The sequence below is a fragment of the Oncorhynchus mykiss genome, chromosome 6 (assembly GCF_013265735.2).
Source record: "Oncorhynchus mykiss isolate Arlee chromosome 6, USDA_OmykA_1.1, whole genome shotgun sequence".
Lineage (NCBI taxonomy): Eukaryota > Metazoa > Chordata > Actinopteri > Salmoniformes > Salmonidae > Oncorhynchus > Oncorhynchus mykiss.
In genome coordinates this window covers 24575078-24647166 of record NC_048570.1, presented here as the reverse complement: position 1 = coordinate 24647166, position 72089 = coordinate 24575078, and the positions used below count along the sequence as shown (strand labels likewise).

Below are 72089 nucleotides of genomic sequence, written 5' to 3'. Positions count from 1 at the left end.
CCACAAAAGCCGCGGCCCTTGCAGAGCAAGGGGAACTACTACTTCAAGGTCTCAGAGCAAGTGACGTCACTGATTGAAACGCTATTTAGCGCCCACACTAACTAAGCTAGCCGTTTCACATCCGTTACACTCACCCCCCTTTTGACCTTCCTCCTTTTTCCGCAGCAACCAGTAATCCGGGTCAACAGCATCAATGTAACAGTACAAATTTAGACCGTCCCCTCGCCCATACCCGGGCGCGAACTAGGGACCTTCTGCACACATCAACAGTCACCCTCGAAGCATCGTTACCCATCGCTCCACAAAAGCCACGGCCCTTGCAGAGCAAGGGGAACTACTACTTCCAAGGTCTCAGAGCAAGTGACGTCACTGATTGAAACGCTATTTAGCGCCCACGCTAACTAAGCTAGCCGTTTCACATCCGTTACACATGGCTGCATCTCACTGTAGTAGGCTGTAGGCTATTTTGGTTAATTGGCTCTCCAATGGCCTTTTGTTTACTGCATTTGTTTACTGTTACTGTAACTAGCCTAAGTATAGATTGTGTCATGCCTTTATCGATCTGATATTTTGTTTACTCGGACTACTACTTGCTACCGCTGTTTTGTTCTGCTGGCATTCATTCGTTTGCATTCGCAGTTGTGTTTGTATTCTAAATAGGCTACTACTTTAAGCATTTAGTTTGCATGATTTTGGCAAGATGTGTACAGCTAATTCACCTATTACAAATAGCATAATTATTCGTTACCAAAATGGTGTTGTCACTTAAAGCACTCAATGATCCCGGGGTCTCGGCATTTAGACGTTAGGTTTCTTTTGGTTTAGCCTTATATAAGCAGAAGTCAATATAATTCCAATGCAAGAACCCCCAAAAAATTGTGCCCCCTTGCCAGTTTCAACTGCCCCCTTAGTCACTTTATCTTGGTGCCAGATCTGCAGGAACACACACACAGCTAACAGGTGTCTGTTTGACTGCAATGACAACAAGCTCAGTCCGATGATGCTGTGACACACCGCCCCAGACCATGACGGACCCTCCATCTCCAAATCGAGAACTTGAGAACTTTTTGGACCCCTCAAGTGCGTTGCCATACCTCCAAAATCACATCATTGTCATGCCTCCCGTGGAGGTCTGGAGAATTTTGTGTTGCAAAAACAGTTTGAATGGTCTGCTGGCTGCCAGTGGCAAGATTTTGATTGGATGTGACATTTCAAGAGTAGAAGGGGTGCTGTGTGTTATGTCCGTCACTGTTTTCCGTCCGGGTAGTTGTTGCATATGCTAGCTTCAAGTGCTAGTTTTCAAGTCATCAAGTGTGGGCGACAGTCTGCAATTTATATTTATTGAAATTGAAAGTGGATTACGCTGGCAAAGTCAAACGTCACAAATCGGCAGAACCATCTTGGTTTCAGAGACTGTCTTGATTTTTGAGACAAAACCGCCGCTTACAGCGGCCGCTGAGAAACCAGGGGAGACTGAAGAACTAACACTAATTGCTCATTTCCTAGCAGAGATGGAGAGCACACCTTCCTGTACAAATTGTTGAGTGGTGAAACCAATCCCCCTCCAATACAGCCACTGAATACCAAAACGTATAAAGTCACAAATTGTCATGCCCCTGGATCCTGGTTGATATGTCAAATTATGAGCAGTCCGCAGTTAAGGTAGATGGCCCTAGCTAGCAAAAAGACAGTACTAGACCAAAACAAAAATACAAAAAAGATATACTTATCACTCCAAGAGATATCAGCAGTCCTCTAGCTATAGAATGAAGAAAATATAATGAGTTCAGAATCAAGTGTATTATCCCTGGGCTGGAATATAAATCTGCTCACCCAGTAGATCAGAGACGCAAGGTTGGCCACCGCTAGTATGGAGTTTTTTTTTTTTCACCTGAAATGGTGCTTTAGTAATAATATCCTACTTGTTACTACTCAATGATCTATTGTTGTTTAGACCAGTGTTTCCCAACCCTGGTCCCCCAGTACCCCCAACAGTACACATTTTCATTGTAACCCTGAGTCAGGTGTGTTTGTCCAGAGCTACAATGAAAATGTGTACTCTTGGGGTACTGGAAGACCAGGGTTAGGAAACACTGTTTTAGACTAAGATGTCTAATCTTTACACACAAGATAGCTTATTTGTACATTTTGAAGTGATTCATTGTTGATTCTTTAAAGTTAAATGTTTTAATGAACTAGTGTCAATGAGGGCCTCCCGGGTGGCGCAGTGGTTAAGGGAGCTGTACTGCAGCACCAGCTGTGCCATCAGAGTCCCTGGGTTCACGCCCAGGCTCTGTCATATTTAATTCTTATACAATCAGAGTTACTTTTACCAAACCACAACTGAAACATTTCCCAGAACTTGTTGTTATTTTGCATCTTTTAATTTGAACTTGAACAGTTCGTTTTTGTTTGTTTGTTTATAAGTCTAGTCTGTCTGGTGGACGGTGCCTTCGTTCTGGGTAGCGCCTCAGATTGTCTGGAGGCTCCTGAACATCCTCAGTGTGTGCTTGTTCCATTATAGCGTCTGCTATAGCAGCACCTTCATCAACACGTTCCCTTCTTTCAGCCTGGGGTCTCTCTACTGCCCCACCGTCCTCTACAGTTCCCTGTGTGTCACTCTCAGGAGCTCTCTGTGCCTGTTCTCTCTCGATTGTTGTGCTGTTTTCCGTGGAATGCATTTGGTTAATGTGACGCTGCCACATTATGTCTGGGCTCACTTGAACCTGGTAAGTTCTGGGTCCCGTTTGTGTGTGTACGGTCCCTCTTGTCCATTTCCCTCCTCCTCTTCTGTAGTCTCGCACCATCACTTCCTGTCCTGTTTGGAGATGGCGCTCCCGGCCACCGGAGAGCATCTTGGCTTGTTTGTTCAGCACTTCATTACGCCTGTTTGGCTTCATGATGTCCAGCCGTGTGCGGAGAAGCCTCCCGAACATCAGTGCGGCTGGGCTTTCATTTGTCGTGGCATGTGGGGTGTTTCGGTAGGAGGCCAGGAACTTGGCCAGTTTTGTTTGCTAAGTCCCTTCGTCTCGTTTTGCTGCACAGAGTCCTTGCTTTAGGGTTTGCACAAAGCGTTCTGCCAGCCCATTGGTGGCAGGGTGGTACGGAGCTGAGGTTGAGTGTTTGATTCCATTTACTGACATGAATCTTGTAAACTCGTCACTTACAAAAGCTTGCGCGTTGTCACTTACCAGCTGCAGTGGCAAACTGAAGCGTGCAAACGTTGTTCTGAGACACTCTATCGTCTGAGCTGAGGTGGAGGAGTCAGTGCAAAACACCTCTGGACATTTGGAATGGGCATCAACTATAACCAGAAACATGTGCTTTTCAAAAGGACCAGCGTAGTCCACATGAATTCTCTGCCATGGCTCGACGGGCCATTCCCATGGGTGGACTGGGACAGGAGCAGGCATGTGAAGGGTTTCCAAACATCCACTACAGTTCTTTGCCATATTTTCTATCTGTTGGTCCAGACCTGGCCACCAAAAGTGGCTCCTTGCGAGCAGCTTCATTTTTACAATTCCAACATGACCTTCATGTAGTTGCTGCAAGACTAAATGTTGGCATTTCTGGGGTATCATGACTCTCATTCCCCACATCAAACATCCTTGGTATGTTGTAATTTCGTTTCTCCGCTGGAAATACGGAGTCAGCTCCTTTCTGCCAGTAGCTGGCCATCCTGACATGGTGTAGGTGTACACTTTTGACAAGGTCACATCTTTCCTTGTCTCCTGTTTGATAACTGTGCTTGTGACTGGTAGGGCCTCGAGCTGAGCGGTATGGAACATGTCCACTGCATCCACCCTCCTTTGTCTTTCTCTTGTACACGGCAGTCTGGATAATCCATCTGCATTTGTGTGGAGGGATGACGGCTTAAACTCAATGTCATACATATGACTGGCAAGGAACAGGGCATATCGCTGTAACCTGGCTGCTGTCATTGCCGGAATGCCTTTCTTTGGACTGAAAATGGAAAGCAACGGCTGGTGATCTGTAACCAGTGTGAAACGCTTGCCATATAGGTATGCGTGGAATTTCTTGACGCCCCACACTAGTGCCAGTGCTTCTTTGTCGATTTGTGAGTAGTTTTTCTCTGCATCATTCAATGTTCGTGATGCAAATGCAACTGGCCTCTCTGACCCATCTTTCAGTGTGTGTGAAAGGACTGCCCCTAATCCATAAGGGGACGCATCACAAGCCAACTTCACTGGCATTTCAGGGTCGTAATGCATCAGGACCTGTTCAGATGTTATGAGCCGTTTTGCCTCCAGAAATGCATTTTCACACTGCTCTGTCCACCGCCATGTCCTATTATTTTCCAGGAGCTGATTTAGAGGCTGGAGTACTGCTGAAAGGTTTGGGAGGAATCTTCTGTAGTAATTGATCAGTCCCGTGAAAGATCTTACTTCTGTGATATTTTGTGGTCGTGGTGCCTGTACCACTGCCTCGATTTTGTCCTGTGTTTTGTGCAATCCATTGCAGTCAATCTCATGTCCACAGAAGACAATCTTGTCTTTGAAGAACTCACACTTCTTTAAGTTTGCCTGTAGACCATACTCTTTCAGTCTTTTCAGGACCTCTTCCAGGTTAGCCAGGTGCTCTTTGTCGGTGCATCCTGTTATGATCATGTCATCCAGGATACACTGGGTTCCTGGGATTCCTTGCAAAATCTGGTCAATAGTTTGTTGCCAAATGGCTGGGGCTGATGCAATGCCAAAAACCAGGCGGTTATACCTGTATAGACCTTTGTGTGTGTTTATTGTCAGGTACTGTTTGGAACTCTCTTCAACCGGTAGCTGCAGGTAAGCCTGTTTCAGATCGATTTTACTGAAGTGTTTCCCACCAGCTAGTGCAGCAAAGATGTCATCCAGACGTGGTAGGGGGTATTGGTCCACATGCAACATTGAATTCACAGTTACCTTGAAGTCCCCACACATTCTAACAGACCCGTCTTTCTTCACAATAGGAACTATGGGTGTGGCCCATTCGCTTCTGTCCACTTTCGTCAGGATCCCTGTATCCTGCAAGCGATCGATTTCCGCTTCCACCTTTGGTCTCAGGGGAGTATGGAACAGATCTGGCTTTGCAGAATTTCGGGGTTGCGTCATCTCTTAGTACAAGTTTTGCTGTGAAGCCTTTTACTGTTCCCATCTGATCACTGAAAACTGTGTTGTATTTCTTCCGCAAGTGTTCCAGTGTTTGGTCTGTGCCTTTCTCTTTGGACTGGAACATGTGGAGCATTTTCAAGTCACACCAATTCAGCTTTATTTTTGAAAGCCATTCCCTGCCAAATAATGGGGGGCCAGTTCCAGGCACCACATACAGCTGTAACTGCTGTGTTTGCCCCCCATAATGCACTCTGACCTGCAACGCCCCCATTGGGCTCAATCTCTCTCCTGAGTATGTCTTCAGCAACACATTTGTGTTCTTCAGCTTGATAGCCTTAAAGTCCTCATTGTAGACAGTAGTGGAAATTATAGACACTGCAGATCCTGTGTCCAGCTCCATTTTGAGGGGTTTGCCTTCAATATCTGGTGTCACCCATATTATGCTACTGCTGGGAGAAGTCACTGTGTTTAACTCCATTGTACCAATTAATTGTTCATCTGAATCACTGCCACTGTTCTCTGCTAGTGCATTCACCAACCCTTTAATTTTCTCAGTTTTACTGTTGTGACTGAATTTTACTTTGCATGCTCTTTGAATGTGCCCCCTTCTACTGCATTTGTGACAAATTTCGTCTTTGAAACGGCAGTCCTCTGCTCTGTGACCATCTCTGTCACACCTGTTGCATTTTTCGGCCACACGGGGGCGCTGTCGACTGCGTGAAAACTTGTGCAGGGAAATTTGTGACAGGTCAGTACTTCTTTTACTTTGCAACTCAAATGCATCTTTAGTGCGATTTCCATAGCCACAGCAATTTCAACAGCCTTTGCAAACGTGAGCTCTGTGAGCAAACGTTTTTGAATGTGTTCATGTTTCAGTCCACACACAAATCTATCCCTTAATGTGTAATTTAGGTTCTCTCCAAACTGGCAATGTTCAGACAGTTTCATCAACTCTGCTACATATGTACTAACACCCTCCCCCTCATTCTGATCTCTCTTGTGGAAACGAAAACGTTCCGCGATGAGGAGTGGTTTAGGTGATAGGTGATTTTGCAATATCTCCACAATCTCTGTGAATGTTTTATTTGAGGGCTTCAGAGGGGCATTCAGATCTCTTAGCAAACTGTATGTTTTTGAGCCAATTAAACTCAACAACGCTGGTACTCTTTTGTTATCAGCAATGTCGTTTGCATTGAAGTACTGTTCCAGTCGTTCAATGTAAGTTGCCCAGTTTTCTTGCGTGTCATCAAACACATCTATTTTCCCGATGCTAACCATTCTCTTTACCTCCGGCTCCACGGGTCTTTGATCTGCCGCCTCGTTCTCGTTAGCTCTCCCCTCGTCTTCACTGCTTGCTAGCTGTTGTGCTACAGGGTCAAAATCTTCCTCTCTTCCTACCAACTCCATCTGTATTCGTGATGCACACTGCAGGTAATCATCCTCGTCGCCATTGTAGTGTCTTAACACTTAGTACTTATTTATGTAATAAGAAAGACTCGGAATACAAGCAATTGAACTGGAGCTTCACATTTACTCAAACTAGTTAGTACCAGAATAACATAGAACAATACTGCGCATGACCAAGGGTGCTCCATCCTTAAAGGGGACATCAGTAATTAACAGAACATAACAACCAGGATCCCTGCTCATCTGCGTGAACGTGCCTTAGGCATGCAATGTCCGTACTGTGAGACGCGTAAGACAGCGCTAGAGGGAGACAGGACGGACAGCTGATCATCCTCGCAGTGGCAGACCACGTGTAACACCTGCACAGGATCAGTACATCTGAACATCACACCTGTGGGACAGGTACAGGATGCTGAGAGTTACACCGAGGCCTGTACTCTGGAGCGGGATCGATTTGGAGATGGAGGTTCTGTCATGGTCTGGGGCGGTGTGTCACAGCATCATCGGACTGAGCTTGTTGTCATTGCAGGCAATCTCAACGCTGTGCGTTACAGGGAAGTCATACTCCTCCCTCATGTGGTACCCTTCCTGCAGGCTCATCCTGACATGACCCTGCAGCATGACAATGCATGACAATGCCACCAGCCATAATGTGCAGTCTATGAGGAGATGCGCTGCAGTACCTAATGCAGCTGACTGTACTTTTGATTTTGACCCCCCCCCCCCCCCCCCCCCCCCCCCCCCCCCTTTGTTCAGGGACACATTATTCAATTTCTGTTAGTCACATGTCTGTGGAACTTGTTCAGTTTATGTCTCAGTTGTTGAATCTTGTTATCTTCATACAAATATTTACACGTTAGTTTGCTGAAAAGAAACGCAGTTGACAGTGAGAGGACGTTTCTTTTTTTGCTGAATTTATATCACAATCCTGCAATAAAGAGGGGTTCTGTCTGTAATGTGTCTGGGTCTCTGTATTGTATTCTCTAACATTTTATTTTCTCCTGCAGTAGTTGTAAGATCTCCAATCAGTTTTATTTTGTCACTCTCTCTCAGTATATCAGCTATGTGAATCCATTGTGCAGCTTATCATATGACACATGCATAACCAACGCAGCCATAGGCCTACAGTATGGTGGCATTACTGGACTTATGGGCATGTTGTTTAGTGCAAATCCAACCCTTGTAATTTAGGTACAGTATGAAAATATAGAGATGCAATTAGGCTACAGGAGATGATTATTACAGATAACATTTGATGAGGTTATTTATTTATTTTATTTTTTTCATTTTGGCAATGTTGCTTGCAAAATGATTTGCAGTTGTTCCCATAGATAGGCAGTACGTGGTTGGTCTATGTATCCCAGTCGCTGTGATAGGGACTGGGGTAATACAGCTAACCTTTTAGGTCAATAATATGCTGTTTTTTTTTAAAAATGTTATTGGCTTTATGATCGTGAGAGAAATGTAACTAGATGGTATGTAGCTAGTTAGTCCTTGGTAGCTTACAAGGTTAGCTGACTTTTCTGAAAACAAACATTGTGCCTTGCTACTTCTTGTCCCGCATGCTAGCCTTTACAGCCAAATATCACTTCAGAAACGTCAAAATTAAAAAATATTGATATGGCCAGCATTGTAGACCATTTCTCCCCTATTGCTGCAGCTTTAAATCATCTCAAAATAACAAAGAAACGCTGTGAAAATCAGCGTGCTACAAAAGTTCTAAAATGTTTTGTCACCAGTGCTTGCTTTGTTGACATTTTTAGTCCTCACGCACTACAGCACTAATCTGTTGAGCATCTTAGGAGCTCCACCCAAGGAATTTGATTGTTTTGACGTGTGGCGAGGCTTCACTGATTTACACCGGGTTTCGAGTTCCGACCCCTCTTTAGCTGATTTCTGCCACGGTCTGCGATGAGGCTATTAGACCTCTCTCTCTGATAGTCTGTGATAAGGATGTGCATGTTTGAATCGGTTGTAAGGTTTGTTATTTGCTTTTCACTATTCACCCCCCCCCGTGCATTCATTGTCAAAGTCTTATTTCTATTTATTTGTGATGATCTACCCACACAGAGGAGTTTTTTCAACTTCATCCACAAAGAAATGTGAGTATACCTATAGGCCATACAGGCAAATTAATCGGTGGATTAGAGCTGCGTTTTAGGCAGGTGTGAATTATGAATGAGTTGTGTACCTCAAGTTATCTAATACTTAAACAGAGTACCAAAGCCATGTCATGACCCCCAGTATGTAGTTGGGATTAGCACCACACTGCCAGTGTCCATCATTCCAGCCTCTCCGGTGCCCATGCCTTCCTACCCCACTATTTAGTTCAGTTCTTTGCACCCCATCATTGTGAGGTATTGTTTGTTTTGATACACATTTCTAGTCTGAGAGCTGTTGTTCCTGGATTAGTCCTCCTGTGTATCATAGTTTTGGCCATCCTCACTAACGATGCCTTTTTGCATGTTCCCTACCTGTACTTTTGCCTATCAGATTTCCTGTCATCAACCTCTTGCCTGATCTCCCGGACAACATTACTAGCTTTTTCTCTGCCTGTACTGCTGCATTTCTGGACCCCCTGTGTAACGGTTTTCTTGTGTCGAAGGAGAGGTGGACCAAAACGCAGAGTGGTGATTATTCATGGTTCTTTAATAAAGAAACTATACATGAATAGACTAACAAAACAAGAAATGTGAAAAACCAAAACAGCCCTATCTGGTGCAAACACAGAGACAGGAACAATCACCCACAAACCCCAACACCAAACAGGCTACCTAAATATGGTTCCCAATCAGAGACAATGACTGACACCTGCCTCTGATTGAGAACCATAGCAGGCCTAACACAGAAACAGACAAACTAGACACACAACATAGAATGCCCACTCAGATCACACCCTGACCAAACAAAACATAGAAACATACAAAGCAAACTATGGTCAGGGTGTGACACCCTGTGTATGACCTTCTGCCTGCCCCTGGACCCAGCTACCTGCCTCCTCCTGTGGTCCTTTACAAACAAACACCTGCTGCGCCCTGTATTCATCACATTTGGCATGGCATGTAGCCTAGTGGTTAGAGCATTGGGCCAGTAACCGAAAGCTTGCTAGATCAAATCCCTGAGCTGATAAGGTCTGTCGTTCTGCCCACTGTTCCAAGGCTGTCATTGTAAATAAGAATTTTTTCTTAACTGACTTGCCTAGTTAAATAAAGGTAAAATAAATAAAATGACAATCGGCAGTTCTAAAGACACTGGACTTGAGAGTGAGACCAGTGAAGACACTCCTGATGTGTCCTTCCTGCAGCAAAGCCTGGTGGCTGATCAGATCAGTCTTCTAAGCCAGGAGTGGAGGTGAGCGGATGCATCTCTGTTATTGATTCCCTAATCTTGAAGTTGCTGCTTTGGCCTGTTAACTTATACAGCATTTAGGACCTATATTTAAAAATCACAGCGTAATGGTGTATTTTTAGTACTTCAAGATATTTTTTTGTTTGTTAACATTGGTGTTTTCGATGTGTGTATCACAGCTATACAGAGCAGTTGGTACTGTACATGAAGGCTGCAGAATTGATTGAGCACATCAGAGAAGGCAGACGCTTTCCCTCATCTACAGTCAAGCAGGGTGAGACATGGGACCACATGTTCATCTACTAACTGATACGTGAAAAACAAATAGTCCTGTTAATGATCATGTTATATATGCTTTAAAAAGTGTATTGAATTAAAGTCATTTTTCCTTTATGTAGTGATGTAGAAGCTAAAAGAAATGTATAAGAGCAGTGACGTCCTGTCGGTCCCTCAACGCCCGCCTGCAGTGCTTCCTCCTCAACAAGCAGAGACTGATGGACGACCACAACATCACTGCAGAGAAACAGTGGTGGAAAAAGTACCCAATTGTCGTACTTGAGTAAAGTATAGATACCTTAATAGAAAGTTACTCAAGTGAAAGTCAGCCAGTAAAATACTACTTGAGTAAAAGTCTAAAAGTATTTGGTTTTAAATATACTTAAGTATCAAAAGTAAAAGTATAAAACACTTACAGTCCTTATATTAAGCAAAACAAAAAATGTACGGATAGCCAGGGGAACACTCCAACACTCAGCGATTATTTACTAAAGATGCGTTTGTGCTTAGTGAGTCCGCCAAGCCTGAGTCAGTAGGGATGACCCTGCGTTCTCTTGATAAGTCTGTGAATTTGACTATCAAAATGTAACGAGGACTTTTGGTTGTCAGGGAAAATGTATGGTGTCAAAAATACAATATTTTCTTTAGAAATGTAGTAAAGAAAAAGTTGTCAATAATATAATAGTAGAGTATAGATAACCAAATAATTTTTACTTAATTACTTTACACCACTGTAGTGAAACTAATCTACAGTCACACAGTGACAATGGTAAGGCCTCCTCTCTCTCACTGGACAGTACAATAAATCCCTGTCTTGTCCTTTATGTGCTCTCAGTCTTTCTATAGTGGTCTTCAGTTTTATATAGTAGAATCATTGGACATAGGGTAGGATAGACGATGGATAGTAGATACTGTAAATATAAGTTTACTGTTTTACTTTGACAGCACTATTTATGATGGGGTTATAATATTGTAAGAGCAATGTTAATAGCTGAGTGTTTGTGTTTCTGGTGTCCAGGTGCAGTCAGCAGCGCTAGATGAGATGTTCCACCTTGGCCAGGTGCCCATCCAGAGTTACCACAAAGCCCTGCTGCTCATGGAGAGTTCCTCACTATCACAGAGCAGGCAGACATCAACAACATAAGTACATTTAAGTAGCTTATTACACACGCACGCACACACATGTACACATACATTTCTTTGAAGATATTATGTATTATTGTCTCTTTCTCCCTCTGTGTTTCTCCCATTGTGTTGGTCTCAGGCAAACAGTGTATTGAGAGACGCATCCTCTCTACTCGGCAGACTGCATAGTGTGATTGAGCTTGAGGCTTTTGGACTATAGCTACAATATTAGCTGAAGCTTCTGAGCTTGGTTAGAGCACCTCCAGACCCTCTGGTGTCCCTCTGTCCTCTGTGAAAATGGAGCCCCCCGCTGTTGACACACAAAAGCACTTTGAATGGAACATGCTCAGTGACAAGACCACTGATATAGCTTCTCTCAACCCACAGACTAGCACCAAACATGTTTAGTACCACAAGGGAGAAGAAGAGGATTGTGGGTGGTTCTGACTGACTCCACTCTGAGAGCCTTGTGTGTTGTGATTGTGTATCATGCTACATACAGTATGTATGGGGCGGCAGGGTAGCCTAGTGGTTAGAGCGTTGGACTAGTAACCGGAAGGTTGCGAGTTCAAACCCCCGAGCTGACAAGGTACAAATCTGTCGTTCTGCCCCTGAACAGGCAGTTAACCCACTGTTCCCAGGCCGTCATTGAAAATAAGAATTTGTTCTTAACTGACTTGCCTGGTTAAATAAAGGTAAAATAAAATAAAAAAATATTTAAAAAAATGTTCTGCCAGTCCAGTAGTATGCTACTGTTATCTACTGGATTTATCAGGCATCACTGGATAGAGTAATTATTATTGTATTTTTAGTACGATTTTGTGTAATTCTGGGCTTTTTTTGTGGTTGGCTTTAATCTTTAGTTTTTATATTACTGCCTGTGGCTATACATTTTAATGTACCTATTTCTGAAATACAATGGTATCCGCTTTCTGAAATAAAAATGAAAATGAAAATAAAAATGTAAATATATTGAGTAATTGTTTTGACTGTATGTTGTTCTTGTTCACCAAAACCAAGCTACCACAATCAGTTTGATATGAGAAAATTGTGTGAGAATAGTGATTATAATAAAATGTCTATAACATTTTGTGGGATGTTTCTGTTGTACTCTACATTTGCCAGCTGCTCAGCAGAACATTTGACCAAATCCAGATCTACAGTACAGAGGAGGCATGTTTTGATGTGAGGCATTGGTAGGTGGAGATGGAAGATAAACCTACTACTTAAATGGTCCTAGTTCATGACTATATATATTGAGTTTGGCGCATCTTTATAGTGTAAAGAAATGTTTTGGAGTTGGTTTTAGGGAAGAAAATATATAAACAATTCATATAATAAAGTAGCATGAGAGAATCAATTGGCTATAGCTAGGTTATTTCAAGTTCCTTAGACTAAACTATTTGTGGTTAAGGGCAATGCGCCCATAGAGGTACTAGAAATCATCTCTACTCTATTGTATGTTGAGGGGTTGGTTTACATTCTTGTCAATCAGCACGAGTCCAGGGTTGTTCACTTCCTTTGAAACGGAACTGCTTCCGGTTCTTCAAGGAATAGATAGAAAAAAAAAAAAGGTGGCCACCGCCATGTTTCAGAATGAAATATGTCCAATGCATTAAATGTAAAATTGCTGTATAGCAGTATTTACACTACATAATTATTGTCTTTGTTTTAAAGAATACGTTTTGATTGATGAGACTACCGCTGGAGTTGTATTTGCTGTAAGTAACAAGATCCGGTGATGTCTATTTACCCTGCGGCTAACATATTAGCTAGCACGCTACTATCGGGGGGAAGGAGCGGCATTTCGGCCTTACGCGTGCTAAGTATATGGACGTTTAGATGACTTCTCCAAAAATATATTCTAAGCACCGTACACATTTCATCCATACATGGACAGCGTTGAGTTGCATTGGCTAATATCATACTAAACCCTAATGTTATCTAGCGATATCATATCTGAGCTAGCTAGCTAGAAGGACACGGTCGTGCAAAATTAGCATAATGTAGCTAGCTGGCTACAGCTAATTTGAAAAGCTGTAATTACAGCGGTAACGTTATGGTTTATTAATCAGTGCGGCTGGTTATGACGGTGGTGTTAGCTAGTTAATGACATAACACAAAATAAGCTAAACAGTTAGCTAGCTAATAATATTACCTAGTTAACGTTAGCTCAATAGCATTGCTACATTGCCTGTCAAATTCTACCAACAACAATGGTTAGCTAACTAGCTCTATAGCTGTCACTCAAGATGCTTATCTGCGTCTCTCGCCTAACAGTGAATGTCTAGTTAGCGTGTTTGTGATGAAACTCAACATGACATTTTGCCAAGCCATTCACTAATGGCTTTCAAAATAAAATAAAACATTGTAATGTTTCAGTATCATGAAGTTATGTGTGAAATTGTGACTGTCATTGTTACAAAGAATATGTCAACGTTTAATTGACTAAGATGGAATATAAAATATCACCAATATTGTTTACATGATTTGAATGTCTATCCTCTACAGGTATTGTTTCCCATACAGTAACAGTGTTACGCAATGCACCATGGGAGTGGACCACAGAATGTGCAACGGCAACTTCAGAGATCCAAGTCCACCACTGGATCTGAAGCAGAAGATCACCAGAAGCAGCAGACCATGGCAGTTACTCAACAGCAGGCAACAGCCAACCACCCACAATCAACTGTGACCACGTTTGCATCAGGAGCCAGCCCTTCAGGCCCCCAGTCCCCCAACTACCAGATAATAATGAGCCGCAGCCCTGTCACAGGCCAGAACATGAACATCACCTTACAAAATGTCAGTCAAATGGTGACGGGCAACCAACAGATCACCCTCACCCCGCTCCCTCTCCAGAACCCAGGCTCTCCCGGCTTCCAGCACACGGCCCCGCAGTGGAGGTTTGAGCCTGCCCCGTCCTATATCCAGGTCACCTCACCTCTGCCACAAAGTCCCACTCAGCACAGCCCAGTCCCTCTCCAGCGACCAGGGGCACCTGTAACAGGACTGGGTTTGTGTGGACAGAGCCCAACACGCTTTGTTGATGCTGGCATGCTTGTGAGACAAATCAGTCTTGGCAGCCCGCCTGGAAGTGGGCACTTTGTTTACCAAGAGGGGACAGGGCTGACGCAGCTAACTCCAACCACAGCTGGGCAGGTGCAGCTGGCCTCCCCAGGGGTGCCAGGCTCAGTGCGTGAACGCAGTCTCTCCCAGCCCCACTCACAGACGGGAGGCACCATCCACCACCTCGGACCTCAGAGTCCTGTGGCCAGTGGGACTGTTTTGCCCACACTGGGGAGCCCAGGCCACATAACCACCTCCAACTTGCCACCTCAAATCAGCAGTATCATCCAGGGGCAGCTGGCGCGTCCCATGATATTTGAGAAGACTTCACAGGGTATGGTAACTGGAGTGGGGACAGCTGCCACTGTGTCTTTCAGTATGCCCTCCACCATTCCTCCCTCCAGCCCTTCCCTCATTAACCCTACCCAAGGCATCCCCAATACCCCTCTCACCCCTACTGGCATGTGCTTGGGGTCCGTCAAGAAACAGATACCCAAAAAGCTGGAGGAGATTGCACCCTCAAACCCAGAAGTGGCCCAGCTGAGGAAGCAGTGTCTGGAGCACCACACTAAGAAGATGGAGGGTCTGAAGGAGGTCTTCAAAGACTACCTGATTGAGCTGTTCTTCCTGCAGCACCTCCAGGGGAACATGATGGACTATTTGGCTTTCAAGAAGAAGCCCTGTGTCCCGCTTTTCACTTACCTGAGACAGAATGACCTAGACCTTGAGGAGGAAGAGGAAGAGGAGGAGCAGTCTGAGGTCATCAATGATGAGGTACTGTTACATTATTTATTGATTTATCATGTCATACATTCAGAATGTCTCTAATTCCTATCCTGTATATAGGCTATACGAATTTAGTTCAAATCTCTGTGCCACTCCCAGGTCAAGGTTGTAACTGGAAAGGATGGACAGGCCGGAACACCAGTTGCCATAGCTACACAGCTTCCACCCAATGTTTCAGCAGCATTCTCTTCCCAGCAGCAGTTCCAGGTAGAGAATGACTGCAAACCCTACACAGAGAGGATGGAACTGATTTATCTTTGTCTCTCTTAAATATTTCCTTTTAGATTGCCAAGCTTTTACTAACCCTTGGAAATGTCTCCTCAGGTGCACCAGGGAGCAGTTGGCAGCATGACAAACTCAGGGGACATGGACCCCTTTAAGAGGCAACAGGCAATGGCACAAGCAGGTAAGGCAAGGACAGCACACTCCCGTGGCTTTTTTGTTGGTTTGTTTACTCTCCCTTTTCTTTCTTTTTGTGATTTTTTTTTATTTTCTTCCCTTAAATTGCTTCTGCTTTTAGATATTTGCCATCTTCTACTAGCGCTGTCTGTAGAAGTCTTAACGCAAGGAAGGAGAGGTGGTCTGTATGGTGTACAGAAGGTCATTGCTGTTTGCCGAGTGTCTTTTTTCCGTTATGAGGGTATTGTGTGTTTTAAATCCCAGATCAGGCTAAGAGGTCCCGGATTGAAGTTGGTCGCCATGGAATGATTTTCCAGCATCCTGGTTCTTTAGGATCACCTGGCGTTCCACTCCAGCAGCTTATGCCAACAGCGCAAGGTAGGAGTGCTACTACCAGGCCGTTCTGTGTTCTATTCAATGCTGCTGGACGTGTCCTTAATCCAAAGAAACAAACTGAATTCCAACAACGTCCCATCGTCTCCAACGAAAACCTCCAAGCAGCATCAACAAAGCGATCTTCATCCATCCGCTGGACAGACACCCCAACAGACCTCAGGAAGTTCAGTCTTAGCTCTCCCAGCATGCTCTTTTTCTCTAGACCGGGCTAAAATGGGGAAGAAGATAAAAAATAAAATAAAAACAAGTCTGAAGAAAAGGAGTAGCCTCTCACTGGGAAGATGCCATGTCTTATGATTTGACTTATGTTTTATTGATCATCCGTCTCCATCCGTTTCTTCTTTTCTGAAGTTTTGTTCTTCTCGATCGTCTGTTTGGACGGACTTTCCTGTGCCGTTGGAGCTTTGGTTATTTCGCAAGCGGATCACGGAAAGTGAGAAAGGAGGAACCCTGGAAAAAATTCATGTATTTTCAGTGGGGCATGTTTGCTCATTTTAATGATTGCTTTTTCGTTCCTCCTTTTTTATACTCGTCATCATTCTCATCCATCCGTATCCCACACCCCTGTCCCCCTCCGCTGTCTGTCCTTGCATTGTCAACGTGGATTCACAATGAATCTCAATCCTATGTTCAGTTGTCAGTCATCAAGAGCATCTGTTGTTTACTTGTTCCATCATGCTCATCCTTTTGGTTTCCCCCATCTGTTTCCATGGCATATCGTTCTGACTTGGCCTCTTTCCCTCAGTCGTAGTAGGAAGAAGGGGAGCCGGGTAGATGAGGTTTGGTGCAGTCATGATATGTCACAGGTTGGCGTGGGTGTGTCTGTCAGGTCCAGGTGTTGGATGTGGTCTAGGTTATGTGAGTGATGGTCAGGGAGAGGTAAGACAAGTGCTGCTTAGTCAGGGTGCACAGCTATGCTCAGCCCAGGCCTGCTATCTGCAAGATCCCATGTGTGTCCTGCTCACTTCTCTGCTTTGCTATGTTCTGTGTTCCACAAAATAACTACATTGCTTCATGCATGCTAAACATCAGGTGTTTTTGTGATTGTGCGTTTATTTATTTATTTTCTTCTGTATTTTCTATTTCATTTGATTTGGAAACCTTTCTTCTCAGTCCCTCTGCTGAAGGTGTTTATGCATGATTAGTTTAGCTGTTTTAGTCACATTCTCTTAACATTTTACAGAATGTTTTTATTTTTGCATTAACAATCTTAGTATTTTATATATGTAGATGATCACATTGATTTGTATCTTCTGTAATCATTGTGCTGTATAATTTGTTTTCACTCTTCCTCAACGGTAAGAACTACACTACTGTTGACTCATAACGTACATCCAATTCATACGTTCTGGGTAACTGTTACAATAGATGGAGCTGTAAACACTTTCCTTTTAGAATCTGATCACATTCAGTCAGTACTGAAAAATAATGGCTTACGTATAAGTACAAGTGGCCCTCTGGCCTGACTACTGCTCAGTCTCTCTATCTGCACCGTGTATAGTCTATTATCTTTTAACAGGCCTTCAAGCTTCATTCAGAGCAGGATTGGTATGACATGACAACACTTGGATCGAGGAACCACAGAGCAACACTAACTCACAGCCACATGTTCTTATCCTTTTTCCACTCCGTCCCTTTGTGTTCCCTATGACTTGGTTACTGTGCTCCAGGCGGGATGCCCCCCAACCCGCAGACAGTACAGATCCCCGGGCAGAAGCAGAACCAGCCACAGTATGACCCGTCCAAAGGGCCTCCGGTGCAGAACGCTGCCAGCCTGCACACTCCTCCCCCCCAGCTGCCAGGCCGCCTACCCCAGGGCACCCTCCCCATGGCAGTCCTGCCCATGGCTCTCTCTCAGCAGTCCCTACTTGTGGATAGCTCAGCACAGGCCGCCAATCAGCTCCAGGTGAAGGTGCAGGGGGCTGGCCCCATCATGGCTCCAGTCAACCCCCACACACAGCTCCAGGCCCAGCTCCAGCAGCAGATGCAATCTGGTATTCACCTCCAAATGCAGCCTCAGCAGCCCCAGCTCATGCTGCAGCCAGCACAGGCCGTGAGTCTAGAGGATGGCTTCCTAACATCGCATGTTTTTGGTTGTTTTCATAGGTTTATAGATCAACGTTTTGTCTTCTCTCTCTCCTCCTTTGATCAGACTGTGGCCCTCACTCGTCCTGGAGCAGACTCCAACCAACCTGGCCAAAGAATAATGACCAACTCCCTGTCCAACCCCTCAATGTCTCCTGCCCCCCTCAACGCCCCCAACTCACTCCCCTCCCCCCACACAATTGGCCCCCTCCGCCCCAACATCAACCCTGCCACACAGTCCAAACTGGCCGGCCCTAACGGCACCTCCACAGTCAAAATGGGAGGCTTTGGTCAGGGCTCGGGTATGCAGTCATCAGAAGGGAGTTCACATGACAAACAAGCTGAACAGGTCAAACTGGTGAGGAGTTACTTCTGAGAAACCTATCACTCTGCAAGTGCTTTTGTTTTCCGGCTGCTCATAATGTGACCCCCCCCCCCCCCCTCCAGGAGAGCCAGGTGCACCAGCGTATCTCTGAGCTGAGGAAAGAGGGCCAGTGGTCAGCCAGCAGGCTGCCCAAGCTCATGGAGTCCTCTCGGCCCAAATCCCACTGGGACTACCTACTGGAGGAGATGCAGTGGATGGCAGCTGACTTTGCCCAGGAGAGGAGGTGGAAGATGGCTGCTGCCAAGAAGGTATGCTGGCTGAGTTCTCTTATTGTACTTTTACTGAAGTAATGTCTGTGATTCTTATGTACTTGTACATTGTTTCAGTACTACTTGATCATAATTGCATATTCCCCAGCTGGTTCGCACCTGTTCCCGTTACCATGACGAACAGAAGAAGATGGAAGAGGGATCCAAGAAAGAGGAAGAACTGCGTCTCCGTCACATTGCTAGCACCATCTCCAGAGAGGTGGAGTTCTTCTGGTCCAACATTGAGCAGGTACATTTCTCTTAATGTGGAAACTTTTCCATTGTTGTCCTTAGACCTGTAGTGTCATCGACTCTGTCCCTCTTCATCTGTTCCATCTGGTTTCTCTCAGGTTGTGGAAATTAAACTGCGTTTCCAGATTTATGAAAAAAGACTGAAAATGCTCAGCCTGCAGAGAGCAACGAGTAAAGGTGAGACTTTATTCAAGAGCTTTTTGAAATCGATGTAAAACAATCAAAATTTCATAATGTCGTTTTGAATATATTGGTTATTCTTTGCGCCACAGGACAAGATGTTAAACATGCTCTGTCAACCGCAGTGAAAGCTGAAAAAGAGGTAGGTGGCTGTACAGACTCACTCTGGTTGTCCAGAATGTCCAGACACATAGTCAGGTTTTTGCAGGGACGTGTATTCAAAATTCATCTCATTCATAGGAGCCCAATATGTCAACAAAGAAGCGAAAGTCCAGCACTTCATTGGCAGAAGAAGGTATGTGTACAAAACTATTTCTCCAGCGATTTTTACTGGTTTATCATTTGAGGTGTACTGTTGCTTTGAACAGTTGATTACAATGTTGTATCTTGTCTATGGCTTTGTTCTCTCTCTCAGTTCAGGATGAGGAGAGCACCATAGAGGAGCAGGAAGCCATGGAGGTGACAGCTGATCAGAAGGCAGAGTTGGGAGATCTGGCTAAAGATGGTCAGCACGATGCACTGTTTTCTCTTACTATAGCTAGTGATCGATTTCTCCCGATTACCTTTGTTTTTGTTCCATTTCTCATTAAGTCATGTAGAGTTTAAAAGCGCCCCTTAGTCTTTTGTGTCTATTGAGCCTTTCTTCTGTGTCTTGTATCGTTCTTAGCTGAGATGCCGCTGGATGCTTTGATGAAACAGTATGCTGGTGCCTACGCTGACAACTTTGACTGGCCCCAGCCTTCCCCACAGAGTGATGAGGATGGCAGGGATGAGACTGAAGGTGTACCTAAACTCTACATATATACTTCATCTCTATTTACCAATATGTGCCTCATGCTCATTGCTATGCCAAGATTATTAGTTTCAAAGCTAAATGATTTGTAGACTGGTGGTGTTCCCTCAGTGGTGCTGATGTAGTCATTGTTCCCTCAGAGATGGAGTCCTCTCTGGACACCCCCCACGAGGCTGTAGTGATAGACTCCCTGCTTAGTGTGGACCAGTATCGAGGTTCTGAGAAGACCAGCCCCCCTGGTGCTGACGGGAAGCCCAAGAAGGACATAGCAGAGGTGGCAGCCTCCACAGAACTCATCCTACCCAAGGGCAGTGCCAGGACCACCACTTCTGTGAGTCATCACATCTCTCACTAAACCAGTCGTTCACTGTTGGGTGTCATTTAACCAGTTTTTCAATGAGAGGAGTTTGGAAAGATAAATGGGGGGGGGAAATGTAATATATGAAATATATATTTAAGAGGACAGTTAGTGGGTTAACATGTACAAACAGGGAATCATTATGACACTTTGCTATGCATCTTAGGGCCGCAGCCAGGCTCCTTTCCTGCTGCACGGATCACTGCGTGAGTACCAGCAGATCGGAGTGGACTGGCTAGCCAGCCTCCACAAGAAACACCTCAACGGCATCTTAGCAGACGAGACCGGGCTGGGCAAGACTGTGCAGACTGTGGCCTACCTGGCCCATCTGGCCTGTCAAGAGGGTAATCTACTGTTGAAGACTATATTCAATGCTTATCTTTTGTTTATTTACGTAAACATGTAGGTATTTTTATGCATGTGAACATCCATATAGACTTAATTTATATGTATTTTTCAGGCATCTGGGGCCCCCATCTGGTTGTGGTGAGGACGTGTAAGATCCTGAGCTGGGAGATGGAGTTTAAACGTTGGTGTCCCGGCCTCAAGATCCTCCTCTACCTTGGCAACAGACAGGAACGCAGAGCAAAGAGAATGGTAACTAGTAATGATCTGTTTCAACGAGACCTTTTTCAATAGACAGCCCCACATTTTGAGTCCATTCAAGCAGAGAGACTTTGAGCAGGACAGCAGCACCAAATGTGACAGTAAATAATGCACACTTCTCATGAATAGAATGCCATAAAGATTGAAATGTTCTTCTCAACCACTTTTTGGCTTCTGCTGTTATTTAAAATGCCCTTGTTTACCAGTTTGTGTTTCTGTCTGTCCATAACTCGTGTTGTTGATGTTTCTCCAGTGGTGGGCGGAGACCAACAGCTTCCATGTGTGTGTGACGTCCTACAAGCTGCTGCTGAAGGACCAGAGCCATTTCCTGAGGAGGAGGTGGAAACACCTGGTCCTGGATGAGGTGCAGCTCATTAAGAACATGTCAGAGAAACACTGGGAAACCATCTTTGCGCTCAAGAGGTAACAACTCTTATTTTAGGGTGGCACCATGGCTACACTCCCAAACAGCCTGGTCTGGTGAAGGCTTTTTGGTCTCAGCTTAGCATGAAATGAAAGTTTGTTTAGAAGGCTAAACTCTTAAATGTGGTTTAACCTTTTTAAATTGTTAGAGCAAGAGAAACAAAATCAAATGATGTGTTGGTGTGGTTTCTATTCCAGTCAGCAGAGGATCCTCCTGATCAACACTCCACTCCAGAACACACTGAAGGAGCTGTGGACCATGATCCACTTCCTCCTGCCAGGCATCACCAGACCCTACACAGACTTCCCTGTCAAGCCAGGCACAGACCAGAACCAGGACTACTGCCACAAACTGGTCATCCGCCTGCACAGGGTCAGTTGGGGTACAACCAAACCCCTCTTCTTCCTAATGCTTGTGTGTTGAGAGTTTGTCAGTAAGTAGTCATTGATATCCATCAATGTGATGGCGCTTTCAGTTGTGGTGTGAAGTGATTGTGTATCTGAAGGTTCTTTCATTCCTAATGAGTGTTTCTGGTCATTAAAGAAGATATCTTTGCTTAACCCTTTACTCTCGTGGAGATTGTCCTATATGCATAGGGCTAAATTTAAATGTTTCTTATAGATGAAATATGAAAAGTATCTGCATAAGCATGGTAGCGATTGAAAAGGAACAGTTTGGTGATTATGGGGAAATTATTAGATCAAAGGTGAGTGAACAACAGTTCACCTGACACAACTAAATCCAAACATAAAATCAATAGTGTAATGTAAATTTTACATTTACTGTACTTTTCACAGCATTTGTTGATAAGTCTAAAAATACTCTGGATACATTCAGTAACATAACACTATTCCTGGAAAATGTGGGGTATGTGTGACAACAAATTACAAGGGTTTGAGTGAGAGGACTAACTGGTGTCTCCAAGTAGCCCACACACCTTTCCCAAAGTGTGTACAGTTCCTAAGCAGTTTCAATGCACTTTAAGGACTGGAAGAGTCTTCAACTATAAGAACTAGAGCAGGCACACTTTTTGGAACCTGCGTCACTGCCCTCACACAATTACTGTTGTTTACGCAACCCAAAAACGGTCAATTTTAAATCACAATCTAGCTTAGGTGGGCATCATTTCAGACTGTTATATTGCCAACATGACAAGCTAAGTTACAAAATACGATATAATAGTTTTGGGCTTTTACAGTGCAATTCATGGAAAAGAGATCATTTTGGTGAGCGTAGAAAGGAGTTATGAGTGTTCAGGTGCGTGTGCTGCAGCAAATATTCTTCACAATAGACAAACCGGCTTATTTTGTTCAGAACTACCAAACATAGTGATCATAAACATTGCCGCACTGTATGTGACATGAGTTTTATGATATGGATATGTGAAGTGCACATTTGGACTCATGAGTGTTTTGCTGGCTTGAATGACATCAAAGTGGTATTTATTATAATCCTCAACGTCTCATCTTTCAAAATACATAGTCCTCTTAATTTACAGCATTTCCCTCACCCAGAAAAACAAAAAGTCAGCAAAAGTTGCCCAATTAGCGAGAGGGATCGTCCGGGCAATCGACCAGGCGACGAAGATGCTTAAGTTCAGAACGGCAATCAGTCAAAACCCATACAGTGCTGCGAAGCGCAGAGCCAGAGCTCTGACGTCATATGTGTGTATATATATATATCTATATATCTCTCATGTTACTTGTACAGTCACTGCTTTCCAATTTTAAGCGTTTATCAGTGCCACTGGTCATCAGTAGGATTCCCATTTACCAGAGCTGTTCACACCTAAATACCATTCAATCTGACATCCTTTCTCCTCTGCAGATGATCCAACCCTTCATCCTGAGGCGCTGTAAGAGGGACGTGGAGAAGCAGCTTCCTAAGAAGTATGAACACATCCTCAAGTGTCGCCTTTCTAGCAGACAGAAGAGCATGTATGAAGATATCCTCACTCAGCCAGGGTGAGTCAGCCCTCCAGACACCACATAACCTCTGCCTAATGTATGGTGATTAGTATAGTATTTAGTTCTATACTCAGACTGAATATTTGAGCACAGGTTCTATACCTGGAAATGCACGATTATTTGTTAGATGGGGGGGATCGATAGTTGCGTATGGCAATATTTTTTGGGTATGATATTATATTGTTTTTTGATGCCCAAGTATTAATCAAAAACATATATATACATACAGTTGAAGTTGGAAGTTTACATACACTTAGGTTGGAGTCATTAAAACTTGTTTTTCAACCACTCCACAAATGTCTTGTTAACAAACTATAGTTTTAGCAGGTCGGTTAGGACATCTACTTTGTGCATGACACAAGTCATTTTTCCAACAAATGTTTACAGACAGATTATTTCACTTATAATTCACTGTATCACAATTCCAGTGGGTCAGAAGTTTACATACACTAAGTTGACTGTGCTTTTAAACAGCTTGGAAAATTCCAGAATATGATGTCATGGCTTCTGATTGGCTAATTAACATCATTTGAGTCAATTGGAGGTGTACCTGTGTATGTATTTCAAGGCCTACCTTCAAACTCAGTGCCTCTGCTTGACATCATGGGAAAATCAAAAGAAATCAGCCATGACCTCAGAAAAAAAAATTGTGGACCTCCACAAGTCTGGTTCATCCTTTTGAGCAATTTCCAAATACCTGAAGGTACCACGTTCATCTGTACAAACAATAGTACGCAAGTATAAACACCATGTGACCACGCAGCCGTCATGCCACTCAGGAAGGAAACGCGTTCGGTCTCCCAGAGATGAACGTACTTTGGTGCGAAAAGTGCAAATCAATCCCAGAACAACAGCAAAGGACCTTGTGGAGATGCTGGAGGAAACCAGTGCAAAAGTATCTATATCCACAGTCAAACCAGTCCTATATCGACATAACCTGAAAGGCCGCTCAGCAAGGAAGAAGCCACTGCTCCAAAACCGCCATAAAAAAAGCCAGACTACGGTTTGCAACTGCACAACTGCACTGTACTTTTTGGAGAAATGTCCTCTGGTCTGATGAAACAAAAATAGAACTGTTGGCCATAATGACCATCGTTATGTTTGGAGGAATAAGGGGCATGCTTGCAAGCCGAAGAACAACATCCCAACCGTGAAGCACAGGGGTGGCAGCATCATGTTGTGGGGGTCCTTTGCTGCAGGAGGGACTGGTGCACTTCACAAAATAGACGGTATCATGAGGGAGGAAAATTATGTGGATATATTGAAGCAACATCTCAAGACATCAATCAGGAAGTTCAAGCTTGGTCGCAAATGGGTCTTCCAAAATGGACAATGACCCCAAGCATACTTCCAAAGTTGTGGCAAAATGGCTTAAGGACAACAAAGTCAAGGTATTGGAGTGGCCATCACAAAGCCCTGACCTCAATCCTTTAGAAAATTTGTGGGCAGAACTGAAAGTGTGCGAGCAAGGAGGACTACAATGCTGACTCAGTTACACCAGCTCTGTCAGGAGGAATGGGCCAAAATTCACCCAACTTATTGTGGGAAGCTTGTGGAAGGCTACCTGAAACGTTTGAGCCAAGTTCAACAATTTAAAGGCAATGCTACCAAATACTAATTGAGTGTATGTAAACTTCTGACCCACTGGGAATGTGATGAAAGAAATAAAAGCTGAAATGAATCATTCTCTACTAATATTCTGACATTTCACATTCTTAAAATAAAGTGGTGATCCTAACTGACCTAAGACAGGGAATATTTACTAGGATTAAATGTCAGGAATTGTGAAAAACAGAGTTTAAATGTATTTGGCTAAGGTGTATGCAAACTTCTGACTTTAACTGTGTGTGTGTATATATTATAAAAAATTGTTTTTGCTACTGTAGGGGAGCTAGTCAGCTGTACCTGCGTCAAACTGGTATTTTTCGTCTTATAGTCTTATAGCTCGTTCTCCTTTTTAAATGGTGAGCCAGCAGGTTTTCAACACTGTTATTTCCCTGACTGATCAGAACTCGTGTTCTCATGCTCTCTTGTCCCTGTGCAGCAGACCTATAGTGAGCAATTGTTTTGGAACATCAAATGGCAGTAAAATCGCGGTATCGAATCGCAATACATATAGAATCGGTATCAGCACCTAAGTTCCTAGCCCTATTATTTGGTTATCAGAGCATTGTTGCTCAATATTAAATTCACTTACCCTCTTTCTGAATGTCTTGTGCTCTGTCTTCTGTCTGCCCTTAGAGCCCAGGAGGCATTGAAGACTGGTCATTTTGTGAGTGTGCTGCAGGTGCTGATGCAGCTGCAGAGGATCTGTAACCACCCAGACCTGGTAAACATCAGGGAGACCAGCAGCTCCTACGTGTGTTCCTCTCTGCAGTACAATACCCCTTCCCTGGTGCTGGGAGCCCTGCAGGAGGACCAACGCACGGTAGGACTAGGGAGGGTACCAGTACCACACACAGCTAAAACACCTGGAGGTTTAATCCAGTTTATTCTATTTCATTAGCAATGCTCACCTGAGTGACTTGGAATAAAATTGATTAGATTGGTTTATCAAAACACACTTGTGTTCCCTTTGTCTTTTTCTAGAGCCTGGACCTGTCCCTGTTCGACCTGATCAGTAATGAGAACAGACTGACGCGCTACGAGATGGAGGAGGTTCTACCCAAACTCAAAGTCACCCGTCAGCTGATTGAGGAGATCCACAGTGCCCCGGACCCACCGGCCAGACCCAAGCCCTGCAAGATCAAACCCATGAGGTCTGTGCTCTACCCTTCACATCCCATGGAAACCTTAAAACACATGACATGGATGATTCCAAAAATGGAAAATAAATCACATTTACTATTTCATTTACTATTTGTTTATTTTATCATGTTGCATCAGTAGCGCTAGGCTGTGTTGCATGACCTTTGATCTTTATTGAGTCTATGATTTGATTGACAGGTTGTTCCAGCCAGTGCAGTATGGCACTAAGCCAGAGGGCCGTCTGGTGCCCATGACCAATACTGTGGGTCAGCAGCGTCCTCCAGCCACCACTATCACCCCCCCCACCACCACCGCCACTACTACTTCTACTGCCCCTCAGCCAGCCAGGGCCACCACCACCACCACCACCACACAGGGTAAGACCTCCCTATAGACCCCTTGACAATGCTACACTTTGGTATGCACTGGGGTTTACACATATTCCATGCTGTTTTTAAGTTGAATAACTTTATGAAGGAAATCATACAATAATTACAGTTTGATATTTACAGTATTTGTGTAGTGTGTATCACACAGATAATCTCATGATGTTACCATGTAATGTTTTGTAAAGCATGAGTGTGATTTGAGTTGGTCATGACACTAAAAACTGCTTTTCATAGAAGTTAATTATACTAACTATGCATAGCCTGCGTGTGTCATTACCGCCATTACATTTTCAAATTGTGTGGGTTATGCATGTGTAACTAAAAGATAGTCATCAGCATCATTTCATAGCAAAATCCAAAGCATTTTATGACTCTAAATTTATCCTAAAGTGGAGAAGTCCAAGGTGAAGATTTGATTATATTGACATCCTCTTTTGACTCTAAACCTATCAATCCAAGACGGGTATAAACCAAAACTTACTGCTGGACCACCCCCCTGATGTTGTGCTGTTGAATTAACTGACACGTTAGCCCATCCCAAACCCCCTTGTACTTCACAGTGGCCGGGACGGCTATTCAGAAAGCTCAGACTACCTCGCCTACCACCGGCACCATTGGGTCTGCTGTAGCATCCTCTGGGAGCTCCGCCCTTGGCCAGCATGTGGTGGGGGCTGCCCCCCCTGTGGCCCAGGGCCAGGCTCTGTGTGGCGCGGCCCAGCCCACTCTGCCTGGTATTGCCCAGGTCCCTAGGCTGGCCCTAGGCCCCACCCATGCCATCCAGCCCAGCCTGGTTCCCCAGAGACTGGTTCTAACGTCCCAGGCCCAGGCACGGTTGCCTAGTAAGTGGCCTCCTCCCCTTCCCTCACCTCCCTTCAATGTCTCCCTCCACTTTTGGCACAACAGAAAGGGCTGCTCTGACCACAGGCCTCTCTCTCTCTGGGACACTGCTGCTTGGTGTTAGTGTCTTTTAATTTTAAGGAAACAACACTTGTTTGGTGTAAATACAGAGTTAGAACAGAATGTGAACTATCTGTAAAATCTATATAATTATAGTATTAGAATAATATTATGTTAACCGTGTTGTCTAATATAACAAAAGCCTTTTACCCTTTTGATATATTTTGAGGTCAAACAAACCATCTTCAGGTTTACAGCTATGGCATTTCCATTGTCTTATTTTACTGCAGAGAATCACTGAGTGAAGAAAAATAGCACTTTATAAATGACAACTAGAGCCATGTCAGCAGCATCCCCAAACAGCCTCAATCTTCCTCAGTCTGAAACCTGCATGTCCACAACCCAACGTCTGCTGCCATGACAGACCACACAAGACTGGTTTAACCATTTAAAACTATATTTTCCTCCACCTAAATATTGGTTCTCCCGTTTTACTCATATTTTGCTTCTAGACAGCCCAGCTGCAGGAAGAGATCCCAAAGCTTTGTTTCCTCTTGTTAGATTTTTTGTGTTATGGTTTATTTTGACCCTGAGGGTTTGTGTACTGCTAAGCATGTTGAAATGGTCCCACACACCGCTGACCTCAGGCCACTCCCTACCCCCAGTGTGAACACAGAAACCTTTTCAATAGCAACTCGACACACAACACACACATTATAGCGCATAAAACAATTCTAGATAGAATGCTATTTATTGGCAATAATTTTGTGGATAAAGGTGCGTTATCTGTTTGCATGCCTGTAATAGATGTGTTGTAGTAGTTGAAAAGGCAGTTAAGTGCAAGCCACTGCTTTAACTGAATACATGTTTGTTGCAGGTTCTCTGTCTCACCTGAAAATTACTGTTTTTTGTTTATTTTCCCACTCCGGGTTGGCTAGAGATTAGCTACTGCGATGGTTCACATGTTGTGGAGGGCAGCTACCTACGCTCATCCCACTCATTAACACACCCTGGTATTGCATGTCTCGTCTCTCTCACCCTTCAACTAACTGAAATGTCTTTATTTAGTATTTTTGGTGACGCAGTCATGCAGCAGTACTCTTTTGGTCTGTAGTGTTATTTGATTAGAGGTGTGTGTGTGTGTGTGTGTGTGTGTGTGTGTCTTTCCTCCTGCTGAAGGTGGAGATGTGTTGAAGATAGCCCAGCTGGCGTCCATAGCAGGCAGCCAGAACCGAATCTCCCAGCCTGAGACCCCCGTCACTCTGCAGTTCCAGGGTAACAAGTTCACCCTGTCCCCTAGCCAGCTCCGACAGCTCACCACAGGGCAGCCCTTGCAGCTCCAAGGTACACTCGGTAATGTACACCCAACATTTCATACTCTCCCTATGACTTCTCTTTTTCTCCCTGCCCTTTTTGTCAGAATGTCCTTCGCTATATTGTATATCACTTACAACAAAGATGCTATTTTAAATTATACTCCTTTTAACTCGATCATGTATTTGGTGGAGTCCACATCATAGAAATACAGAGTTGGATAACCAATGTTACATGTATATACATTCTTACTAGAGCAGTGGTCACCAAAGGGCCGATCGTCTGGTCGATCTCCAAGCCATTTTATAGTCTATTTCACCAAACATTTCTATAAAAAACAGTGTTGTATTCCTACTTTTTTCTGTCTCGCACTGTTGACAAAAGGTGCACTTGTTTCAACTGCCCTGCGCGCCGGGTAGGTGAAGTGTTCGCACTTTGAACCGTTTAATGTGTCTGAAGGTACAAACTTCGCCTTCTCGGCGTGCTTGGAGAGCAAATCAAGTGCACCTATAGACCTACCAATAGCCAATGGAATTGCTCAGATCACCGTGTAAAAGTAAGTTGATACTGTGATTTCAAAACGTTTAAAACCATGACTAGAAAGACGCCGTTAAGGAATAGAGGAAAGAGCTGCTGTTTAAGAGTTCATTTTAGTTTTTATTCGGCTGTCAACACTTTTTACATGTTTTTAAAAAAATACTTTTATAAACCATGAAATGCGCTTCTCCACTCGTGCTGCAACCAGCACTGCAGCTTCAATGAATGAGGAGCAAAGTCTATCTATAGGCCTGCGTTGTTCTAATTAGCGGTTGTGTGTTTTTAATGTTTCACTTTTTCTGGTCATAGGAGTAACAACAGGAATCGTGCATGAGGCATAGATTATGTGATGTGACTCGATTTCGGGCTTCTGCTCAAAGACGGTGTCCCCTTTTTTGGTTAGTCTCACTCTCAGCGGAGGGGAGAGAGCTGAGGGACAGGACCACAGTGAATAGCAGACCCTCTGATGCTCTTCCTCCGCTGAGACTGACCACCTGCTTTTACATTTATTTTTAAAGCACATTATTTCAATTTATGCTCACTCACTCAGCTATGCCTCACAAGTAGTACAACATTACCAGTGTGATCATATACCTCAAGTTTTGAAGTATAATTTCAAAATGGTCTGAGAAGAACAACATTGGCAGGGCAATTCAAGCATAGCCAATATGCTGTAATACTGTATTGTGCCAATTGTCTACTACAACTGTCTTTGCTACAGAACTGTTTTAATAGGTTAATTTTGCATAGGCTTATGTTTAAGTCATGTAAAAAAAAATAATAATACAAATCTGAGCTTTAGGTTGCGCGAAAGTTTGGGGACCACAGTACGAGAGTGATTAAAACTAAATGGTTATATCTGTTTAATGGTTTCTGTGTTGTCTGTGTGCCTGGCTGTGTGATGGTAAAGGCAACATCCTGCAGATAGTTTCGGCCCCTGGTCAGCAGATCCTCCGGCCCCAGGGCTCCATGGTCATGCAGACGGTACCTCAGGCTGCACCTGTCTCCAACTCCTCCACCAGATCTGGCACCCCACCCCCAGCCGGCCCCGCCCAACAAGGTAAGCCTGCCACCTTCAACTGTGAATAGCACAGATAGTGCCTCAAGAAATAACATCACTATGTTTAGTTTTTTTTTTCAGTTTGCATACTACCGTGCTCCACACTCTTATGCTCAGAGTGCATTCTCCGATGACATTCTCTTGAGTTCGTTCTTGTGAGGATGAGAGTGTGGAGAACGCATAAAACATTACATTTGAGAAGCACACGCACTCCCCCTGTTGTATTACCTCATGCTCTACCTCCCCGTTCACTGAACCTTCTTCCAGCCAGGACAATGGCAACAAGAGACAAAACAAGATATACACCAAGCAAACGTTTTACTTCAGAATTATCAGCTCGATATATGTGAATTTTAATAATCTAGCTAGCCAGCTAGTTAAACAGGCAAAAATGACCTAAAACAAATGTTATGCAAAAGCATTTTGGGGGTAGATACCACCTTCTTCATGGCTGGCTAGCTATCCAGTTAGCCCTATTGACTTACTCTGAACTTACCCATTCACTGAACTGTCTCCCAGCCAGGACAACGGAAATATACACAAAGCAAACGTTTTACTTCATAACTATCAGCTATTCATATGTGAATCATAACAATGTAGCTAACCAGATATTTTAACAGGCAAAAATGACCTCAAACTAGTATTATGCAAGATAGATGTCATTTCTTTGTGGGTAGCTAGCTAACAATTCTTTGGTTCTATCCGGCTGGATAACAGTAGTAGCTAGCCGCTTAGCCCTGTTGACTTATTATGGGCTTGCGATCTACGGTACGTAGGCAGGTAAACATGCATGTATTTATTAACGTATTGACATACAATATTGTATTCAGGCAACATATGAGATGTGAATAGGCAACATTTAATTCCGAAGTCAGTGTATTTCCTCTCGCTTCAGCTCAAATAATGGAAGGAAGTCTTAACTATTGAGGAAGCAGACTAAACCATTCCAATGTTTCTGCAACTACCTCCCCCTAACAAGCAACGTTTGAAATATGTTCTACCTTCTTGTGGCTTTGTGTCAGTGACTCTTATCACAGAGTGAAATTAAGGTTCAAAGTGGAAATTTTGCGTACGTTTTTACATAGTTGCGTCATATCTCTGCATACTTTCCGTTGAAGCTTGCATCGATGCATGTTTCAAAATATGTACAAACGGAGAGCGTGTTCAAGAAGTGATCTCCGTGCTTCGTTTTGCATACTTTGATTTGGACTCATACTTTGACCCTCCCGTGCTACAATTTGCGTGCTCAGAGCACGTATGCACTCCGTCTCTGCTGTCATGGCTTACACTGTGAACGCAGTCAAATATTACTCTGGTCACCTTTCTAACAAAGTGATTGTGTTGTAATGGTCTTAAAGTCTTTCTCCCTTTTACTTTTAAGCTTCAGGGATGACATCAAATGCCTTGGGGGTGAGCGCCCAGCCTGCTCCTGCTGCTCCTATTGTCCCTCAGGTGGGTAGAACAGGCACTGGTAGAACACAGAAGAACATGAAATGAAAACATGTTATTATGATGCCGTTCTCTGTGTGGTGTACAGGTGTCGTCAGAGGAGAGGGGTCGTCATCTGAAGGAGCGTCTGAGCCGCCTGTTCAGTGCCAACGAGAGGCGTTGTAACCGCAGTGTTCTGTACGGGGCTGACCTGCTCCAGATCTGCTCTGTGACCCCAGGGGCTCCTCACTCTGCCCTGAGCCCCGGGGGCTGGAGATGGGTGGGCAGGGACAGCTGCCTCAGGGCCCAGAGGACTCCTGTGGCCACCACAACACACCTCCAGTCTGCCCTGCGCTCCTCCACAAACCGCCAGGATGCCAGCAACAGCCTAGTCAGCAGGTACCCAACTACCCATGGTGGTCAATCACCTCACGTCACTGTCAGATTAAACGTTTTAATATCATGACGGACATAATCACGAGTTCATATTGCCTTTTAAGAAGTAAGAAATACAAGTAATTGGAAACACTCCTCTCTCTGTAGGTTATCATGTGTTGTCCCTGCCGCAGTAGCTCGTCCCCCTCACCTGTATGCAGCCAATCCCCCAGCTCCCTACAGCCTGGAGCAGAAGTCGATCAGTCGCAGGCTCCAGGAGGCCGCTGCCCCCCACAGCACAGAGATCCACAGCCTGTCCTCTGGACTCCAGTTCCCTGACCTGCAGCTCATGCAGATGGACTCGGGTGAGCTCAGCAGCCAATTATATATTTAGCTGTCTGCCAGGGCTTTATGCTCTCCTATAAGCCTTGCTAAACATAGGTAGTCCATTGTCTGCTTGGGCTGCACACATCTTTCGAACTACACAGAAATTAAAATCAATTTGCTCCGAAGGTAAACTTGAGGCCCTGGCCATTCTGCTCCAGAAGCTGAGATCGGAGAATCGCCGTGTCCTCATCTTCACACAGATGGTGAAGATGCTGGACATCCTGGAGGCCTTCCTGGACCACCGGCAGCTCACATACATCCGTGTTGACGAGAGCCTGATCACAGAGGAACGCCAGGTAAAACCCTGTTGTACCAAGGAAATAGTCATCAACTGCATGTTATGGTACCTGTGTTATAGAGAGTTGACACACTGACTTCCATCAGTGTTTCATTACTAGGGTTAATTGTGGTTCACTCACTCAGTGACAGCCCTGCCTCTCTGATTCGCCCTATCTAACACCGGAACCTCTTGATTCAGTGCAGTGTTCTGGCACTTTAAGGGGACAGAGTCCTACACTCGCTTCCCTCCCCACTGGATGTTGTTCCTCCAAGGGCCTTAAAGAAGCACACAGTGGCAGCTCTAGAGAACCTATGGGGCTTTGGGGCTTTTTTGGTTTTGTACTTTTTACTCTTCTACACTTGATATTTCATTTTCTGTCTGTCCATTCAGAAGTGTCTGTCTCTTATCTAACTGACCTCTTTAATTCTCCTTCCCTCTCTCTTGTCTGTGAGTTGAGTGAACTATACCGGAAGTGTTTGGTTTAGGGCTGACCCCATCTAGGGGAAAGGGGGATATCTAGTCAGTCATACAACTGATTGCATTCAACTGAAATGTCTCGGGCATTTAACTCAACCCCTCTGAATCATTTAGTTGACTGGTCGACCAAGATTTCTTTAGTCGAGCAGTAACATATATTATATATATAAGTATTTGATACACTGCCGATTTTGCAGGTTTTCCTACTTACAAAGCATGTAGAGGTCTGTAATTTTTATCATAGGTACACTTCAACTGTGAGAGACGGAATCTAAAACAAAAATCCAGAAAATCACATTGTATTATTTTTTTAAGTAATTAATTTGCATTTTATTGCATGACATAAGTATTTGATACATCAGAAAAGCAGAACTTAATATTTGGTACAGAAACCTTGTTTGCAATTACAGAGATCATACCTTTCCTGTAGTTCTTGACCAGGTTTGCACACACTGCAGCAGGGATTTTGGCCCACTCCTCCATACAGACCTTCTCCAGATCCTTCAGGTTTCGGGGCTGTCGCTGGGCAATACGGACTTTCAGCTCCCTCCAAAGATTTTCTATTGGGTTCAGATCTGGAGACTGGCTAGGCCACTCCAGGACCTTGAGATGCTTCTTACGGAGCCACTCCTTAGTTGCCCTGTGTGTTTCGGGTCATTGTCATGCTGGAAGACCCAGCCACGACCCATCTTCAATGCTCTTACTGAGGGAATGAGGTTGTTGGCCAAGATCTCGCGATACATGGCCTCATCCATCCTCCCCTCAATACGGTGCAGTCGTCCTGTCCCCTTTGCAGAAAAGCATCCCCAAAGAATGATGTTTCCACCTCCATGTTTCACGGTTGGGATGGTGTTCTTGGGGTTGTACTCATCCTTCTTCTTCTTCCAAACACGGCGAGTGGAGTTTAGACCAAAAAGCTCTATTTTTGTCTCATCAGACCACATGACCTTCTCCCATTCCTCCTCTGAATCATCCAGATGGTCATTGGCAAACTACAGACAGGCTTGGACATGCGCTGGCTTGAGCAGGGGGACCTTGCGTGCGCTGCAGGATTTTAATCCATGACAGCGTAGTGTGTTACTAATGGTTTTCTTTGAGACTGTGGTCCCAGCTCTCTTCAGGTCATTGACCAGGTCCTGCCGTGTAGTTCTGGGCTCATCCCTCACCTTCCTCATGATCATTGATGCCCCACGAGGTGAGATCTTGCATGGAGCCCCAGACTGAGGGTGATTGACCATAATCTTGAACTTCTTCCATTTTCAAATAATTGCGACAACAGTTGTTGCCTTCTCACCAAGCTGCTTGCCTATTGTCCTGTAGCCCATCCCAGCCTTGTGCAGGTCTACAATTTTATCCCCAATGTCCTTACACAGCTCTCTGGTCTTGGCCATTGTGGAGAGGTTGGAGTCTGTTTGATTGTGTGGACAGGTGTCTTTTATACAGGCAACGAGTTCGAACAGGTGCAGTTAATACAGGTAATGAGTGGAGAACAGGAGGGCTTCTTAAAGGAAAACTAACATGTCTATGAGAGCTGGAATTCCTACTGGTTGGTAGGTGATCAAATACTTATGTCATGCAATAAAATGCAAATTAATTACTTAAAAATCATACAATGTGATTTTCACCATCTGCCAGTCCAAGGACGAACCTGGGTTTGGCGAATGCCAGGAGAAAGCTACCTTTAAAAAAAAATATATATATATATATATATATATATATATATATATATTAAATTACCTTAATTTAACAAAGCAAGTCAGTTAAGAGCAAATTCTTATTTTCAATGACGGCCTTGGAACAGGGGTTTAACTGCCTTGTTCAGGGGCAGAACGACAGATTTTTACCTTGTCAGCTCAGGGATTCGATCTTGCAACCTTCTGGTTACTAGTCCAACGCTCTAATCTCTAGGCTGCTAGGCTACCTGCCGCTACCTGCTTGAAAGCATAGTGCCAACTAAAGTTTGGTAGAGGAGGAATAATGGTCTGGGGCTGTTTATCATGGTTCGGGCAAGGCCCTTTAGTTCCAGTGAAGGGAAATCTTAACGCTACATCATACAATGACATTCTAGATGATTCTGTGCTTCCAACTTTGTGGCAACAGTTTGGGGAAGGCCCTTTCCTGTTTCTGCATGACAATGCCCCTGTGCACAAAGCGATGTCCATACAGAAATGGTCTGTCGAGATTGGTGTAAAAGAACTTGACTGGCCTGCACAGAGCCCTGACCTTAACCCCATCGACCACCTTTGGGAGGAATTGGAACACCGACTGCGAGCCAGGCCTAATCGCCTAACTTCAATGCCCGACTTCACTAATGCTCTTGTGGCTAAATGGAAGCATGTTCCAACATCTAGTGGAAAGCCTCCCCAGAAGAGTGGAGACTCCTTATTAATGGCCATGATTTTGGAATGAGTTGTTTGACGAGCAGGTGTCCACATACTTTTGGTCATGTAGTACATATCTACAGAAATAAGACATCCTGCTTGTTGACTGTTTTTAATAGCCTACTGATTCCGTGGGCACCAAGATTTACGTAACCACATGTTGGATAAACAATTTCATATATTCGGCTGTTTTTAATCTTTGCTATGCTGTAGTAAAGGCTTTATACATTTGTTTCTTAGGCTCTGGTATTATTTATAGTTAATTTAGTGTTTACACTGTTCCAAATTGTCAGAATATAATAACCCACATTTTTCTTGAGCTCCTTATTGTTATAATTACTATTATTATGATCGTTATCATAATAAGTCATGTCATTATCTTTATTAGGCTTAGAATAGCAGCCTTGTATAACCACCATCGAGCTGTAGGCCTAAGAGCACATCCTGTTTATTCTTAATACCATAACTTAATACCATAATCTATATTTCAATACTTCTATAGACTACTGTAGCAATCATTCATTCATGTCATCACAGCATACCAGTCATTCATGATTTAAAATGCAATCAAGCATTTTAGCTTTAAAATAACCTTTGAATAATTATCGTAAACAATAAATCAACTGTTCCATTTCGGAAATTGCATTAATGAGTGAATGTGACAGTTTAGTATTTTTTGTAATAAAGGCTTAACAAAAAACTTAACAGATTCTCTGGTGCGCTTATAATTTTAGTGTTTACGTTGTTACACAAGGCCGTGTCTTGTTGTAATCTAACAGCACCTGTTTGGCACACATGATATGCAAATAGCGCCTTTCCTTACCTTCTTCTTGATCTCCAGTATTTCCCACAATTAATGACATTTATTAATGACATCGGACTTCCCCTTTACCTCCTGAGCAACCAGTAAACATTCCCCCGTTTTGAGTTTGTCACTTCCTCTGCATCCGTTTTGCTGTTATGGTATTTGGAGTTTGTTATAACCAATTTATTGACGTGATTATGATATTCTATAGGTCAGGCCCTTTTGGTGACGTGCATGCAATGCATACATATGACACGTAAAGAGAGCAATGGTTGAGGGAATAGGGAATGTTTTTCCTAATCAAATGAGGGATTTTGGTAAAGTATCTTTTCAGTCAGAAGTGGCTGTAATTATGTTGCAGCTTCAACACAGACAGCGTGATAAACACTGTGGTGGTCTCTGCAGCAGGGAGGAGAGGGAGACAACGGGTGCAGTTGCTTGCTGTCATTTAAAAAGATAATTATACAGCGCACAAAATCTGAGCTTGACCGGTACAATCAAAACAATTGCGGTTGAACTCCCTCTAGTCAGTTGTGTGTCTTAATTAGGCAATGTCATCAAACAGTATGCTTAAACCACCAGACAAGCTCAGTGAATATGGTTGATTTGATTACAGTGCCTTCGGAAAGTATTCAGACCCCTTGACTTTTTCCACATTTTATGTTACAGCTGTATTTTAAAATGGATTAAATAAATAAATCATCCTCATCATTCTGCACATGGGTCTTCATAATAGAAATGTTGGCTAATTTATAAAAAATAAACAAATACCTTATTTACATATGTATTCAGACCCTTTGCTATGAGACTCGAAATTGAGGTCAGGTGCATCCTGTTTCCATTGATCATCCATGAGATGTTTCTACAACTTGATTGGAGTCCACCTGTGGTAAATTCAATTGATTGGACATGGTTTGGAAAGGCACACCTGTCTATAAAAGGTCCTCCAGTTGACAGTGCATGTCAGAGAAAAAAACAAGCCATGAGGTCGAAGGAATTGTCCGTAGCTCTCTGAGAAAGGATTGTGTCGAGGCACAGATCTGGGGAAGAGTACCAAAACATTTCTGCAGCATTGAAGATCCCCAAGAACACAGCGGTCTCTATCATTCTTAAATGGAAGATGTTTGGAACCACCAAGACTCTTTCTAGAGCTGGCCGGCCAAACTGAGCAATCGGTGAAGAAGGGCCTTGGTCAAGGAGGTGACCAAGAAACCAGATGGTCACTCTGACCGAGCTCTAGCGTTCCTCTGTGTATATGGGAGAACCTTCCAGAAGGACAACCATCTTTACAGCACTCCACTAATCAAGCCTTTATTGTAGAGTGGACAGATGGAAGCAAATCCTGAGTAAAAGGCACATGATAGCCTGCTTGGAGTTTGCCAAAAGGCACCTAAAGGACCCATGAGAAACAAGATTCTCTGGTCTGATGAAACCAAGATTGAACTTTTTGGGCAAAATGCCAAGTGTCACATCTGGAGGAAACCTGGCATCATCCCAATGGTTAAGAATGGTGGTGGCAGCATCATGCTGTGGGGATTTTCTTCAGCGGCAGGGACTGGGAGACTAGTCAAGATCAAGGCAAAGATGAACGGAGCAAAGTACAGATATCCTTCCAATAGGACAACGACCCTAAGCACACTGCTTTGGGACAAGTCTCTGAATATCCTTGAATGGCCCAGCCAGAGCCTGGACTTGAAACCGATCGAACATCTCTGGAGAGACCTGAAGATAGGTTGGAAGCGTTGCTGCACAGCTAACAGAGCTTGAGAGGATCTGTAGAGAAGAATGGGAATATAGGTGTGCCAAACTTGTAGCGTCATAAAAATCCTGTTTTTGTTTTGTCCTTACAGGATATTGTATGCAGATTGAAGCAATTAAAAATCTATTTTAGAATAAGGTTGTAACCTAACAAAATGAGAAAGTCAAGGGGTCTGATTACTTTTAACCAATTGATTGGGATAAGATAACTCTAAAGCCCTCTCCTTTGGACTAATCTGTCTCTCTAATATGTTTCTCATGATATCCCCTTCCCTTCAGGAACATATGAAGACCTTCAACAGGAACAGACAGGTGTTCTGCAGCATCCTGACCAACCGCTGCTGCTCAGCCGTGGGGACTGTGTTCGACGCAGACACCATCATATTCTACGACACAGACCTCAACCCCAGCATGGACGCCCGCACCCAGGAGTGGTGCGACAAGATCGGACGATCCAAGGACATCCACATCTACAGGTAAAACACAAGAAAAATACATCTTGTGCCATAACTCTACATGCCATATTAGGATATGAAGAAACGCATACTGTTGTTGCTGCTGAAATGTAAGTCAGTGTGCGGTTGTTAACTTGGTGTCTTTATATCCCAGACTGGAGAGCGGGAACTCCATTGAAGAGAAGCTGCTAAAAAACGGCACAAAAGATCTGATCCGAGAGGTGGCTGCCCAAGGGACTGACTACACCCTGGCATTCCTCACACAGGTAAGATCTTTACCCACAAACCAACCAGATCCCAGCCCTCCTCTGACTGAAAACCATACTATATTTTGTTATTAAATATGCTGTGTTTGTGTCCAGCGGACCATCCAGGACCTCTTTGAGGTGGAGGCTGGCTCAGGGGAGAAGGTTGAGGAGTTTGTGGTTCTGCACCAGGAGCCGTCTCCCTCTGAGGCCATCTCTCCACGCGTGGCTAGGCCCTACATCCAGGCCCTCCACAGAATCAGCCTGGACGCCCCGCCACCAGAGCAGCAGGAGGAGGATGACCTGGAGAAGGAGTTGCAGGTCAAAGAGGAGCCCTCTCAGCTGGAGGAGCTTAATGCTGTAATGGACCAGGTGATAAACACTCATGAAGTGCCTTCTTACAGTATGTTGTAGACTACATACCAGGGAGCTAGCACATCAGTTTGAACTAATACTGGATTGTCTTCATCATTTCCTCCATTAGTTAACGCCAATAGAAAAATATGCCCTGCAATTCCTGGAGTATCTTCATGTCAGTGAAGACGAACTTGTTGCCAAGGTAAGACTCAAACTCTCCTCTCAGATATCCGGAGGTACTACTAGCTTGTTAGACGTTCTCAAAGTAGCACAAGACCACAATTACAAAAGTTTTATAACTTTAATAATACCTAATGTAATTTTCAGGAGCGACTGTTGTGTGCGAAGAGAGGCTGGGAGATGCAGCACCTCCAGAAACTGAAGGCTCAAGACGAGGAGAGGATGATCATTGAGGAAGAGGAGGATTTGTTCACCTACACCAGAGAGGATGCTTACAATATGGTAGGCTTTCACTCTCTCGGCTGTATTCATTATGCTGATTCTGTTTCAAAATATTTCTTAAACGAAAGCAAAGAAAACTGAGTGACCTAACTGAATTTGTCCAATACAAACTTGTTTTGCTCTGTTTGGTTCTTAAACAGTAAACTGTTTCCATAAGGAATGCCCCCTTGGTGGTCACAGTATTCAAATAAGAGAACAGAGCCTGTAGTAGGGCTTCCATTGTAAATCAGTGATGATGTGAGCGATGGTCTTGTCTCTGTTTCAACAGGAGTATGTGTTTGATGGTGAAGATGGCCAATCGGAAATAATGCCGGTAAGTCAGTCACATAATATCTACATGATCATATCTACTTATCCTGAGGTAAATCATAATGTAGTCCCATATTTTCCATGAGCCTGTCAGCTGTATGTTAACCTATGGCTCTGGTTGCAGCTGTGGACTCCACCTACCCCACCGCAGGATGACAACGACATCTATATCGACTCTGTCATCTGTCTGATGTACGACTCTGCTCCCATGCCGGAGTCCAAACTGCCTCCTGTCTACATCCGCAAGGAGCACAAGAGACTCAAGATGGACCCCTCGGGTAAGTATTTTTATTCTTGTAACAAACATTAAAGTATGGTACATTGTGTGTAGTGATGCACTTGTGAGCTCTGTCCTGTGTTTTCTGCCCAGCAGCGGGCAGGAAGAAGAAGAAGGGTCATGGGGAGACAGTGATTCCTCCTCGCTCCCTCTTCGAGAAGGCCAGCATGCTCAAGGTGCGCCGAGAGGGCAAAGACCAAAAGAAGAACTTCTCCCTGAAGCAGCAGGCGCCCTTCGCTAAGCCTCTGCCCTCACTGGTCAAACCTGCCATGGAGGCCGGGCAGGACAACCCAGAGTGGCTCATCAGTGAAGACTGGGCCCTGCTACAGGTACTAGGCTGGCTGCTACTGGGATGGCTTGTTTTACCCAATACTGTGGTTGGTCTAAAGAAATGTCTGTTATACTGTATGTTTGCTAGATACTCTTAGATGAGGTGAACTGAAGAATACTTAGAAGCTAAGCTACTTGTAATCAACATAGTCCAGTCATTTCTTCTGTTAGTGATGCAAGTGTCACCTCTCTCTCTGTGCGTGGCAGGCTATGAAGCAGCTCCTGGAGCTCCCTCTGAATCTAACCATCGTGTCTCCGGCCCACACCCCCAACTGGGACCTGGTCAGCGACGTGGTCAACTCCTGCAGCCGTATCTACCGCTCGCCCAAGCAGTGTCGCAACCGCTATGAGAACGTCATCATCCCCCGGGAGGAGGGCAAGGTGAGCAGACATGAGTTCGTAAAGCCCTGAGTGGCACCAAGATCTCATGTTGTTTGAGCATTCAGATAATTCAACCATACTGGTTTTGTTATTCATTATAGTTGGTGTATGAGGCGAATCCTAAGAAGAAAACCAAGAGCATATACAAGGTACATTGCCAACTCTTGCAGTTTACAATGGTCGTAATGTTTGATGCTCAGAGCCCTCTTCATTGACCAGCGTCCCTCCTTTTTCCTCCGCCAGTCTAAGAACAGCCGGCCGCTGCGCACCTGTCAGATCTACACCCAGGATGACAACGCTACACACATCCAACTCTACAACAGCCGCTTTGAGCTCATGAAGATCATCGCCAGCAAGAGGAGTCCCCCCATCAAACCCCTGTAAGCACTCTACATGATCTTTCCTCTGTACCTTGAAATAAGGCATGTTGTGTCATCAGCCTTATGATAAACATGCTCAGTGTTTAAACTATTAATTCAATGTTTGCTTCTTCAGTCTGGGGATGAACCCATTCCAGAAGAATCCCAAACATGCCTCCGTCCTGGCAGAAAGTGGGATCGGCTATGACAAGCCCCTCCCTCCCATTCAGGTGGCATCTCAACGTGCTGAGAGGATTGCCAAGGAGAAGAAGGTGTGTATTGTTTACTGTATATTCTCTCTGGATTTTGATTAATGGCTAAGTTTGCAGTGTGACAGTCAGGTCTGTTGTCATGGTGGTATGCACTCTGATCTTCAACATGCTTAACTGTCTGTGTGTGTCCTGTCAGGCCTTAGCCGAGCAGCAGAGGGCTCAGCAGCTAGCTCAGCAGGCTGGAGCCCCCCAGGCCGTGGCCAGTGCTGCCCAACCCCAGGCTGGGGCTCCCGCTGCAGGCCAAGCCCAGGCCCCAGGGGTCCTCCAGGCCCCTGCAGCGGTAGGAGCTATGGCTTTACCCAACACCGCTGTCCTGGTGAGAATGGGGAAAACGTTGGAATTTTCAATGTCAAACCAAGTTGTTCTTTGTGGTAAAAAAGAGCTGTCTAATGAGTAAAATTGCATAATTTAGAAATATATATTTTTAAAGAATGTTGTGTTTTTCAGGCTGGAGCCATAAAGAATGCTGCCGTGGGAACAACCATTCAAGCTGGTGGGTTTTCATGGCACACACATTGATCATTACAAAACATGTAGTCTGTAATCCAACTGTTTGTTGGTTTGGCAATGCCACTGTCAGTCAGAGAAATATGCTGAGAAGGATTATCACCACAGCAAGCAAGATACTTGGAGTCAAACAGACAGGCCTGGATGAGATCTTTACGGTCAGGGCCCTCCGCAAGGCTCACAAAATAATTTTAGACCCAGTCCACCCCCTGTACCAGGACTTTGATCTAATCCCCTCTGGGTGCAGGTATAGGGCACCCCCTTAGCAGTGTGATATCCCTCCTAAATAGCTTGGGCTAATGTTCCTATCGACTCAGCAAGGTCAGCAGGCTTTAACAAAAATATATATATATTTTATGAAACTGTTATGAAAGTTGTATTGTCAGTTTTTAAATGTGTACATGACACTGCAACAAAATTTCCACATGGGGACAATAAAGTCAGTAAGTAATAGTCATTTCTTAAATCCTTTCAGCCTCCGTAGGGGGGAACCTGATTGTGAACACAGTGGCTGGAGTTCCTCCAAGTCCGTTCCAGGCCAACAAACGGCTGGTATCACCAGGTCAAGTCATACCAGGAACCCTGTCTGTAAGTCACTCTATTTATTACCTCTGCCATTGCGTCACTCTACTCTTTCCCCGTTTTTGAATTATAACACACAATGACCATTGTTTGAGGGTACAGTAAGTCTTGCTGACAGCGTGAATGGTCCTAGGGGGTGTTGGTCTGGTGTAGGTATCATGAGGCCCTGTGCTCTTGTCCTTCCTTCAGCCTGCCAGTGCAGCAGGTGCCCAGGTGGTCCACTCCCAGCAGAGAGCCGTACCTGCCACTGCCGCCCCTGGGGAGGTGGTTGCCATAGCTACGGGTCAGGGTGTCAGGGCCGTTACCCCGGTGACTGCCTCTGCGGTGGTGACCACCACTCTGACCCCAGTGCAGTCCCAGACCCGCTCCCTGGTCACACCAGGTACTGCACACATTGCTCACACTGAACACCCAATCAATCAAATGTATTTATATAGCGCTTTTGACAGCAACATTTATCATTTAAGTGCTTTATAGGAAGTTAATGAAGTGCCATGTCCACTGGTTTTGTGATACAACTCCTCTCTCGCTCTCTGTCCCCAGCCACAGGCATGCAGCTACCCCAGGGCAAGCCCATCACCCAGGCCCACCTCCACATGCTCCGACAGCAGCAGCTCCAGCAGCAACAACAGCAGGCTGCCTCACCACAAGGCATCAAGGCTGTGGGAAAACCCCAGGTACTGTACAGACAAGCCTTTCATTCACTGTATGGCCTCCTAGAATTAGCTTCTTCTGATACTCACCCACTACTCACACTCTGTGACTAATACTAAGTTAGCTGTTTTGTCTTGTAAAGTAAAAATAAAGAAACCATGCATTTCAGCCAGCCCTCCAATGATCAGTACAGACATTCAGTGAACCGACCCTTTAACTCTCTCCTTGGCTGTAGGAGCTTCTGAAGATACACAAGCAGAAGCTGCAGATGGCCCAGCAGCAGGCAGGAGCCAGCCAGCAGCCCGTCCAGGTGCAGCCAGCCAACCCCCAGGCAGCCCAGGCCAACCCCCAGCTTGCCGCAATAGCTGCCGGTCCCAGAGCCGGAGCCGTGCTGGCTGGCACCACCGTAGCTAACCTGCAGGTGGCCAGACTGGTAAGGACCAACTTTATCACCTTCTTGTTTTTTTCTATAGTATATAGCCTGGCCTAGGGAATTATGCATCACTGTGTTGTGCTGATCTTTACTACTTTCAGACTGGTAAAGGCCTTTGCTGACATTTTGAATAATGATCTACTAGAGGTAACCCGGTTTGAGCATAATTAATGATCCATTGAAAGTGTTTGACAGTGTATCTTTACCTGTGTCCAGACACGGCTGCCTACCCAGGGTCAGATCCAGGCCCAGCCAGGGCAGACGGCCCAGGTGACCCTCACCAAGCCCCCCGTGGTCTCTGTGCCCTCCGTGGTCTCCTCTGCTGGCGTCACCACCCTGCCCGTCACTATGGCTGGCATCAGTGTAGCCATTGGACAGGCCCAGAAAACAGGTGGAAAAACCCTATTCTATATATTCTATAAACCCTCCTATTCTCAGCAACTAATTAGACTGAAACATTCATAATCTGCTCCTTTTAGTACAAACATGCATTCTTTACCAATGATAAAGCACACATACCCACACACTCTCTCTGTTCGGTTACATGTCCTGAGATTGTCCTGTCCCTGATCTTGCTTCCTGTCTTATAGGTGGGCCAGTGTTGACGCCCCCGTTCCCCCAGATGCAGGTTCAACAGCTGCTCCAGATGAAGAAGCAGCAGGTAGCCGTGCAGGCTGCAGCAGCCCTGCAGAAAGCAGTACAGCCAGGACAAGCCTCTGTGCAGCAGAAGGTGGGGCTCTGGGGGAAAACAGAACCACCACAGTCTACGCAACCACACACATATTTACAAGTAAAGAGCTGGTTCTCTTGTTGTTACTGTAAGGGTATGGGCTGGTCAGAAGTGCATTTCAAATCTCAACCGAAAGTGGTGCTCTTGAAACTACAATGAAGTCTATCCATAGTTGGAAATCTGATTATGAAAATGTGCCCCGTGAATTATTGTCAGAAGAATCAATCTTCAGTCTAGTTGTGGTCTGTGTCTTCTCCATCAGCTGGGCACCCAGCAGATGACAGTACCGACTACCCAGCAGCAGAAGGTCACCTATGCTGCCACCACCCAGCTACAGCCTAGCATCAAGACCCAGTTCTTCACTACTTCCATCGCCCAGGCTGGGAAACCCACTGGGGCCCAGCAAATCCAGGTAGACACACGCATCTTCCTACTCAGATAGTCCAACCCACTGGCCTTCAGGCACTGGGTCTTAAATGTGTAGAGCTATTATCCAGAGGTGTGAGGAATGCTAACTGCTTTCCCCTGTATATTAGGTGGCTAAGCTCCCCCAGATAGTGCAGGGGCAATCCACTGTGGCCAACATCCAGCAGATCGTATCATCTCCACAGCAGGTAAGAGCACTAACCCACATAGAAGGGCAGTATCATGCAGGATTTTTATGAGGCATATGGAATGAAAGACGACAGGTTCTGCTTCCTGTGTCTATTAACCTTTCATGACTATTCACTTCATGACTTGAATACAAGTCAGCTTGGTTAAATTGCATTAATAATTTGTGCGTTGTGACATTTAGGTAATTTCCCATAAATTGTTGTGAAATGTTATGACAGTGATTAGAGGTGTCAAGAGGGCAGCTTAGTCTGGTAACATTGTAGCGGTATTGTTAAGGAGGGGTAAAGATAAAGCCTTTGTTGGGGCGGCAGGCTGGTATTAACCCTGCTGATAGGAAAAGAGTAGGGTTGAGTACCTCTACCAGACACGCACATCAGCAGAAGAGACTGCCTTTTTGCCAAATATTTGTCTTTACCCCTCTCTGGGCCTCCCGAGTGGCACAGTGGTCTAAGGCACTGCATCGCAGTGCTAGAGGCGTCACTACAGATTCTGGTTCGATTCCTGGCTGTGCGGAGACCGGGAGACCCATGAGGCGGCGTACAATTGGCCCAGCGTCGTCTGGGTTAGAGGAGGGTTTTGCCGCCTGGTATGTCCTTGTCCCATCGCACTCTAGTGACTCCTTGTACGGTGTTTCCTTGGACACATTGGTGCGGCTGGCTTCCGGGTTAAGCGAGCAGTGTGTCAAGAAGTACTGCGGCTTGGCAAGTCGTGTTTCGGAGGACACATGGCTCTCGATCTTTGCCTCTCTAAAGTCCATATGGGAGTTGCAGCGAAGGGACAAGACTGTAACTACCAATTTGGATACCACGAAATTGGGAGGAAAAAATAAATAATATTTACATGCAAGAAAACAAACATACAAACTCAGCAATAAAAGAAACGTCCCTTTTTCAGGACCCTGTCTTTCAAAGATAATTCGTAAATATCCAAATAACTTCTCCCATTTTCATTGTTTAAGCACTGTTTCCCATGATTGTTCAATGAACCATAAACAATTAATGAACAGTACCTGTGGAACGGTCGTTAATACACTAACAGCTTACAGATGGTAGGCATTTCAGGTCAGAGTTATGAAAATTTCGAACACTAAAACTGTGAAAATCACCAAAAGAAAGATGCCTAGGGTCCCTGCTCATCTGCGTGAATGTGTCTTAGGCATGCTGCAAGGAGGCATGAGGACTGCAGATGTGGCCAGGGCAATAAATTGTAATGTCCGTACTGTGAGACGCCGAAGACAGCGCTACAGGGAGACAGAACGGACAGCTGATCGTCCTCGCAGTGGCAGACCACGTGTAACAACACCTGCACAGGATCGGTACATCTGAACATCACACCTGCGGGACAGGTACAGGATGGCAACAACAACTGCCCGAGTTACACCAGGAAAGCACAATCCCTCCATCAGTGCTCAGACTGAATAGACTGAATAATAGGCTGAGAGTGGCTGGACTGGGGGCTTGTAGGCCTGTTGTAAGGCAGGTCCTCACCAGACATCACCGGCAACAACGTCGCCTATGGGCACAAACCCACCGTCGCTGGATCAGACAGGACTGGCAAAAAGTGTCCTTCACTGATGAGTCACCGTTTTGTCTCACCAGGGGTGATGGTCGGATTTGCGTTTATCGTCGAAAGAATGAGCGTTACAGAGGCCTGTACTTTGGAGCGGGATCGATTTGGAGGTGGAGGGTCCGTCATGGACTGGGGCGGTGTGTCACAGCATCATCGGACTGAGCTTGTTGTCATTGCAGGCAATCTCAATGCTGTGCGTTACAGGGAAGACAACCTCCTCCCTCATGTGGTACCCTTCCTGCAGGCTCATCCTGACATGACCCTGCAGCATGACAATGCCACCATGCACAGAACGAGCAGTATGGCTGATTTCCTACAAGACAGGAATGTCAGTGTTCTGCCATGGCCAGCAAAGAGCCCAGATCTCAATCCCATTGAGCATGTCTAGGACCTGTTGGATCGGATGGTGAGGGCAGGGCCATTCCTCCCAGAAATGTCTGGGATCTTGCAGGTGCCTTGATAGAAGAGTGGGGTAACATCTCACAGGAATAACTGGCAAGTCTGGTGCAGTCCATGAGGAGGAGATGCACTGCAGTACTTAATGTTGCTGGTGGCCACACCAGATGTTGACTGTTACTTTTAATTTTGCCCCCCTTCCCTTTTTTGTTCAGGGACTTTATTTAATTTCTGTTAGTCACATGTCTGTGGAACTTGTTCAGTTTGTTTGTTGTTGAATCTTATGTTCGTACAAATATTTACACATTAAGTTTGCTGAAAATAATTGCAGTTGACAGTGAGAGGACATGCATGCATACGTGCATACATACATGCTTCATTGCCCCACATGTACGTACATGCGTACATACATGTGGGGCGGCAGGTAGCCTAGTGGTTAGAGCATAGGGCCAGTAACCGAGAGGTTGCCAGATCAAATCCCAGAGCTGACAAGGTAAAAATCTGTCGTTCTGCCCTTGAACAAGGCAATTAACCCACTGTTCCTATGGCCGTCGTTGTAAATAAGAATTAGTTCTTAACTGACTTGCCTAAAGTTAAAATTTAAAAAAACAATCATACACTCTAACAATAATGCTACAGAAGTGACACCCGGACAGGGACGGTGCCAACAGATTACAACCACGAGTGATCAACTCAACTAATGTGACCCTCTTCCTGTCTCGTAACAGATCCAGCCCCAGACGGTGGCCCTGACCCAGACTACATCTTCAGCCCAGCCCCAGGTCCAGATGATTCCAGCAGGCACAGCCACAGCCCAGGTGGTTCAGCAGAAGCTCCTCCAGCAGCAGGTGGTGACTGCAGCTGCCTCGCCTCAGATACAGACCCCCCCTCCTCACAGCCCGGCCCAACAGGCCCCAGTTTCCGCTGCAGCAGAGTCCCCAGTACAGCAGCAGCCAGCCAAGGGCCAGGCTCGCGGAGGGGCCATGAGGGGCAAGACCCAGGCCAAGCCCAGCGGGGGCAGCAGCTAGGTGCCCACAGGACTAGTTAGTGCTCCCCTTGCAGCTAGGCTAAGCAGAACATCTCATCAGTGTAAATGCATTCAGTGACCGAGGAGCAGCATTATGAAGAGATCCAGCGTTATGAAGGAGTGGTGGAGTCCAGTTTGAGGTGGCTGTGTTGAATCTAACCTGGTTTAAGGAACTGCTCCATATAAAGGAATGACCTGTCTTTTAAGAGTGTCATCATCTATCTTCAACACACGTAACTGTCGGCTGTTTCCTTCGACTGTTTCAGAAGGTCTCCCCTGGAGGAAACCTGGACCAACATCCAGGGGGAGGTTTAAGATCAGAAAAGCAGAAAAACAATATTCATGCCTTTTTTTAAATTGATGAATATATTAATGTTCCTCCATAGATATCCTGTGGCTATGGGCTGGTGCATGGCTCATTTGGGGAATGTCCATTTGAATAATGTTTTGTGTATTCATACATTGTCCCTGTCCGCCTTGATGATATTATTCTCATGCTTACCGTTTATGATGTCTGTAATTTCATAGTTGGTAGATATAGAAAACACCCTTATTGTTAAAAAAAGGTATCTTGATAAAGTAATGCATATTAATGAGGCTACATCTCAGTAGTACAGATGCATTGCATTGCCTACCAGAACGATAAAGGTGGGAGGACTTCCGTCCTCATGCTAATTGTCATTGTGAAAGTTATTCACAGACATCAAAGCCCTGAGTCATTAGTGAATGCATTTTTACCTGTAGAAACACATTCACATAACTTTTTTCAATGTATCAATTTAACATTGACAGAAGTGTCCCTAAAAGTTAGCTCCTTAATTGTTTGCATAAGGGAGCTTGCCAGGTCCAAAACTGCCCCAATCGTGATTGTATCACAGTTATAACGACCACTGAAAATACATGAAATAATCTGAATGTAACATTTAGTTTTTTTTTTGTAACCTTCAGATATTTAATGGATAATAATGCATTTTCCTTCAGTCTATTATGTTTATGTAACAAATACACTGTAAACATGTACTTTAGAATATTGTGTTTTCTCATAAATATGCCATTTTTTTATTGATGTTGAAGAAAAAAAACTGTAAATAACAATGAAAAAGGAAAACATTTGTACTTGTAAAGTAGTTGTGTTTTCATTGGATTTTTTCAGCCTAATTGTAATAAAGTGTTTTGTTTTTATACACAATATCTGGTCTGACCTAAGTAGTGATAATCATATCTTTACGTTGTAAGTTTGAGCCATGTAGCCTGAAGAAAGGTTGTGATTGTGTCTCTGGCACCCTACGTTATCTCCCAAGACAGGCAGTATTACCACTGCACTGGATAACCTATCTATCTATAGTGGCAACCAGCTAATATGTTCATTACATACAGTGCATTCAGAAAGTATTCAGACCCCTTGACTTTTTCCACATTGTTACGTTGTTACAGCCTTATTCTAAAATGTATTAAATTGTCGTCCCCCCCCCCCAATCTACAGATTGTCAAAAACAGGTTTGTAGATAAAAAATAAAACAATGTACTAAAATAAAATACTGATCACATTTAAAACTATTCAGACCCTTTACTCAGTACTTTGTTGAAGCACCTTTGGCAGCGACTACAGCCTCGAGTCTTCTTGGGTATGTATTTGTGGAGTTTCTCCCATTTTTCTCTGCAGATCCTCTCAAGTTCTGTCAGACTGGATGGGGAGCGTCGCTGCACAGTTTTTTTCAGGTCTCTCTAGAGATGTTCGATCGGGTTCAGGTCCGGGCTCTGGCTGGGCCATTGATGGACATTTAGAGACTTGTCCCGAATCCACTCCTGCACTGCCTTGGCTGTGTGCATCGGGTCATTGTTCTTTTGGAAGGTGAACCTCTGGAGCAGGTTTTCATCAAGGATCTCTGTACTTTGCTCCGTTCATCTTTCCCAGGATCCTGACTAGTCTCCCAGTAACCGCTGCTGAAAATAATTCCTAACGCATGATGCTGCCACAACCATGCTTCACCTTAGGGATGGTGCCAGGTTTCCTCCAGATGTGAAGCTTGGCATTCAGGCAAGGAGTTAAATCTCGGTATCATCAGATCAGAGAATATTGTTTCTCATGGTTTGTTTCTCATGTCTTTAAGTGCCTTTTGGCAAACTCAAAGCGGGCTGTCGAGCCTTTTACTGAGTTGCTTCCGTCTGGCCACTCTACCATAAAGGCCTGATTGGTGGAGTGCTGCAGAGATGGTTGTCCTTCTGGAAGGTTCTCCCATCTTCACAGAGGAACTCAGGAGCTCGGTCAGAGTGACCATTGGGTTATTGGTCACCTCCCTGACCAAGGCCCTTCTCCCCCGATTGCTCAGTTTGGCCGGGCAGCTCTAGGAAGTCTGTGGTCCCAAACTTGTTCCTTAAGAATGGAGGCCACTGTGTTCTTGGGGACCTTCAATGCTGCAGACATTTTTTGATACCCTTCCCCCAGGTCTGTGTTTCTTTCCAAATCATGTCCAATCAATTGAATTTACCACAGGACTCCGAACAAGTTGTAGAAACATCTCAAGGATGATCAATGGAAACAGGATGCACCTGAGCTCAATTTTGAGTCTCATAGCAAAGGGTCTCAATAATTATTTAAGGTAATTGTTTTTATTCTTAATAAATTTGCTAAAATGTTCTACACTTTTCGCTTTGTCATGAGGTGTTTTGTGTAGCTTAATGAGAGGAAAACGTAACAATGTGGAAAAAGTCAAGTGGTCTGAATACTTTCCGGATGCACTGTAAGTTTACTATTTATAACACATTTCCTGTGATATAACCGTTGGGAAATAATGGGTACTACTACCGTATAATAGGTTAAATCAAAAAATGGAATATGCTGCAAAAGCCTTTCTCAGTGTTTTAGTCATGAGGGAGAAAAGAAAGCTCTCAACAGCGCTGTCTGTTTCCCCCTGCTGGCTGCTGACAGTGGCAGATATATCAGAAGAGAACACATTTATTTGAGCAGGAGGGCAGAGATTCAGGCCTAAAGCCACTCAGAAGATCCTAGATCACTGGATCAGAGGGCATGTCACACAGTGTCAGAAGAGTCAGACTGTGTAGAAGGGCTATACACACCACTATAGTTAATGTTGCTATCACTGCTAACATTTAAAAGACCAGTATTGTAATCTGGTCTGTTAACGGGAGCACATAAGAAGACAAAGGCCAATTTAATGCAATGAATGACGTTTAATAAATTGTCTTAAGTTACTTGGTCTTTAAGGACTGTTTGAAGGGCTTGAACAGGCCTTTGGAGATGGCAGAAAACATCATGACGAGAAGTGGACGTTTGTGAGGCGTCTCCTGTTGGGAGCTGGCGGGGAGATCCTTTGGCAGTGCAGACATGGCAGCATGTGGCACTATGCTGGGCACTACAGAAGAGAGAGAGAGTTGACATGCACTTTAATCTAGAAATGATGTAATATATGTTACAACTCAACATAATTGACACTGATAAATGAGAACCAACAGCTTGAGTTTTGGAGAATATAATTACTTTTACATAAGAGATGACTACTGATTGCGTATATAACCTTTGTAAGGTTATTTTGAAATGGCATTTCTTTGTACACCAATATCTCAAACAGACAATGTCCTGTCGTGTGAAGGTGGCAGGGAAGTCAGGCGCAGGAGAGTCAAACGGAGTGTAAAATGGAGTCTTTTAATAAATGTCCAAGTAACATGCTCCATAACACTAAATAGAAAAATTAATATAAACAAATATGGGTACGAAAACCCGTCGCGCACCTATACAAAAAACACTACACTGACAATAAACAATCTCTGACAAAGACATGAGGGGAAACAGAGGGTTAAATACACAACAGGTAATGAATGGGATTGAAAACAGGTGTGTGGGAAGACAAGACAAAACCAATAGAAAATGAAAAATGGATCAATGATGGCTAGAAGACCGGTGACGTCGAACGCCGAGCACCGCCCGAACAAGGAGAGGCAACGACTTCGGTAGAAGTCGTGACAGGTCTGTACTTGTTCTGATTCAGAGCGGTGGGAATCCTTGTTCCCTTTCTTGAATAGCTAAGTATTTAAAGAGAAAAACATGTTTTAAAAAATGTCACAGCTGAACAACCTCATGATGATAACAATCACACCTACCACACCAGCACAACAACATTTATGATTGGTTTTGGAATGAACGGATGGTTTTATAATTTTTACACTGAATTGCATTGTTTACTCACATTATCTCCCACAACTGTTCATTTAAATATGTTTGCTGTACCTTTAAGTTGCTTGTCAGCCTGACCAGCCTTTGTAGAAAATATCATTTCCCGCTGCTACCCCTCACATCCTCAGCCAGTGGAAGAGCCTTAGGCCCGGTGGTTTTGACTGATGTTCTTGAGGCTGCCCTCAATGCCTCATTACATCTGTGGAGAAGCGCTTCACTCAAAGACTAGACAAGAATCCTATCAAATGAAGAGTCCTGAGTCGACACGGCCTGTTGGAGGATTTTCTCCGAGCCAAACTCCCCCAACAGATTTTTATAGACGACTCTGTAGACTTTATGAATCCTCAAGTTCTCTGGATAGGCTCATGTCTCAGAGCAGCCTGACCATGCACAGAAGACCTCCATAACTTTGGTGATCAGGTCTTGTGACTTGCGTGTGACGTCAACTGGGTAATCTTCTGCTGGGGTTTGGATTTCTGTTAGAATTCTCACCACTAACATGCTGATGAGGCCGGTGAAGTCATCATCACTGCCCAAGTTATCAGAGGATGGGTTTGGAAGTGTGACATCTTTGACCATGTCTGGGCTGGTCCCTGACAATGTTTTGAGCTACACCAGAATGACTGGTGGTATCTACTTCCTCTCCATCAATGTTGGCCTTTAAGATTTGTGCTGCATTGGAGGTCTCGCTTGTTACCATAATGATGCCAGAAGGAGACATCCTCTACTTTCTGCATCAGAATTCACAGAGTACATGACCTGGCTTACCATAACTTTGGTAAAGAGACTGACTGTGTCACTAAATACTGATGAAGAAGAAGAGCATGAAATGCTATCTTCAGACACTCTAGCCAACACCTTGGCCCCCTGAGCCAAACTCATTGAAGTTGAATAGGGCACAAAACTAGGAAGCGGGAGGCACTTAATAAGCTCCTCTACAAACAGCTGAACCAGCTCGTAAGTTGTGGGCTTCCCAACCTTGTCATTCCTCTTTAGCTTCGAAAGGATGGTATCAGATGCACTCTTTCCAGCCGCCACTGTCAGTTCCAGAGGGGTCAAGTTTCTATCAGAAATGATGCGGTTGACTTGGTGGCTGAGATCACGGGAGAGAGCGCCAATCCTACCCTGAGATATGATCTCCTCCAGTCTAGCTATTGCATCTATTAGATCAGGGTGAGATGTAACCTGCCCTTCTGCCTCTGGATATACTTTCTTCATGATGGTATCGGCTGTGGCAAACATGCTTGTTCTGGCATCACACACCATTGTTTTTGGCTTAGTAGATTCGCTCATGTCAATGACTGAGCATCTTACAATGGGCTGAGCAGGACTCTAGGGTAACTCAGAAGGAATGGGAGTGCCAGGGAGTGCAAATTCCCACTCTGTCTTCTGTGATTTGGCAGTTGAGAATGACAACGAGGAGGAAGACCGCAGTGACTCTTGATAGACCAATTCCTCGCCACATTCGCTGCTTATCTTCTCCAGCATAGTTCCAACCACTTTATCTATTTGTGAAAGCTGTCCTGCAGCCACCATTTGACAGTTCTTTCTGAATGGAAACCAGAATATGGCTGAGGGTATTTTTGGCTTGAGCCTTCGTTGCTTTGGCTTGTCTTTGCAATGAGAAATAATTCCTCATCTTTGCCTTCACATTGTGGTAAATAGTCTTTGCAGTTATCCAGATTTTCTTCTCAGATACTTCCACACCAGTCTGGGGGCTTACAGCTGCAGTATGTGTGGCTTCTGAGGGTTTCTCATCACTCAGTTGAAGCATAGAGTCTGCCTGCCATAGAGTAGTAGGAGACTCTGTGAGCAGGAAAATGCTCATCATATCATTTGCAATTGATCCAATACTTTCAATAGCAACTGAATCTGTATGCTTCGAGGAAATGGTGGATAATGCTGGCGACATCTGAGAATCTGTCTGGCTTGAACAGACTTCGCTGGGGAAGAGATTGACAGATTTGATCAGTATTTTTCTGACTTTGTTGGTTGTCTTCTTCTGAAACACTTCACTCAAAAGCTGCTCAATGACTGAGGCTGGAGTAACACTGACTCCCTCCAATGATGAGGAACTGGACACAGGCATGTCTTCTAGTTAAGACATGATACCATCCAAAAAGTCACAGACTTCAAAGGAGTTGTAAGAGGAACTCTACAACACTGGACGTTGATTCCAAATCTGCCATCTCGGACCTATACACAGTCACAATCTGAGATAAGACCTCGTTGGTGCAGGGCTCCAGGTTTGGATCACAGAGAACCAGTAAAGGTTGGGAGTTCTCACTCTGCCATTTGCGGAGAGTTGTGTGACCTCTTGCAGTATGGCCTCACTCTTACTGAGTAGAGGAGAGTTCTGACCATGAGTACAATCTGCTCTGGTCTCAAATGGTTTCTCTTCTACAGAGCCAGATGAATCATGTCCACTAGGAACAGCAGATGAACTGCATTCTGCTATGGGTGATTCACTCCTACTTGCTGAAGATGAGTTCAGGGTTGAACCAGGCAGAACACTGGAGTCAGTGTGCTCCAGAAGTTGTTCCCTTTGGAATGCAGCTTCACCCGTTCTGTGAAATAATTATTTTATCTTTGCCTGGAGCCTGTTGCAGAGTCTACGAGACGTGTGAAAGGGTCCGCTTTGGCATAATATGGCTGAGGGTCTTTTGCGGATCTCTCTTAGCTTGTTGGCTAATGCCTCACAATGCCTCACAATTATATTTGCGGATCTATCTGGTTGGCTTATCTAATTCACAATGCCTTTTTGGCGCCTCCGAATCCGAATCCATACTGTATGGGCCCATCAAGCAGTAAATGAATGGGAATGTTCAACCAAACCAGGTGGACCCTGGGGTCCCATCTCACTAGAATCTCACTCACAGCCTTTGGTCTTGAACTTGTCACTTGACAGAATGTCAAGGTTTTTCACCAATGCCTTGCAAGAGTTCAGCTCCTTTGGGAAAGAAGAGTCTTCATCGTCCAGTTGCTCCACTGCAAGGTCACTGCCAACATTTTAACTTTCACAGCCACTTCTTTTTTATTTATTTTTAACCTTTATTTAACTCCTTCCATTTCAATATTATCGCTTGCACAGTGCTCCTTGGGATGTTTAAAGCTTGGGAAATCTTTTTGTATCCAAATCCGGCTTTAAACTTCTTCACAACAGTCTCTCGAACCTGCCTGGTGTGTTCCTTGTTCTTCATGATGCTCTCTGCGCTTTTGACGGACCTCTGAGACTATCACAGTGCAGGTGCATTTATACGGAGACTTGATTACACACAGGTGGATTGTATTTATCATCATTAGTCATTTAGGTCAACATTGGATCATTCAGAGATCCTCACTGAACTTCTGGAGAGAGTTTGCTGCACTGAAAGTAAAGGGGCTGAATAATTTTGCACGGCCAATTTTTCAGTTTTTAATTTGTTAAAAAAGTTTGAAATATCCAATAAATGTTGTTCCACTTCATGATTGTGTCCCACTTGTTGTTGATTCTTCACAAAAAAAGACAAAAAAAGTTTTATATCTTTATGTTTGAAGCCTGAAATGTGGCAAAAGGTCGCAAAGTTCAAGGGGGCCGAATACTTTCGCAAGGCACTGTATACATTGCCTAAGGCTGCAGTGCTATACTCCATGGAGACAGTGCACAATGTTCATTTTACATGATGGATATATATTACTCCATTTAATACAATCAATCATCAATCAATCAGTACAATTTATTTATAAAGCCCTTTTTACATCAGCAGATGTCACAAAGTGCTTATTCAGACACCCAGCTTAAAACCTCAAATAGCATGCAATGCAGATTTAGAAGCACGGTGGCTAGGAAAAACTCTCTAGAAAAACAGGAACCTAGGAAGAAACCTAGAGAGGAACCAGACTGAGGGGTGGCTAGTCCTCTTCTGGCTGTGCCGGTGGAGATTATAAGCGTACATGGCCAATAAGGCCAGATCGTTCTTCAAGTACTGTAGTTCAAACATTCTTCATAGATGACTAGCAGAGTCAACAAAATAATGTGGTTACAGAGGGTGCAACAGGTCAGCACCTCCGGAGTAATTATCAGTTGGCTTTTCACAGCCGAACATTCAGAGGTCGAGACAGCAGGTGTGTGTGTGTGTGTGTGAGAGTGAGTGAGTGAGTGAGCGAGAGAGGTGGGGGAGAGAGAGAGTGAAGATCGAAACAGCAGGTCCATGACAATGACAAGGTATCATGTCTGGAGAACACACTTGCCTCTTCATGTGATACATGATGTTTGGCTGTGCTGTGCTAAGTGTTATCTTATGGGTTTGGTGATTGTTCTGTGTGAAGCCGTATTCTGCATTGCATCATGGAATGTGATGTGAAATCCCTGGGCCTATGGCTGTTGAAGCTACTCCACTGCACTGCTGCTCCACTGCACTGCCCTTCTCCCCCGATTGCTCAGTTTGGCCTGGCGGCCAGCTCTAGGAAGAGTCTTTGTGGTTCCAAACTTCTTCCGTTTAAGAATGATGGAGGCCACTGTGTCCTTGGGGACCTTCAATATTGCAGAAACGTTTTGGTACCCTTCACCAGATCTGTGTCTTGACACAATCATGTCTCTGAGCTCTATGGACAATTCCTTCGACCTCATGGCTTGGTTTTTGCTCTGACATACACTGTCAACTGTTGGACCTAATATTTTCAACATACAGAAAACATCTCAGAGGGTTGATCTAGCTGCAGATAGCTAATTCTCCTCTATGTGTTTTCCCCTTGCTGCTAATAAGCTCTTACCAATCGAACTAAATGAATAGACATCTGCTTATCTGACAGTCTATGCAGCAACTATTGTATTAGAGTCAAGCTGTGGTTATTTTATTTATTTTCCTAGACAAGTCAGTTCAGAACAAATTCTTATTTACACTGACAGCTTAGGAACAGTGGGTTAACTACCTTGTTAAGGAGCAGAACGTCATATTTTTACATGGTTAGCTCAGGGATCTGACCTAGCAACCTTTCAGTTACTGGCCCAACGCTCTAACCACAAGGCTACCTGCTGCCCCAAGTCCTGCCAACTCAAAAACTGCACAATAAATGTGTAACCAAGGGGGAACTAGTGCATTTCTCTGAGAAAAGCTGCTTCAGTTTTACCAATCTTCCAAAACACTTGAAATTCTTGTAAAATAATTTGAATTTATTTGATCAAATAGACTTTGAAAGGGTAGACATGCAGAAATTCCTCTTGTCAAGAGTCTGCAGCCTAGCAGGTTACAGGTTCTTCTTGGTGAAGCGCCTGAATGGCTTCATCATTGCTGAAAAGACCCTGACAATCAAGGATCGTTTTTTGACAGGCTGAGATATGGAGGGAGAAACCTCTCCAACGGGAGCTAGAAACACAAGAGAAATGGATGGGGTAAGAGAGAGAGAGAGAGAGATGCAGTATAGTAACATTGAAAAATAACAGTGCTATGAGTTTGGTAGGCATACCCATGTTTCTAACACACACCTAAACAAAACTACAATCTATAGCAGAGCTCTAAAATCCTTACCTATGCAATGTCCATCAGTAGAGGGAATCTCAGTCTGTTCTGTTCTGTCCTGGACTAAATGGCAGTCCTTTTTGTTTCCTCTCTTGGAACGCTAACAGAAGAAAGGTCAAGAAAATGGTACAGAGAATAAATAAATAAATGGAACACTTCTGAATCCAAGGCAACAATTTAGTGATGAATAAAACATATATTTATTTCATGTATTTGTCTTATCATAGCCACATCAATAACATCAGCACCAAACTGGAACAAAAAACAAATGCTAACTCCCTGCTATACCTTGAAGTTGATCCTGAGTTTGGTAATTGAAAAGCAAAGGAAGCTCCTTCTTGCTTTCTGCTCAGCCCCCCTCTCTGTCTCAGCCTGGTCTGATGGGTTTGTTGCAGCAGAAGCTGGTCTTGACGCCTCCTTGCATCCCTGTACCAGCTGCTGGGTCAAGGACTTTACCAGGACTCTGTCAAATGCAGGGTCCTGGGAGGAAATAGCTGCTTGCAGGGTGTTATAAGAGCCAAACTCCTCCATGAGGTTTTTATGTACACCTCTGAACACCCTTTGGATGTTCAGGTTCTGGGAATATGCCTTTGTCCTGGAGAATCTGGATGCAGCACAGAACTCAGACAGGACTTGTCTGATGAGTTGCTGAGCTGTTTCTGTCAGATCTGCTGCCTGTTGGGAGGGTCCATCTAGGGCTGAGGGTCTGATCTCCGATAGCAACCTTATCACCAGTATGGTGACAAAACAGATGCCATCATCTTTGCTGGAGTCCATCAAGTACTGCAGTGGGAATGCAGTGGCACTGCTGATATCCGGGGGGATTAAGAGCTCCCTCAGATGGCCAGAGCTGCTGGGGATGCACACCTCCTTCTCTTCAATGTCAATCCCATTTCCCTTTGGTACCAAAGAGGTTCCCTTGCTGGTGAAAGACGGGGTGGAGGATCGAAAAGAGGCTTTAGCACTCGGTGGTCGACTGCTGTCAGTCATTGGACTGTTACGATGCAGGGGTTCATCTATGTGTGCCATCATCTTTGTCTTTATGTCACTTGAAGAAATATCTGGCATTTTAGAGACCCTGGTGCCGATGCAGGAGCTCCTGACGATGGGGCAGGTCAGATCAAAAGGCACTTCGTCAGGGATGGGAGTGCCAGGGAGGTTGATCTCTAACTCACACTCTGACCTAGGACCCTTTGAAGAGCTGGACAAGGAACTACGACCATTTAAAGAAGTGGACAAAGATGAACAAGTTCTAGGGATATCTTGGCAGACTTGTTCACTGTCATCCTCACTTTTCTCAACCTCCTTCAGCATAGTTCCTACCATATCATTGATCTGAAGGAGCTCCCTGGAATCCTTCATTCGCCCTAAGTTTGAGATTTCACTCTGGATAGCAACCAGGATTTCCCCAAGGGTCTCTTTGGAAGAAGCATTTTCTGTCCTTTCGGATCCGGATGGCTTCAGCCCTGTGAAGAAATCCTTAAGTGTGTTCTTCATACTGACGCAGATGGTCTTAGCTGTTGACCAAAGCTTCTCCTCTGATATTTTAACACTCAATTCAGTATCATCCATTTGGGAGCCCCCGTGGGAGCACTGCGAAACTCTCCCACTTCTTTCCAGTAGCACAGTGTCAGTGGACTCATTTTTCTGGAAAATAGTCGCCATTCCTTTGACAAAGGTTTCCACTAATCCAGAGGCTGTATTCTCAGAGGACATGGAGGACATGGATTCTGAAAGGACATGGATCTCTGATGGTGAGCTAGATGATAAGCCAGCCTGCAGACTTTTCTGAAGACCAGTATGGCTGATCTGTGTGATAAAGGAATGACTGGATCTCATCAGCACTTTACTCACTGCCTCTTCTGCCTGAGTCTGGAAGTCATTGCTAGAGAGCTTCTTAATGCTCTGAATCAGACTAGTAGAGGACTCTGTGATTCTGACACTCTCTTCTGAGCTCAGTTGAGAATATTGAGTACTCACGCTCAAGTCTTCATTGGGTGAGGGTGACTGGGAAATAGTATAGTCATCGAGCTTTGATAGGACACCATCAACAAACCAACAAGCCTCTAGGGACTCATCAGATGAACTGACAACGGCCAAGGATTTACTCTCCACTTTTGATAACTCTGACTTGTAGATGGAAAAAACACTGCTAAGAACTTCTTGAGTACTGGTATCCAGATTGGAGCGACAGAGAGCTGGTATTGGTTGGCTCTCTCTGGGAACTCTACTAAGTTCGGTGCTGGGTAACTGGACCTCAACAGTTGAAACAGTTGCCTTTTCCAGGGTGTCTGAAGACTCCTGAAGAGAAGCATCCTTAGCCACACCTTCTTCTCGAGTGGATAGAGTTAAAAGGTCCCTCAGCTTTGCTCGTATACGGCCGTAGAGTGTGCGTGCTAGAGAGAAGGTTATCATCTGTGAAGATCCTGTTTTGTGGTCATTTACAGGAACTGGCCAATCAACGGCTTCACATGTGCCTTCAAATGATGCTATCGTCTCCATGCCTCCCACAAATGCCTTAACAATCACTGTGGCAGTGGAGGTTACAGATGTCAGGGCTGTGCAGCTGGTATTCAGGGGGGCTTCAGTAAGGCTAGGAGCAGCACTAGAAGGCCTAGAGGAAGGAGCCATGCCAGAAGAGCTGCTGACTTTCCTTGTAAGGATGGTGCTCACCGCCTTCAGGGCTTTAGACTGAAAGTCGGGGCTAGAGAGGGTCTGAAGCTTTCTGGCCACCACACTGGTAGAGGATCCAGTCTCTTTGAGAAAGTGAGTGGTCCCTTCTTTCCCAGATGGACACTCAACATCAAGGTCACATTGAAGATTGGTCAGAAATTTAGACCCCAAGATTGTCATCTTCTTGGCCAGATCCAATAGGATGTTGAAGTCCTGTGCCATTTTGTCCATTGTGCCGACAATGGCATCCAGCACATCATCGGTCACAGGGTCCATGAGGGGCTCGATAAACCCTAACCACTCTGGCTCAGACGTTTGGCTCTGTAGCTCGGCCAGGATCTGCACCGAGGCTACCCGAATGACCTCCTTGCCTGCTGCTATGTCCTGACTGTCCATAGGGGGGCAACTCCCCGGGCTGGCCTGAATGGCCACTGAGAGGCCAGAGTTAAGCTGGTGTACCACCTCCCCCACGATAGCACAGCTCAACTCGGAGGATGTGGGGTTGGAGTGACCCTCAACCAGGGATATCAGGAGGCTCTCTTCCGTTACCCCAAAAAGAGCCTTCAGAGGCTCCTCCATGAGTGGAGCCTCTCTAGTTGCAGGCAAGCTCTGAAATGAGGTCTGGGACCTTGAAGATAAACACACAATCACCACTTATGCCATGCAAATGTGACCAACTGTCACACCCTGACCATAGTTTGCTTTGTATGTTCCTATGTTTTGTTTGGTCAGGGTGTGATCTGAGTGGGCATTCTATGTTGTGTGTCTAGTTTGTCTGTTTCTGTGTTTGGCCTGATATGGTTCTCAATCAGAGGCAGGTGTTAGTCATTGTCTCTGATTGGGAACCATATTTAGGTAGCCTGTTTGGTGTTGGGGTTTGTGGGTATTGTTCATGTCTTTGTGTTTGTTACACCAGATAGGGCTGTTTTCGGTTTCACGGTTCTTGTTTTTGTATATTGTTCTATTTTCATCTTTATTAAAGACGTATCAAAATAACCACGCTGCGTTTTGGTCCGCCTCTCCTTCAACAGAAGAAACCTGTTACACCAACTGTATCTAATCTGGGTCATTAGTGAGCCTGAAAACCAAATTAGAGCAATGATGGATACTTCTCATACCACCGTAGTTCTAGAAGCCTAAAGCCAACTGACATGATTTTTTGCCTGATTTTTATGTTTGTATGACATCAGAATATGATTAATTCTGAAAGGCATGTACCTGATCTATTTATTCATAGATGACTTTATGGCTTACCCAGTTAAAAATGACTTTCACCTGGACCCACCCCCTCAGTGGCAACATTTCTGACCAGAACTTAAAACTACAAGGTGTGAATTCCAAGTTAATAATTTATGATAAGTATGGGTCAGGTCTTGCAATTATTAAGTTGAAATATTGCTGTGAACATACCTCTTAGGCGAACAGCATGGTGATGAGGTTCTGCGAGTGGATTTTTGGCGGAACCCTGCACTGCCATTCCTCCTCCTCTCCTTAGTCCAGTAGTTCATCTCACTGATCAGCAGCCTTTTCTCTCTCTCATCCAGACTGCCTAAGGAATCCTCAGACCCTGTCAGAGAGCACTGGGATTCTGGGGAGGTTGCCCCACTCCTCAGGTTCACCCCCATGATACGAGCTAGCGCTGGTAGGAGAATGCGGAGGGCTGTCTGGGTCACGACTTTAACAATCTTCAGACACAGCGTGGAGAGCTGCTCGAATGTGAGCTATGGCCAACAAACAGAGGAATGTTTTTGTCAATCAAGTAATTCCATGACACCATTCCCTATATAGGGCACAACTTTTGACCAGAACCTTATGTGGAGAGACTTACGTTATTTTTCATGCCATGCTGAATCACCCTCCATTGGCTAGAGAAAAGAAAAGAAAGGAAACATATTTTACCTGCACACTGATGTTGAGTTAGTGGAGTCACTAGATAGCCATGTCAGGGAAAATAAAAGTGTATTTAATTAAGCTATTAGCAAGTACATGAGACATTTTGTTCTTGATTTACAGGAAGAGTTAGGGGTGTGGTTACAGTGATGTTAGGTGTAGTGTTTGAAATACCCTTTGTGGTTAGAAGGGGCACTATGACTATAAATTCAGAGTTGTTGTATGTGAGGTTGGAAAAAGACATGGGACTTGCTCATCAGTTAGACTCCTCAGGAAGGAGAGGAGGATTGGGGCACAGCATGTCTCAATCTTGAGAGAAGGCATTAGAGTCCTCTGAGCCTCCTTCTCCAGCTGCTCAATGATAGATCCCCTTTCCCGGAAACCACACCCGGGTGTCTGAGAAGACTCTGGGAAACCGCAAAGAGAAATCTAAAGTTGAATCTGAACTTGATCCCTAATTTCCTTCACCTTTAGTGATTTGATTGCACTGGACAGGTAAAAGCACATCTCTCTGCGGGCCTCCCTTATATTGCTTTCACCTATATAGATACTATCTTCTCAGATTAGTGCTGATGAATTTGAACACAACCTGCACCCAACATGAAGTAATCTCAGACCTGCACCAATGCTGCTGTCTTCCTCCACGGAAGTCTTCTTGGCGCGGCCACTGGACATACGTTTAGCCTACATGACAACAGATTATAGGTCTCATAGCAGATCTAAGGTCAGTGTAGCGTCTCCTCCTAATGCTTTAAGGCTAGGATTTAGTGATAGTAAACTAATCCTAGATCTGTACCTAAGTAGGCAGAACATGTGTAGAGGACAGCATATTTCTTACCTTGCCTCCTGTCCTGTTCTTGTTGGTCTCATGTGTCTCTGTTTCATCCTTCATATTCTCCACAACCTTATTTTGGTCATCCGGGGGATCCTCCCATTTCACGCTCTGGTGGATAAATGAGAGGCCAATATCAGTCCTAGGTTGTGACTTTATGAAACAACTTATTCGCTCTTATTTTAAACAAAACGACAATAGTGGTCAGATTTCAGTCCATGGATCAAACCAGTGAGACCTATTGCTGTGTTAGTGACCTACTATATTGTTAGTAATTTCTCCTCTAAACTCAAAATAGGCTAAATGAACCATACCTTTCTGTCATCTGACATGATGTGTAGCTTATTGTTGTAGGCTGTTTAGAGGAAATACTAATACCTCCTTTGAAAAAACGTCAGTGAACCATTGGCAAACAACTGAAGTGAATATGAACGTCCTTGAATTATGCCAAAGCATTGTTGAATACTCGATTCCGATTGGCTGAAGCCAGAGCATTCTCCAAAGATGTCATACACACATGATGTCACAATTAGGCCTAAGTCTAATGTCTATATGAATTGTCAATGTAATTAGAAAACAAATCAAAGCTTGTCAAAGTTCTGCCAAACGAAAATATGTCTATAAGTGCACGTTTTTGCGTTTAATTTATGGTTTATCATGCATCACCATGCACAAAAACGTAACTCGCTGCCATCCATTAGCTATAATTCTGAGGTTGCAAAGCTGCAGAACTAGGATGTGCAATAAATTATAACCACTTGCAGAATAATTTCAAATCAAAGATGTTCAAGGGGGTTTGAACTATTTCAGCACTGTGGAGCTGTCTGCTGCATAGAGCTGACACGTTTCTTGGCGTCAGGGGACCGTGCCATGGTGCTGAAACGGAGCAGGGCTCAGTTCTATGGATATCTCATGCGGATTTTCCTGCTAGCCTATGTATAACGATACTATAATCACATTATTTTCATCCATCCACCAACACAAATGGCATGTCAACGTTTCCCAAATATGCAATGAAGCCAAGCCGAGATGTATGGTTCTTCATCCAGAGGACGAAGCACCACTGTATCATCTAAAACCTTCAGAGAGATCCCTTAAAACTGTAGTGTAAATTCTCCACGGCTGTTCTGGTAGCTAGGTTAATTTAGCGAGACATGGACAAATCCAACACATAGCGTTTCTACTGAGTCCTGCTTAGAGGTGACTGACCGTCATGTTGCTAGTTGTAATGACGCTTTTAAAACAAGAATAGTTATTTGTAATTGCTCTGGGAGCTAATTATTGCAGAGCCCAGCTACACATCCTGCTCGCTGGGCTCATTATGGACAGCCAATGAGCAGTTCAGGTGAAAAAGGATCCCTATAACATACATGATACTAGGATCCTGTAGCAACCTGCCGGCCTGCACAATCCTCCATGGCACGAATGCTACACGCGCAATATGTTATGCTAACATCCCACAACAATTCCCCAATTGGAATTACTTGCCTAAACTTCTAATCACACTTATTTTCTAATATCAACCATAGTTTCTGCACTTAAGGCAGACTTGCCATTAGAACAAGATGGAATTAGGACAACTGTAAAGCTCATTAAACGTAGGCTAAAATGAACCTTACCTGGCTGTCGTCAGCCATTATGTGTAGCCCGTTAATTAAGGCTCTGCGCCTCTGATACTGCAGCTGTTCTGATAGGCTACTGTAGCAGTTCTGTAACTGTTAAATTACGTTTTCCTTAGTTACATTCCCAAATATTTTGTGTCATTTAACCTACCCTTTCTTCATCCATAATTGCATACAGTATTTTTTATATCTCGAAAAACTTGTCCTTGTCTGTGTTGTTTTCACTCATGTTGAGTTTACTGAGGACAATATTGCAGCCACTGACGAATTAAGAACTACATACCACGTCATGGAATGTTAGACCTTCATTAATATTGGGGGGGAAATATATTGATCAGATTACACAATTTCCCCATCAACCGTTTTCGATACAGCTAGGCCCACATGGCAATCTGTTCACTAAGCACTGCCACTCAGCAGGTCAAAACAGAAATAAACCTAGTCTAATTTCGTGTCGACCTCTTGTGGATTTATTTCGGTACCCTATTTAGTGAGCCAGTTGATTGATCTATTCCTTATAGTGCATTCCTTAAAAGTAGGCCTACATTAGGGAATAATGTGCTATTTGGTAGCATATTCCTCTCTAGCCCATGCCTCCACCAATCCAATGATTTTAGATTTGTAGGAAGAAGCGAATGAGTGTGTACACTTCAGGAGAAGGGAGATATTATTGGACTGTATCCCTAGGCTATAGCAAGGCCTAAACCAAGTAGCCTTGAGTACGAACCCAAAAGCTTGGATTGCCAAAGGCCTATCAGAGCTAAATTGTTGATAACAACTTTAAACTTACTGTAAAACATGTTCTACCTTTCCCTATATTTCACTTACCTATTCTTCCACCATAGCTACTTTTATATCTCGAAAAGCATGTCATTGACTGTTTTGGCTTGGCTACTTTCATGTCGAGTTATGATAAAAGAGCATTTTTGCAGACGCAGACTTTTAGTTAGTCGGGGACGTCATGGACTGAAGGCAGTAGAGGTTAATTGGTTTTATGAAATGTTTATGTCGCCCTCTTGTGGAATTATTTAGGTACAACAGCAATGTTGTAGGATCCAAATTATTGTTTTTTCCTCATCCCTGTGTTACGTCCTATTATCAGTCATAAACAGATTACTCCCCCACAGAGCAATACACTTTAATAGTAAAGGGGTAACACTCTTTGTTCAAAGGAACAGAATAGCTGTAAGAGCGATGCAATTATTTGATGCACCGCAAGGGGGTATTGTGTTATCAGCATTGGGTTCGTGTCCTTTTCGTATTTTTTGTGTGTGTGTATATATATATATATATATATATTTCAACTTTATTTTCAATCTCTTTTCGATTTTTAATTCGATTCTATATTATTTATTATTATTTTAATTTTTAAAATTTTAGAACACATTCAAGAACCTCCAGAAGCTAACCAGCTAATTAGCTACAAGCTATTTAGTCATTGTTAACCACTGCTAGCTGCTTTTACCTTCTGCACAGATACCAGCCCTGTTCTTAGCCTGGATAATACTCGCCAGTCTACTAGTATCGGACTGTCTCTCCACAACAACGCCGGATTCCTGCCGTAATCCCTGGACCACTACTTCTGATCTTCACAGCTACCTCACAGCTTGCAGCTAACTAGCTCACAGCTAGCTTGCACTCACCGTGGCATCCAGTACTGAAGCTATCCCTGAGGCCCACCTCCCGGCCTACTCAGCTGTTCACCCAAACCCCACTCATACACGGCTAGAGCCCAATACTCCACCGGATCCTTGCTGTAAACTCTGGACCTTGGCACCGGTTCACCGCTGCTACCGATTGGCTATAGTGGCTAACGCCACTGCCACGAAGCTAGCACCAGTTAGCCGTGAGCCAGGCGCATCTCCCGGCTAGCAAACTAAATTCTACAATACCTCTTTCGCCATCTGGCTTGGATTCTCTGTCGACACGGCCCCCCGCCACGACTGGTCTGCCAACGAATACTCCATCCGCTGTGCCTTTCAACCGGCCTCTGTCGGAGGGCTACTAACTTTAAACGCCGTGTCGCCCGCGTGCTAGCGTAGTGGCGGCGTCCCTGTTCCATCTACTGCTGCCCTCTGGACACTATGATCACTTGGCTACATAGCTGTTGTCTGCTGGACTGTCCATTAATCACGGTACTCCATTCTGTTTATTTATTTTTTTATCTGTCGGCCCCAGCCGCGAACTCAGGCTCTGTGTGTAGTTAATCCGACCCTCTCTGCCTAGTCATCACCATTTTACCTGCTGTTGTTGTGTTAGCTGATTAGCTGTTGTTGTCTCACCTGTTGTTTTAGCAAGCTCTCCCAATCAACACCTGCGATTACTTTATGCCTCGCTGTATGTCTCTCTCAAATGTCAATATGCCTTGTATACTGTTGTTCAGGTTAGTTATCATTGTTTTGGTTTACAATGGAGCCCCTAGTTCCACTCTTCATACCTCTGATACCTCCTTTGTACCACCTCACACACATGAGGTGACCACACCCATTACAACCAACATGTCCAGAGATACAACCTCTCTTATCATAACCCAGTGCCTGGGCTTACCTCCGCTGTACCCGCACCCCACCATACCCCTGTCTGCGCATTATGCCCTAAATGTATTCTACAATGCCCAGAAATCTTAACAGTCCAATGACTGACAGCAGCCGACCACCGAGTGCTAAAGGCTCTTTTTGATCCTCCACTCCGTCTTTCACCAGCAAGGGAACCTCTTTGGTACCAACAGGCAGCAGATCTGACAGAAACATCTCAGCAACTCATCAGACAAGTCCTGTCTGAGTTCTGTGCTGCATCCAGATTCTCCAGGACACAGGCATATTCCCAGAACCTGAACATCCATAGGGTGTTCAGAGGTGTACATAAAAACCTCATGGAGGAGTTTGGCTCTTATAACACCCTGCAAGCAGCTATTTCCTCCCAGGACCCTGCATTTGACAGAGTCCTGGTAAAGTCCTTGACCCAGCAGCTGGTACAAGGATGCAAGGAGGCGTCAAGACCAGCTTCTGCTGCAACAAACCCATCAGACCAGGCTGAGACAGAGAGGGGGGCTGAGCAGAAAGCAAGAAGGAGCTTCCTTTGCTTTTCAATGACCAAACTCAGGATCAACTTCAAGGTATAGCAGGGAGTTGGGAGTTAGCATTTGTTTTTGGTTCCAGTTAGGTGCTGATGTTATTGATGTGGCTATGATAATAAATAAATATGTTTTATTCATCACTAAATTGTTGCCTTGGATTCAGAAGTGTTCCATTTATTTATTTATTCTCTGTACCATTTTCTTTACCTTTCTTCTGTTAGCGTTCCAAGAGAGGAAACAAAAAGGACTGCCATTCAGTCCAGGAACAGACTGAAATTCCCTCTACTGATGCACATTGCATAGGTAAGGATGTTTTAGAGCTCTGCTATAGATTGTAGTTTTGTTTAGGTGTGTGTTAGAAACATAGGTATGCCTACCAAACTCATAGCACTGCTATTTTTCAATGTTACTATACTGCATTTCTCTCTCTGTTTCTAGCTCCAGTTGGAGAGGTTTCTCCCTCCATATCTCAGCTTGTCAAAAAAAGATCCTTGATTGTCAGGGTCTTTTCAGCAATAATGAAGCCATTCAGGCGCTTCACCAAGAACCTGTAACCTGTTACGCTGCATGAAGAACTACTTTTGTAACAGCAAGACTTTTGACAAGAGGAATTTCTGCATGTCTACCCTTTCAAAGTCTATTTGATCAAATAAATGCCAATGATTTTACAATAATTTCAAGTGTTTTGGAAGATTGGTAAAACTGAAGCAGATTTTCTCAGAGAAATGCACTAGTTCCCCCTTGGTTACACTTTTATTGTGCAGTTTTTGAGTTGGCAGGACTTGGGGCAGCAGGTAGCCTTGTGGTTAGAGCGTTGGGCCAGTAACTGAAAGGTTGCTAGGTCAGATCCCTGAGGTAACCATGTAAAAATATGACGTTCTGCTCCTGAACAAGGTAGTTAACCCACTGTTCCTAAGCTGTCATTGTAAATAAGAATTTGTTCTGAACTGACTTGTCTAGGAAAATAAATAAAATAACCACAGCTTGACTCTAATACAATAGTTGCTGCATAGACTGTCAGATAACCAGATGTTCTCTATTAATTTAGTTAGATTGGCAAGAGCTTATTAGCAGCAAAGAAAAAACACAGAGGAGAATTAGCTATCTGCAGCTAGATCAACCCTCTGAGATGCTTTCTATATGTTGAAAATATAAGGTCCAACAGTTGACAATGCATGTCAGAGCAAAAACCAAGCCATGAGGTCAAAGGAATTGTCCATAGAGCTCAGAGACATGATTGTGTCAAGGCACAGATTTGGTGAAGGGTACCAAAACATTTCTGCAATATTGAAGGTCCCCAAGGACACAGTGGCCTCCATCATTCTTAAACGGAAGAAGTTTGGAACCACAAAGACTCTTCCTAGAGCTGGCCGCCAGGCCAAACTGAGCAATCGGGGGAGAAGGGCTTTGGTCAATTAAAAATAGCTCTACTCTGAGAACTACTTTTAATCACAGAGTGGAAAACACAGAACCATACTGTGTGGATCACAATTATGGGTGTATTCTGGAATAAGACAAACCCATAGAGTTGGAGTGTACACACAGCCACCTCTTTAACCACTCTTCAAAATATTTGGCAGCCTTTGAGATGGAGAGGCAGGAGAATAAGTGACAGAACAAGAGTATAATAAAAGCATGACTTCTCTCCCACTCCTGCTCACAGCAGCAGTGCAGTGGAGTATCTTCAACAGCCATAGGCCCAGGGATTTCACATCACATTCCATGATGCAATGCAGAATACGGCTTCACACAGAACAATCACCAAACCCAATAGATAACACTTCGAACAGCACAGCCAAACATCATGTATCGCATGAAGAGAAATGTGTGTTCTCTGGACGTGATGCCTTGTCACAGACCTGCTGTTTCGATCTTTGCTCTCTCTCTCCCTCTCCCCCACCTCTCTTTCTCTCTCTCTTGCAATGCATGCTGGGATTTTTTGGGAGTTTGAGTATTGGTGTGGAGGGCTCTATCCTAACTAACTTTCTTTGATTCTTTTCTTTACATGTTATTTTCTATGGTGGAGGGTTAACGCAATATTGATTTAGCGGTATCCACAGTTTTTTCAAAGTTAGGGTGTAAAAAGAGGACAGAGTAACTTTCCTGGGGTTTGGAAGGTGTGGTGTGCGCGATGGCTTCTCAGCCTAGCGCGGAGAAGACGCTGTCGATACGGCATGGATTCAGGTGTGTTCCTGAGAACGGAGTTAAGGTGGAGGAAGTTCTGCTCGCGGTCGGTGGACAGGTAGGAGCTGAATTTATACATTCTGCTTCTAGAATGAACAAAGCTGTGGTTGTGTTCATGAAAAGGACTAATTTGGTTGGTAGGCTAATTGCTAGCGGAATATTTGTAAGGGATGGGTTGGTGTCAATTTCACCTCTCTCTACCCCTTCGACAAGAGTGGTAGTTGCAAATTTGCCTCCGTTTATTACGGATGACCAAATCAGGAAAGAGCTGAGTCGTTTTGGTAAGTTTGCTAGCGGTTTTCGTGTACTGTCAGCAGGCTTTCAGGCAGATGCCGTTAAGCACGTTGTTTCATTCCGGAGGCAACTGTTTATGTTTCTGAACAACAATGAGCAACAACTAAATGCGCATTTTAAAGTGAGGCACGGGGAGGGGCTCTATGCAGGTTTTGCCAGCACAGATAGTCTACGGTGTTTTGAGTGTGGGGATTTGGGGCATAAGAGCTTTGCCTGCCGACATAAAGCCCGTAGACAAGGTGAGGGTGCCAGTGGGGGAAATCAAGGTCAAAGTGCAGGGGGTGAGGGCGCCAGTGGGGGATATCAAGGTCAAAGTGCAGGGGGTAAGGAGATGCAGAAGCTGAGCTTAGTCATGCCAGGGAAGGTGATGTAGATGAGGCTGGGTCTAGTCAGGCTAGAGATGGTGGGGTAGCTGAGGCTGGGCCTAGTCAGGCTAGAGATGGTGGGGTAGCTGAGGCTGGGTCTAGTCAGGTTATTCTAGTGGATGAGGAGAGTATAGTGGGGAAGTGTAAGAGATTGAGGGGGGGGGGGGGGGGGGGGTCAAACGGAAAAGGAAAAAGGGTAAGGACAAAGGCACCATGGAAATTTTGCCTGTTGCTGTGGGTGATGCCCTGACCAGAGAGAAAGGGCAGGTGGTCAGGGTTGGAGATAGAGATGAGGAGGAAAGTGAGTCTGAGGATGAGGAGTTGGGCCCGGAGCTGACAGCCAGTCAAGCAGAGGGGTCTAAGTACACATTGAGAGAATTGACAAGGTTCCTCAATGAGACTAAGGGGGAAAAGTTCATCTTGAGGCTTTTTTTTTCTTATCCTAGAAAGTTTGTAAGATCAGTACAATATGCTATGGAAAATGAGAGGCATGGTGTCCTCTCACCCAGGAAATGGTTTAGGTTGAGGAAGTGGGTCACAACAGTGCGTAAAGGTTTACCTTCAGATATCATAACCGCCATCGATAAGAGACATTACTGTGCAGCTGTATTCATCGATCTGGCCAAGGCTTTTGACTCTGTCAATCACCACATTCTTATTGGCAGACTCAACAGCCTTGGTTTCTCAAATGATTGCCTCGCCTGGTTCACCAACTACTTCTCTGATAGAGCTCATTGTGTCAAATCGGAGGGCCTGTTGTCCGGGCCTCTGGCAGTCTCTATGGGGGTGCCACAGGGTTCAATTCTCGGGCCGACTCTCTTCTCTGTATACATCAATGATGTCGCTCTTGCTGCTGGTGATTCTCTGATCCACCTCTACGCAGACGACACCATTCTGTATACTTCTGGACCTTCTTTGGACACTGTGTTAACTAACCTCCAGATGAGCTTTAGTGTCATACAACTCTCCTTCCGTGGCTTCCAACTGGTCTTAAACGCAAATAAAACTAAATGCATGCTATTCAACCGATCATTGCCCGCACCTGCCCGCCCATCCAGCATCACTACTCTGGACGGCTCTGACATAGAATACATGTATAACTACAAATACCTAGGTGTCTGGCTAGACTGTAAACTCTCCTTCCAGGCTCACATTAAGCATCTCCAATCAAAAATTACATCTAGAATCAGCTTTCTATTTCGCAACAAAGCTTCCTTCACTCATGCTGCCAAACATACCCTTGTAAAACTGACCATCCTACCGATCCTTGACTTTGGTGATGTCATCTATAGAATAGCCTCCAACACTCTACTCAGCTAACTGGATGTAGTCTATCACAGTGCCATCCGTTTTGCCACCAAAGCCCCATACACTACTCACCACTGCGACCTATACGCTCTCATTGGCTGGCCCTCGCTTCATACTTGTCGCCAAACCCACTGGCTACAGGTTATC

At 44.5% G+C, this 72089-nt stretch overlaps 1 protein-coding gene and 1 long non-coding RNA gene across 7 annotated transcripts; both read left to right on the top strand.

Moving 5' to 3' along the window:
* The first annotated feature begins 12808 nt into the window (after window positions 1–12808).
* Window positions 12809–49197, top strand: ep400 (E1A binding protein p400). Of its 6 annotated transcripts, none has more exons than XM_036979702.1 (53): window positions 12809–12985; window positions 13776–15107; window positions 15219–15326; window positions 15444–15525; window positions 15783–15896; window positions 17585–17967; window positions 18067–18357; window positions 18447–18632; window positions 18742–18882; window positions 18983–19061; window positions 19157–19206; window positions 19305–19359; window positions 19480–19569; window positions 19732–19845; window positions 19998–20188; window positions 20382–20559; window positions 20676–20812; window positions 21075–21244; window positions 21443–21617; window positions 23073–23209; window positions 25454–25640; window positions 25802–25971; window positions 26159–26337; window positions 26910–27188; window positions 28426–28590; window positions 30008–30157; window positions 31539–31609; window positions 31695–31984; window positions 32129–32325; window positions 32474–32643; window positions 38328–38524; window positions 38658–38769; window positions 38866–39120; window positions 39233–39307; window positions 39433–39567; window positions 39836–39880; window positions 40001–40154; window positions 40247–40482; window positions 40691–40864; window positions 40966–41013; window positions 41108–41244; window positions 41360–41495; window positions 41632–41811; window positions 41943–41988; window positions 42478–42590; window positions 42774–42966; window positions 43128–43261; window positions 43474–43671; window positions 43888–44062; window positions 44262–44461; window positions 44664–44813; window positions 44938–45015; window positions 47710–49197. In XM_036979702.1, the coding sequence occupies exons 2-53, from the start codon at window positions 13809–13811 to the stop codon at window positions 48007–48009; spliced, it is 9309 nt and encodes a 3102-aa protein (XP_036835597.1). In that variant the 5' UTR covers window positions 12809–12985; window positions 13776–13808; the 3' UTR covers window positions 48010–49197. The 6 variants fall into 6 exon arrangements, with proteins under 6 accessions (XP_036835597.1, XP_036835595.1, XP_036835598.1 ...); XM_036979700.1 differs by having other exon boundaries at window positions 28426–28599; window positions 40250–40482; XM_036979703.1 differs by having other exon boundaries at window positions 28426–28599; window positions 44262–44401.
* An 18596-nt stretch (window positions 49198–67793) lies between these two features.
* On the top strand, window positions 67794–68462 carry LOC118965071. The gene is made up of 3 exons (XR_005052405.1): window positions 67794–67830; window positions 68013–68094; window positions 68230–68462. It is a non-coding gene; the product is annotated as an uncharacterized LOC118965071 (long non-coding RNA).
* The last annotated feature ends 3627 nt before the right edge of the window (window positions 68463–72089 follow it).

Excerpts from the sequence above, each read along its gene's own strand:
- ep400 (XM_036979699.1), top strand. The coding sequence starts at position 13,809 with ATGCACCATGGGAGTGGACCACAGAATGTGCAACGGCAACTTCAGAGA. Across the intron at positions 31,610-31,694 it reads CTGCTCCTATTGTCCCTCAG|GTGTCGTCAGAGGAGAGGGG; the intron begins GTGGGTAGAACA and ends TGTGGTGTACAG. Across the intron at positions 41,812-41,942 it reads TACCCAACACCGCTGTCCTG|GCTGGAGCCATAAAGAATGC; the intron begins GTGAGAATGGGG and ends TGTGTTTTTCAG.